The sequence below is a fragment of the Nicotiana tabacum genome, chromosome 17 (assembly GCF_000715075.1).
Source record: "Nicotiana tabacum cultivar K326 chromosome 17, ASM71507v2, whole genome shotgun sequence".
Classification (NCBI taxonomy): Eukaryota; Viridiplantae; Streptophyta; class Magnoliopsida; order Solanales; family Solanaceae; genus Nicotiana; species Nicotiana tabacum.
In genome coordinates, this window is record NC_134096.1 from 8263926 (window position 1) to 8336014 (window position 72089).

Here is a 72089-nt window from a genome sequence, read left to right on the forward strand (position 1 = left end):
CAATACCATTGTCGCATTGTGCATGGCATTATTTATCATACACTCCCTTGAAAGAGAGTGTATTTTCTTCTTATCTTTTTCTGGCTTCAGGTAATTGGCGAGTTCCATCGGCCGGGACAACAGATGGCACTCGGTAGATACCAAGAGCACTCTTCCTCCCCAAGGATCTACAGAAGAGGGCGAATATTTGTGCCCCAAATTCCCATGTTCTAGGGACTGGGGAGGTGGGACATCCTCCTCTCAGGTTTCTACAGCTGGTGGGGGTGATGTAGCACTTGCTGGTGATGAAGGTATGGCCGGCTTGGAAGGATATAAAGCTGATGGTGTTGTGGGTTGAGAAGCATCTGCAATAACTGGTTGTTGGTTGCTCACCAACCGAAGATAAAAGAGGCCCGATACTCATCCTCATAGTACCGGGAGTAGTAACTGGGATTGGAAAGGGAGAATTGACATTCTCCACCAAGTCAAACTCTCCCTAGAGCGCTTGTGCTTCGTCCCGGTTGGGGTTATAAGCTCTTCAGATTGAGCATTATGTAGAGCTGATGAAGGTCATGGTCTCCTTTTTTTAGGGAAGCCCCCTTATCACTGGTTTCCCCATCATCATCAATCACCACAGTAACAGTGATTGGCTCGGGACTGCATTCTTCACCCTTTTATTCTTTCCCTCGGCCGAGAAATAGCGCCACCTTTTTGGTTACATGACCTCCGACCAGGGACTCTAAGAGGAAACACTTGCATCGTGAGCAGGCCCTGAGGCACCATTTCTGGTAAGAGCCTCCTTCAACAACCTCGCAGCCTCTGCGGGATCAGCTAAAATAACCTCCTGAGGGATGGTAACAGAGCCCTGCGGGAGACCTGAATTCAACGAAAAAAGAGGTTAACCGATTTTCTTATGCTAAAAAATGAGATGAGGACAAAATCAATTTCATGAGTCAACTTACCATGATTTTTGGCCTTCCACCCGTATTTGGGGGCCAGTTCTTTCCACCGATGGGTCTCAGGCCTGGTAATGTCCAGAATCTTCTGAACCTCCAAGCCTTCAACCCTTGGTGGTATCCACCGAGTTGCTGAATAATCAAAAGAGAAGGATCAACAACAACATGAAATAACCTTTTTTCATAAAAAGACAAACTTTGAACTTACGTGTACGAGTCCAGGACTCATGGAAAGATGGAGTTGTGGCCGGGATGATATCCCTGGTGAAATCAATGATAAACTGCTCCATCCATCGATGATCGTTGTCGTCATTCATGCTGGTGAGCAAAGCATAGTGCCCATATTTGCTAAAATTTATTACTCCCCCCACGGAAAATCTTGGGGGAGTAGAGATTCATCATGCGAGCTAGGGTGAGCTCCTCCTTCATCTCCTGGCATAGCTCCCGTAGACAGGCCATTGTTAGCCATACAAAAGGGCTCACGTGTACCAAGCAAACCTGGTATTTGTGGCACAACCTCAGAATCACTGGTATTCATGTACATATAAACGTACATGAAGCCCTTCTTAGAGGAGGTTACTCGCTTCACCATTTCGGGAGCAATGATGTTTAAATTATGGGAATCACAATCCTCATTCACAGTAGAAATGCTGGAAGGGCGGATGGAAGAAGGGTATATGCCAACAGCCCAAGTGCGAGAACTTGAAGAAAGAAACTTCTCTTCGAAGTCTTTGGCTGTGTTGGGTCTTTTGGGAATGAAGATGTTCATCGTAGGGGGGTCAGCATCAACAATGATTTCTTTGTCTTTGTTCTCCTTCGGACCCCACCAAAAAGAAAACCTAATTTCTTGGAAGAAGAGTCCATGATCAGCAGAGGGTTATAAGAGTTCTTTGAAGAAGAAGATTAAAAAAGAGTAAAAACAGGAAAGAGGTGAATGCAAAGAAGTTAAGAGAGTTTGTAGAACTGTGAAGTGTAACAGAAGAAAAATGAGGCATATAAGTAAAGGAATAGACGGTAAAAATCGTGGTCATGATTACCTCGAGAACCGGCAAAAATATTGCTAAATCGTGGAGTAACACGAATTCGGAAAGTAGAGGGACTATCTGTATAGAGTAAAATAGGTTCACATTAAATACTCGAATGATGGAATGACACATGGAATCGGGGACAGACAGAAGCTGAAATGAATGGAAATCAAAACCGATGACAACAACTTCGGTTGGCACTGGGCAGACCCCGAAGGGAATATTATTAACGAAGGCAAGCGAATATTTGCCACCAAGTGGCATTCAGTGAAGAATATTCCTTGGTATTAAATACACACCTCGTTATAGAGAATTTTGGCATTCATAGCTTGCGATTATATAGTTATCAATGGCCCACATTAATATCATTTAAGATGGGGCTTGATCCTAGAACCTTGTTCCCTAGGTATAGCTATAAATAATGACTTCAACAACCATTGTGGGGGGGGGGGGAGGATTCTGATAAACTTATGCTACACGCTATTCTAAGCTAAATAATACTTTATTTTCTGTCTAACAATATTCTTGTGACTGTCTTCGGAAGTCTTGCTCCCGGAACTAAGTTTTCTGCTATTTTATCTCGAATTCAGTGCTAAGTCTTACATTTTTATTCAATTTATTTATCATTTTGGAATCAAATCGATTTGTTTGTCTATAAATCACGTTATAAATTCAATTGTACCATTTTACGGGTAAACACATATATAATTTACTAATTATATATAAATTAGTATTAATGAATATCCCTTTATATTAGGAATAAAATAAGGAATTAGTTATTTCCTCTGCATCCCTACTCTCTCTCTCTCTCTCTCTCTCTCTCCTTCTCTGTTCTTTTCCCAATTTTTCTTCCTTCATTTTTCTCTGCTTTTTTATCCTCTCTTTTTTCCACGAAATTGATCAATGAATTTCAATATAGAGTTTTAACTTAGTAATTTCCTTTCATGTTGCACAATTGGTGTTCAAATTGAAATTATCAATCAACAAATTTTGAAGGTGTTTGTCTCTCCACCATTGACAACCATTAAAAAGTTTTGAAGCTTTGAATTCGAATTTGGATTTTCAAAAAAATATTATTTGTTTGGATTTGGTGTAGTTCCAAGCGATTGAGAATAATCTATGGAGTTTATATCTCGATTTTGAGGGTATTTGTGAAGATTAAATTTGGTTTGGCTGGATTTTCAGATTGAAATTTGAAGAAGCAGAAGAACACACCACATACAAAATATATACAAATCATATACAAAATACATACAAAAGACATATTTGTATAAAATTTGTATGAAAATTATATTTAAGTTGTCTGATGTTGTAGTTATATTTTTAGTATGTATGTTGTTGTAGATATATCAAATTTTGTATTAAATTTGTATGAAATTTATTTTTAATTTGTTTGATGTTGTACCATACATTATTCTTTTCTTAAATAGGTAATTATGGCAAAGAGAGATAGAACAATTGCGCTAATTATGGCTTACAATAGGTTACAAAGTATTTAAAGGAGTCTTGTTTAGATGAAAGGACAATTTAGATTTCGTTTCCTTCAGTTACGCCCTTTTCCAAGCAAAGAATCCACTAATTTAAGTGTAACGACCCGATCGGTCGTTTTGAGCATTTACACTTTGCTCGGTTGTTTGAGGGCATGAGTAGCTCCGTATGATGTATTATGACTTATGTGAATCGTCGGTTTTGGTTTTCAGGTTATTCAGAATTGATTTGAAAGAATGATTCCCAGCTAGAAGCTTTAAATTTGAAAGGGTTGACCAAGTTTGACTTTTTAGTATTTAACCTCGGATTGAATTTTTGATGATTCTGTTAGCTCCGTTGGGTTATTTTGGACTTAGGAGCGCAGCTGGATTATGATTTGGTGGTCCGTAGTAGAATTTGGCTTGAAATGGCAAAAGTTAAAATTTTGGAAAGTTTGACCGGGAGTGGACGTTTTGATATCGGGGTTGGATTTAGATTCCGAAAGTGGGAGTAGCTCCGTAATGTCAAATGTGACTTGTATGCAAAATTTGAGGTCAATTGGACGTGATTTGATAGATTTCGGCATCAGTTGTGGAAGTTTGAAGTTTTAAAGTTCATTCAATTCGAATTGAAGTGTGATTCGTCGTTCCGATATTTTTATGTGTGTTTTGAGGCCTCGAGTAGTCCCGTGTTATGTTTTAGGACTTGTTGGTGTATTAGGTTGAGGTCCCGGGGGCCTCGGGCGAGTTCCGGATGATTAACAGATCAAAAAATGGAGTTGTGAGGTTGCTGAAGCTGTAGCCCTTCTGGTGTGATCGTACTTGCGAGGGTCTTGGTCGCAGGTGCGATGCCGCAGGTGCGGCAGCTCGAGCGCAGGTACGGAGTTGGAGGGTGTTAGCAGAGGTCACAGGTGCGTTGGGATTTTTGCACCTGCGATTGCGCAAGTGCGGGCGGGGATTCGCAGAAGCAGAAAATGGTGAGGAAGCCGGACAACGCAGGTGCGACATTTTTCGCAGGTGCGAAAAGCCTGGGCAGAACCCTTTAAGTTCGAGGGTTCGATAGTTTCACTCATTTTCGAATTTTGGAGCTCCGTTTGGGTGACTTTGGAGAGGAAGTTTTCCATACAACTTGGGGTAAGTGTTCTTGACTCCCTTGTGATTATATTCCATAAACCTATAATCATTTTTAGCTATTGGTTGATGAATTTAAAGAGGAAATTGGGGGTGTTGGCCTAAAGTTCATAATATGAATTTTTGAGTTTTGAACATCGATTTGGAGTCGGAATTGAGTGAAATTAGTATGGTTGAACTTGTAATTGGATGGGTTGTCAGATTTTGTGAGATTCGTCGGATTTTGAGACGTGGGCTCCATAGGCAATTTTTGGAGTGTAATTTCTGATTTTGTGGGAAAATATTAGTATTTTGATATGGAATTAATTCCTATAAATTGTGTGGACTGAAACAAATTTATTATGGCTAGATTCGAGCCGTTCAAGAGTTGTTACGCACATAATGAGATTTTTGGAGTATTGTTTAGCTTGCTAGGCATTGGATTCATCTTGTTCGAGGTAAGTAACTCTTCTAATCTTGGAGCTGAGGGTATAAAACCCTCGAAATACGTGTTATATGATTAGTGTTGAGGTGACGCACATGCTAGGTGATGGGCGTGTGGGCGTGCACCATGTGAATTGGGACTCTATTGTTTCCATGGCACTGTATAGTGGTCTTACATTGTTGATGTCCGTGTTTTCACTATGTGATTAAGTAATTAATCTGTCAATCATGCTAGATACCATGTTTAGGCTTTATGACGATACTGCTAGGACCCATAGTGGTCGTTTCTTGCTGTTATTTTACTGAATTCATTGATATTTCATACTCAGTCATATATATGCATTCATATCATATCTCAGTCATATATTTATTGAACTGTTGTGGAATAATGGTGTTGGACTCGAACTTTGTGTTAGCTTGTCACTACTTTCAACCTAAGGTTAGGTTTGTTACTTATTGAGTACATGGGGTCGGTTGTACTCATATTACACTTCTGCACTTTGCGTGCAGATCTTGACTTCTGATGTTGCTGTGTTCGACGGGAGCTGGATTTGAAAATGTACCTGCGTCCCGGTTGTAGCTGCCTCTTGTTCGTGGCAGCTTTAGATCTGTAAAACTCTGTTTATGTACTTTTCAAACAGACGATGTATTTATTTCATTTCAGCTTTGTAAATTCTATTCTTAGAAGCTAATGATTTGTACTGCCAGTTCTTGGGGAATATATAAGATTAAGATTTTTCTTTACTTAAATTTCTTTAAAAATTGTTATTGGGATTGGATTGTTGATAATTAGGTTACCTAGCGGGTTGGGTTAGGTGCCATCACGAATAGTTGGATTTTGGGTCGTGACAGGTGGTATCAGAGCTCTAGGTTCATAGGTTCTACAAGTCACGAGCAAGTGTCGAGTAGAGTCTTGCGGATCGGTATGATGACGACCATACCTATATTCGAGAGGCTACAGGACATTTAGGATAAAATTCCCATATTTCTTTCCTTATCGTGCATCATTGATTCAGCTTGAAGCGTAACTCTTTGAATTCCTTCCACTTATTCGTATGCGCATTTGAGCGCTCGGTATCGACTGTGCATCGCCGGTTTGTGATTCTATGAACGAGATTCGAGATGTGTATTCTGTGTTTTGGTGATAGGCCAGTCTGGAGGACTTGAGGCCATGGTTGAACCGCAGCTTAAGCTTGGTAGATTCAGTTATAACTTGTACATTTGGACTCATATTCCGGTAATGTCCCTACGAGTGGAATTTATGGCTCGATGAGCGGTGAAATGGCTTTGTGATGAGTATGATGTAACTGCGGGATGTGTTAAGACGATTTGAATGTGGCGAGAAATGTTTCCTTGGAATGTAAAAAGGGCCATTGGGTACTTGATTTTCGTTTGATGTGACGTACATCCTCGAATTGTGAGTATGTTGAAGGATCTGTCATGAAATTTAATTTTGGAGAGAATTAAATTTTCATGTCTTGTTAATGAGTTTAGATTCAGGAAGATTAGGTGATTGCATAGTAGTTGTGGTTGCGAAAGGGCTTAACAAGATGCCAATTTGAGGCTAAGTAGGTGTGTTTCTTACAATGTTGATTGGAGAGTTTGTTTTCTACCAGCGGGTTATATGTGTTGAGACTTGAATTTGAATCTGGTTGAGAAAGTTGACTTGAGTGTTAAGGGAATGGATGCGATCTTAGCGGACGATTGAGGTATTTTTATGGTTGGCGAGTTATGAGCTTGAGAAGAATTTTTGTTGAACTGACCACAGTGTTATGGCAGTAATAGAATATGGGTACTACGAATTATCGAGTGTTTTAATTGATGGCTTTGAGCCAAGTAGGGGAGCCTTCTATTGACATCTAAATTCGATTCATGGTTATGTGTCAAATATTTTTTTTTTGGTCTGAAGTATACTTGGGAATCAGTGATGACTTGTAGAGGTAGAGTTCGAGAATGACTCGAGTAAGAAAATTTCCGGATACGGGTTATATTGCGCTTTATGAGTATATGAAAATCGTGGGATGAGTGAGTTGTTATTTGTGAATGATGTAGTACGCATGGAGTATGAATTTGATAGGTGGTATAAAAATAGAGTTACTTCTTTGAGTGTTGTTGTGCTAATGGGGCACGTGTCTTTTGGCCCATTTGGACGGTGTAATTTGGATTTGAACAAAGGGGGAGACTCTCGAGAAAGTTCCAATAGGTTCGAGGTTTATATATAACAATTGAGAATTTCTCCGGATTTGTGTATGCGTAAAATCTGAGACTTGCATTTGATAGTGCCTTGACTTATGAAAATTCCGTATGACTATGGATTCTACATTTTTGTATAAGGAAGGTAAGAAGAACAATTTCAAATTCACATAAGGTATTTTAAGAGTGAGTATTATAGTTGTGGTATTTATGAAGGTACTTAAGAAGAATACAATTGCTTATGGGCCGTAGGGCGTTGCGGTTCTATGCTAAGGTTTGTGGGGTGAGTTGTGGTTAAAGATCGTGGCGTTTTAGCAAGGAAAAGTATCAATCTGAAGACAAATTTGGAAGGGACTCGGATAAATAGGACAGCTTGGTAGTAGGTTGGATCAGTATGGTAATAGATATGATCAGGTCTTTAGGTGCTTATGATGTGGGGCTTTTTCTACAGGTGATTTGTGGCAATACTCTTGGGTTTGGCGACCTGCGTAGCTTGATTGAGTTCGAGAGATTTAAATATGATGGCTTGATTATGTACAAATGGATTCCAAGAGTTCTATGTGGTTACTACCACGGTTCGAGGTATATATTTTCTACCGGTGTGTGGAACATATTGTGTATTGTGATTTTCTCCTTGATGAGATCAAATGGAAGGATTCTGACTGATTGGGGGTGTATTCTGCTTGGGACTCAAGGTTGAATTTGAGATCTTCGTACTTTTCATATGATGACATAATAGGTATGGTGTACTGTGTAGGATTGATATTGCATATGCAAGGTCACGATTTGGTTTTGTAAGGAAGGTCCTGAATTCTTAGGCAGCTTAGACGGTTTCAGATGACTAGGTAAATGATATTACTATTTAGTATTGCTTGATGAGAGTGTACATTTCAGAAGGGGCATTGTGTTTTGATTTATGGATACTTCATGTTACATCCTGTACTTTTCTACAAAGGATTTGTGACCGTAAGACTCCGTAAGTTTAACAACATTGATACCGTTAGATATTATGTTAATGTGGTATTTTCTTTTAAGTGGAGTATTTTAGTAAAAGTTTTATAAGTATAATTTTGGATAGTTACCATTATTACTATTTTTGAATATGATAAATTATACACATAATATGAGAAAGTTTATGAGATTTTCTTTATTGTAAATATATGAATTATTTTCTCACAAGAAAAGAATGTTATCTTTTTACCATTTTAATAATTAAGCGTACGACAATTTGTACTCTTTATATGAGATTAGGAAAATTAGAAGTTGTGAAAATATATGCATTTTTACATGGATATTTTAATGAAATAAAAGTGTATGTATTGATTTTATATGGTACCACATGACCATGATAGTAAGATGTATAAAGTGTGTAAAAAGTGAGTAGTATTTTGAGATAATTCTTAATTATGTGGGTGATTGGTTAATTATTGAATAATGGGATATTACCCCATTAATTAAGGAATTTATATTGGATAAGGATTAAGGGCATGAGGTGGCAGCCCCCCATTCAAATTAAAATGACTCATAGCTTGGAAAGGAAAAGAAGGTGTCCATTTGCCAACTCTTGCGTATAACACGTTCATTTCTAGCCCACCCCTCCATAATATTCATACAATTGTACACCTCTCTCTCTTCTTCGTTTTGGATTCTTCCTGCAAATTAATTTTCCGATAGTCCCCAAATTTTTCTTGGTTTGATCTCGTGGTTTGCTTTGTATCGATGTCGGTTAAGACAGTGCAAGTAAACAATGTTTCTTTGGGTGCTAAAGAGCAAGATATCAAGAAGTTCTTTTCATTCTCTGGGGATATCGAATTTGTTGAGATGAGAAGTGATAATGAGCGATCTCAAGTTGCTTATGTCACGTTCAAGGATCTTCAAAGTGCAGAGACGACAGTTCTTCTTTCGTACTGTTTTTTTGGAGGAATCAAATTTCTATTAGTATAATTTATGACATTGTGTCTTTGAGTGTACAACCATAACTCTGTAATAGGTACAAGACCGTTGTATCAGTTAATCTCAATCCAACAAGAACAATTCCAACGATTATTTTGGCTTCAACGGAAATTAATCTTGAGACAAAACAATTTCAACGAGATTTCTTAGTACCATAGCAACATGAGATTTTGCAATTCTAAAGGAGTACGATGCAACCTTTTTCAAGAATATCATACAGATTTTTCTCTACTCCAGGTATGTTAAGGCTATCCCTTATTTCTTTTGGCATGATCCATACGACACAAACGAAATGAGAAAATGCACAATTTCCATACATGAATCTATTCATAGAAATATTAGAGATGCTTATGTTCTTGATTCCCCACATGTCATATTATTTTATCATCTGTTCATGGGTATCAAAAATACGTAAGTTGGTAAAGTTTATTTCATGATATTAATTAGAGGCATAATGGTCTTATGACGTACTGAGAGATTTTATTAACGTATTTCATATGCATTTCATGCATTTATACATGCACACTGACCCATGACCAAATGGCGTTATATACGCATATAAATATATATATGTATATGAGATATGGGAAAGGTTATGATGTTATATACGCACCACCACCTAATCAGCTGGTATACGTTGATGATTTTGCCTACAGTGGCCGAGATGATATGATGGGATGCCTCAGAGGCCTGGTGATGTTATGAAACGTGTACCTATGCACGACATGACATTCATACGCATATGCATGACACTATAATTATTTCATGATTTACAGAGTTATCCAAACTTATAGGTTGAGTCATTTAATCTATATTTTGTCCATGTATGTTATGTACTTATTTATGTGCCTTATATACTCGGTACAATATTCGTACTGATGACCCTGTTTCCTGGGGACGCTGCGTTTCATGCCCGCAGGTCTTGATAGACAGGTTGAGAGTCCTCCAATAGGCTATCAGCTTAGCGGAAGGTGTTGGTACGCTCCATTTTCTCCGAATTTTCTTATGTGATCGGTATGATTAGGACATGTACTGATTAGTATAGCGAGGCACTGTCCCGACTTTATAACATTTATGTACTCTTAGAGGCTTGTAGACATATGTCGTGTACATAAAAAATTATACGGCCTTATCGGCCTATGTTTTGAGTTTATAAATAATCATGTTGGCCTATTAGGCCCGTATGTCACGTGTATATGATGATGTAATAAGAAAGATATGTTACATTGGTATTCAGTTGAGTAAGGTATGGGGTGCCCGTCGCGGCCCATCGGTTTGGGTTGTGACACTTCATTGGTATTGCATCACTCTCCTGGTTGATCGATTGCTGATATTCAAATTTTTCTAGGTGGCACAGAAGAATTTTAGAAGTATTCCTCGTGGGATGATCGTGTATGAGAGATGTGTTAGACATTCAGGCGGTGGAGATGAAATCAGATTTGGTGATTCGTGTATTTTATGGATTTGGAGGCTGGGAGTTCTCAAGAGAAGATTTTTTCATGGTTGTGGACTGTAAGGTTGTGGCCGAAGCTAGCCAGATGATAGTATGTGTTATGATTCGGTCATTGTAGATTTTCGGAGGGTTATTTATCTATTTGTGGGTGACCATAGTTGATTTGGGGGTTCATTGGTAGGCCCAATTAGGATGTGGATTCTATACTGAGCCGGATTGGTTTGATCCATATTATTATTGTTAAGGGATGTGCCATTCGATTTTTGTCGAGCTTATTCATGTTCTGAGATGATCTGTGAGTTACTCTTCTATGCTACGAGGAGTTGTGATTCGTTGGTTATATGCACATATGGTGCGGTTCTATTGGGGCCTTATAACGGAATTTGAGCGAGAGGAGTATTGGGTATTGCTTGGTTGATGGAGGATTGGTTATGTTCTTTTGGGTTTTGTGTGGCATTGTGTCATTTGCTTCTCCGTGGTTATAGTAATGCACTTTGAGTACTTGATGTCGAATTGCGCATGGTTATCGATTTTTAGTAGGGTGACTGGAGGTATTTCATATGGACCAGTATTTGGATAGGGTCGCACATTGCGGCGGAGTATGTGGAGATATGATCCTTTGTGTTAGATTCGTGTGTTATGGTTCTATGGCATGTGATAGGTTTTAAGCATTTCGTAGTGGTGGTACTTGTTGAGCTTGCAGGATGGTTCACTCGTTTGAGTCATTTTCCATGATTGAGTACATTTGGAATGTTGCTATTTGGTGCACGGATTGCACGGGTTGTGGCTTTAGATTGAATTGATGTGTCATGTCACTAGAGTGGTTGTGTTGGATGAGATGAGATCATTGAACCTAGAATGGATACTATCGGATTTGATTGTGGTATATTTGGAAGGATAATATCGGAAGTCGGCTTGGAAATTGGCTACAGTTCTTGTAGAAGGAGAGGGAGCTCCATGACCTGTTGATCTGATGAATGGTTATGAATTCTGTATGTTTCTTTCATCATCGGCACTGTACGAAGGTTTTAGAACGAGGCTTTGTTTGATATGAGGTTTATTACCAGTATTGGGTTGTTTTGAGCAGTTACTGTGATTTGAAATTATCGCTATGAGTATTTGAGTTATGCGATATATCATGTGATTACATCTTGGATTATGGTTACAGGTTGTTCAGACTTATACAGTGCGTAAATGCGAGATTTTGACCTTATAGAAATTTCAGGATGTTGGAAATTGGATTCTAAGGCTTATGGGCTAAGGTTGGAGTAACGATCGTCAGTTATGTTGTGTTGTCGGGCCTATATGGAATAGGGTGACGTGGGATCACCCCCGGGTATGTGCATGGTAAGGTTACACGGTGATTTGATAGATTTTGGAACAACTCTTTGCACGTTTGAGGACGAACGTATGTTTAAGTGGGGGAGGATATAACGACCCGATCGGTCGTTTTGAGTATTTACACTTCGCTCGGTTATTTGAGGGCATGAGTAGCTCCGTATGATGTATTATGACTTATGTGAATCGTCGGTTTTGGTTTTCAGGTTATTCAGTATTGATTTGAAAGAATGATTCTCAGCTAGAAGCTTTAAATTTGAAAGGGTTGACCACGTTTAACTTTTTAGTATTTAACCTCGGATTGGATTTTTGATGGTTCCGTTAGCTTCGTTGGGTTATTTTGGACTTAGGAACGCGTCCGGATTGTGATTTGGAGGTCCGTAGTAGAATTTGACTTGAAATGGCAAAAGCTGGAATTTTGAAAAGTTTGACCAGAAGTGGACTTTTTGATATTGGGGTCGGATTTCAAGTAGGTCCGTAATGTCAAATGTGACTTGTGTGCAAAATTTGAGGTCAATCGGACGTGATTTGATAGGTTTCGGCATCGGTTGTGGAAGTTTGAAGTTTCAAAGTTCATTCAATTCGAATTGAAGTGTGATTCATCGTTCCGATGTTGTTATGTGTGTTTTGAGGCCTCGAGTAGGTCCGTGTTATGTTTTAGGACTTGTTGGTGTATTTGGTTGAGGTCCTGGGGGCCTCGGGCGAGTTCCGGATGATTAACGGATCAAAAATTGGAGTTGTGAGGTTGCTGAAGTTGTAGCTCTTCTGGTGTGATCGCACCTGCGAGGGTCTTGGCCGCAGGTGCGGCAGCTCGAGCGCAGGTGCGGAGTTGGAGGGTGTCAGTAGAAGTCGCAGGTGCGATGGGATTTCCGCACCTACGATTGCGCAGATGCAGGCTAGGATTTGTAGAAGCGAAAAATGGTAAGGAAGCCGGACAACGTAAGTGCAACATTTTTTCGTAGAAGCGGGTGCACAGGTGCGAGCCCAGGCTTCGCAGGTGCGAAAAGCCTGGGCAGAACCCTTTAAGTTTGAGGGTTCGATATTTTCACTCATTTTCGGATGATTATATTCCATGAATCTATCTTCATTTTTAGCAATTGGTTGACGAATTTATAGAGGAAATTGGGAGTGTTGGCCTAAAGTCCATAATATGAAGTTTTGGGTTTTGAACATCGATTTGGAGTCGGAATTGAGTGAAATTAGTATGGTTGAACTTGTAATTGGATGAGTTGTCGGATTTTGTGAGTTTCGTCGGATTCCGATATGTGGGCTCCATCGGTTATGAATTCTGCATGTTTCGTTCATCATCGGCATTGTATGAAGGTTTTAGAACGAGGCTTTGTTTGATATGAGATTTATTACCAGTATTGGGTTATTTTGAATAGCTATTGTGATTTGAAATTATCGCTATGAGTATTTGAGTTATGCGGTATATCATGTGATTACATATTGGATTATGGTTACAGTTTGTTCAAACTTATACAGTGCATAGATGTGAGATTCTGACCGTATAGAAATTTTCGGATGTTGGAAATTGGAATCTAAGGCTTATGGGCTAAGGTTAGAGTAACGATCTTCAGTTATGTTATGTTGTCAGGCCTATATGGAATAGGGTGACATGGGATCACCCTCGGTTATGTGCATGGTAAGGTTACACGACAATTTGATGGCTTTTGGAAGAACTCTTGGAACATTCGAGGACGAACATATGTTTAAGTGGGGGAGGATGTAATGACCCGACCAGTCGTTTTGAGCATTTACACTTCACTCGGTTGTTTGAGGGCATGAGTAGCTCCGTATGATTTATTATGACTTATGTGAATCGTCAGTTTTGGTTTTCAGGTTATTCAAAATTGATTTGAAAGAATGATTCTCAGCTAGAAGTATTAAATTTAAAAGGGTTGACCAAGTTTGACTTTTTAGTATTTAACCTCGGATTGGATTTTTGATGGTTCCGTTAGCTTTGTTAGGTTATTTTGGACTTAGGAGCGTGTCCGGATTGTGATTTGGAGGTCCGTAGTAGAATTTAACTTGAAATGGAGAAAGTTGAAATTTTGAAAAGTTTGACCGGGAGTGGACTTTTTGATATCGAGGTCAGATTTCGATTCTGGAAGTGGAAGTAGGTCCGTAATGTCAAATGTGACGTATGTGCAAAATTTAAGGTCAATCGGAAGTGATTTGATAGGTTTCAGCATCGGTTGTGGAAGTTTAAAGTTTCAAAGTTTATTGAATTCGAATTGAAGTGTGATTTGTCGTTCTGATGTTGTTTCATGTTTTTTGAGGCCTCGAGTAGGCCCGTGTTATGTTTTAGGACTTGTTGGTGTATTTGGTTGAGGTCCCGGGGGCCTCGGGCGAGTTCCAGATGATTAACGGATCAAAAATTGGAGTTGTGAGGTTGCTGAAGCTGTAGCCCTTCTGGTTTGATCGCACCTGCGAGGGTCTTGGCCGCAGGTGTGGCAGCTCGAGCGCAGGTGCGGAGTTGGAGGGTGTCAGCAGAGATCGCAGGTGCAATGGGATTTCCGCACCTGCGATTGCGCAGATGCGGCAGGGATTCGCAGAAGCTGAAAATGGTGAAGAAGCCGGACAACGCATGTGCGACATTTTTCCGCAGAAGCGGGTGCGCAGGTGAGCCTAAGCTCCACAGGAGCGAAAAGCCTGGGCAGAACCCTTTAAGTTCGAGGGTTCGATATTTTCACTCATTTTCGGATTTTAGAGCTCGGTTTGGGCGACTTTGGAGAGGATTTTTTCCACACAACTTGGGGTAAGTGTTCTTGACTCCCTTATGATTATATTCCATGAATCTATCTTCATTTTTAGCAATTGGTTGATGAATTTGAAGAGGAAATTGGGGGTGTTGGCCTAAAGTTCATAATATGAATTTTTGAGTTTTGAACATTGATTTGGAGTCGGAATTGAGTGAAATTAGTATGGTTTAACTTGTAATTGGATGGGTTGCCGGATTTTGTGAGTTTCATCAGATTTCGAGACATGGGCCCTACGGGCAATATTTGGAGTGTAATTTCGGATTTTGTGAGAAAATATTAGTATTTTGATATGGAATTAATTCCTATATATTGTGTGGACTGAATCAAATCTATTGTGGCTAGATTCGAGCTGTTCAGGAGTTGTTACGCACAGAATGGATTTTTTGGAGCATTATTTAGCTTGCTCGAAATTGGATTCATCTTGTTCGAGATAAGTAACTCTTATATTCTTGAGTTGAGGGTATGAAACCCCGAAATACGTGTTATGTGATTTGTGTTGAGGTGACGCATATTGCGCCCCTTTTATCTCACGAAATCGGGCTTTGACTTGTGACAACTATTTTAAGGAGGTATTAAAAGAGGAGAGTCGCCACCTAACGGTTTAAGGTGCGTTAGGGCACCTATTATGCAAATGACTCTGTTTGACTAGTCAACGCCACCAAAGCTCGGTAAGGGCTCAAGTTACCTCAAAGAGAAGGGGTTAGGAACTTCTTGAGGTCCATAATTGTGGGTCCCGACTGAACTTAAGATTATGTGGATTACGATTAAGCTAGGTGATCAAATAAACAAAGGGAGTTCAGAAGTCACAGAACTTTATTACAACATGATTAATACAGATCTTGGTGCGAATATAGGGATACAACTATTTAGATCTAATAACAACATATAAAGAAGAAGGGGGGTCCTAAGTATTTTAGCCTAAAGGATCACCCCATGCAACATAAATAATACTTCGTAACTCCCTCAAGATGGGGTGTTACTCATATTATCCAGTGGGTACAGACTATCATCTTCTGCTACCCGATTACTATGTTAAAGTTGTTACCTAAAAGCATTCTAATTCAATTATAGGTCGTACCCTATGCGTGCATTACCCGTCCTATACCTATGGTCCAGGAGGTATTGGACCTCTATTTAGGGTGGTTCTAGAGTTAAACTTAGGCTGCTCAAAATGATAAAACTAGGTGACATACAAAACACATTGGACTTCAAATATGGCAATAAAAGGGTCTCAAGTTTGCCTCCACACTTAAGCAATAAATGCATGCAAACACATATGCCAATCATGAATCTACAGAATCATATAGACATGCTTTCTAGGCGATCAAAGTATGCAGGTAAATTTCATATGCAGGATATCGCTTATAGGCAAAATTATGCAGGTATTACAAGCTAGTTGTTGAAAGTTTTAAGTTACCAATCCTATATGTGTGATGCCTAGGTGATCTACGCAATTGGGTATAACAGAATCTGCTGGGAAGAGCCCTAGAATTATCCAGATTTTTCTAACAGTGACGATCAGGAACATTGTTTAAGTAGTCTATATTAATCAATTAACAAACAATTATTTTCTATAGGCAGGATCTCTAATAATTGATGATTAGAACTCGTTTTATTTATACTTAGTCCTATAAACAAGATTTCTAGTGAACAATGTGATACAATAGCAAATGAAGTGATCAAAATCCTATAGGCATGATTTCTAGTGAATAACTGAAGTGAATTGAAGGAAAATTTATTAACACTCGTTCCTATAGGCAGGTTTCTAATGCATTTAAAAGTAGTCATGCAAATTGAAGGAGTGCTCACTTCCTATAGGCATGCTTCTAATGCATTTGGCATGATTTCTAACAGTGCAACCAAGATTAAAGGCATATACATAGCAGGTTGGATAAGTCATGTGAATCCTATAGGCATGTTGGCTACCCTTTCATGCAAACTTAGACATACTCGTTTCCACTTCTTACTAATTCCCCGAGTGTTTATACAAAGGTTATTACAGGCTCAAATACGAGTAAAATTACAAATGTCATATAACAGCGATAAGAGGCCCACAATAGGCCCAAATAAAATAAATACTCAGCATTGCATGGGCCTTCAATAGCTCTTACACAGCATACCCAGGCCTTCAAAAAATATCCACATTCAATACACGACTCAGGGATCCATAGAGGAGTCCAGAACCAGTTTACTCAACCATGACACCAAGTGTTGCATCACTTGAACCAACCAATTCAGGTACACAACACATAACAAGGGGAAGTAGAGTGAATAAGAACAATTTTGAGATTGAGGGAGTGACTAAGGACCAAGCCCTGGTGTGTCAGAGCTCACAAGGGTCTCAATTGGATGGACCTCGAGCAGTGCTCACACTAGGGAGACCAATAATAGATCATAGGTAGCCTTGGCTTTCAGCCGGCTAAGAATGAAGAGTTTAGAATAGCATAAGTTGCCAGTGAGGAAAATAGACAGAAGTTAGGAGATACATTCATATCCTAAAGTAGACATAGCCAAATTGAGCATATAGAGTAATTAATCAAATAGGCCAGTAGGTTCAGCAGGATAACAAAGCACCACATAGATAGCTTCATATTGAAAGAAATTGGGGAAGAAACAAGTTTGCAAGATATACATAGATTATCATTCATGACATTAAACCAATTGAGACCTAAGAGGTTCGGATTAAGCTAAGCATGCATCTTAGTATCATAAGACAAACATGTTAATTCTCATGAGGAGGCAAGATTGCATTGGAACATGATAGGGAGCACACATTATGACAGTTGCAAGCAATCACTGAAGGAACAGGGGATTAAGACATACTGGGGGGGGGGGGGATATTAGAAGGGAAGCAAGATCACAGTAAGGGAAAAGGTCTTATAACATTAAAACATATTATGTATGCAAGACAAACATCATAGAGATTCAGTACAGAGTGAAGAGTAAGCTCATGTTAAATAGCACATATAGGTATTCTAGCATCGGCATAGTAGACTATTTACCTAAAGAAGATCCAGATTGTGCTAAGCATAGGTCTTGATATTATGAAACAGTCATGCTAATTTGGCAATAGGGCAGAATTTAGACATGAGAAAAGCAGATTATAACTACTGGTGAATCAGGGAGAGGGTTAAACATGCTAAAGGCATATTAATAAAGAGCAGGGTCAAACATGTTAGATAATCAAGCTACCATAGAAATTCAGAATATGATGAGAAATAGGCTTGTTCCATACAATGGGTGTGCATATCCATGCCTTTGAACTCACTACACTAGTCGACTAAAGAAGTACAAATTATGCGAGTAAGGCATATTCAAGTAAGAAGATTGATATCAAAAGACTAAATTAAACACCAGAAGATGATAACAAGTGTAAGAGTCCTAAATAGTAATAATTTCTAACACATTAACTAGTCAGAACTTAATAGAACCCAATTTAGGCATGCTTGAAGCTAAAGGCTAACGAGACCTAAAGAGTTGAGGAAAGAAAACGGAATTACATACAAAAGCAATCCAAAAAACATACTGAACTGACCAATCTCAGGAATGAAAATGTATACAAACCATAGATACCTAGGAACGAAATTGCAAAATATAGTGACTCACCAGTTGAGCGAAAAACAGTAAAGAATAGGTTTCCACAAAAAAGCCAGGGTCCCTAATGCGTCAAAGTTCCCAAGTGTTTCGATGAACTCAGGGCAGTGCTCGCACCAAGAACGGGTTAAGTAACAAGATGTTAATGGCCTTAGCTCTCAGCCGGCCAATACAGAATACTAAGCAAGAGAGTAGCAAAAACTTCAAAATTTTAGTGAAGAAATCGATTTTTTCAGAAGTCTTACCCGGGGGAGGGGGGGTTATATAACAGTCAAAAAGTCGAACAAACACATAATAAATTGGAGTAAATTACGCAACAAATAAGGAAAAACAACATGCAAATCAATTTGAAATTGATTTAAGAGAGGAATCCGGTAAACTCTAGTTTTTTAGGAAAAGTGTAAATCAGCAGAAATCCAAACGAAATCGAACTCACACAGTATAGAATCAGACGTGTATAGATGAAATATGGTCCAGATTCAAGAAATAGGACTCATTCAGACAGAATCGGAGAGATGGTACTTGCCATGTTTAGGCAAGTACCAAGTAACACCATAATCTTGCAAGTAACAACGAGATAACGCGTAAAAGGCAAATAAATCACAGAGGGAATCCATGATTTACTCGGAGTTGGAGAAGATTGGGGAGGCGGCTAGGGTTTCTGAAGAGAGATGCAAGACAGAGAGAGTTTAGAGGCGACGGGTAAAGGGGGAAATGGGTATTAGGGTTAGAGGGGTTGGATAATTAAAAGAAGCAGATATATGGTAGTTGATCTCTGAGATCAACGGCCAGGATTAAAAGAACAGTAGGGGCGGGTTGAACAAATGGGTTGCAAACGGGTTGGGTTAAAAGGGTCATTTGGTTTGGGCTAAATGAATTGGGCCATGGATTTGGGTCTTTTTGGTCCAAAAATTAGCTCAAAATTGGGCCAGATTTTAAATAAGAGATTAAAGGGAAATAATTTAATAAAATAGTTAAACAAAAATAATAAAAAATTCTATTTATGCAACTTAATAATTTAAAACAACAGTAGAAGATTATAAAAAATATATAAATATCTTTTTGACCTTGAATATAATGACAAATGCAATAAATTGCAAAATATAGGCTATTATTGCAAGATTATGTAAATAGGTTAAAAATACTAATATAATTATATGAAATGAAGTAAAATATTTAAAACATATGCAAATAATAATTTGGATAATTAATTCATCACAAGAAATAATTTAAAGAAATAATTGGTGAATATTCAGGTAAATTAAATGCAAAAAAGTTAATTTTAAAACTCTAAAAATTATGAAACAATTATAAAAATGCTCATATAGATCTTGTAAATTAAATAGTGATGAAGAATGATATTTTGAAAGTATACATGCTATTTGAAAAATATGAGGGCAAAATTGGGTATCAACAACGTACATGCTAGGTGACAGGCGTGCACCATGTGAATTGGGACTGTTGTTTCCATGGAACTCTATAGTGGTCCTACTTTGTTGATGTCCGTGTTTTCACCATGTGATTAAGTAATTGAGCTGTCAATCATGCTAGATACCCTGTTTAAGCTTTATGGCGATACTGCTAGGACCCATAGTGGTCGTTTCTTGCTGTTATTTTACTGAATTCATTGATATTTCGTACTCAGTCATATTCATGCATTCATATCATATCTCAGTCTCAGTTATTTACTGATGCATCATATCATTATAATCGGGCTAGTTTAATGGCATTGTGCGCTCGTGAGTGAGACTGGAGAGATTGATGACTGAGTGAGGTCGGGAGCCTGATTGTGAAGATGTTGACACTATAGCGCGTATGTTGTTCGTGCAACACGTGAGTTGTCCGTGCGATTCCAGATGTTGATATTATAGCACGTGAGTTATTCATGTAGCATGTGAGTTGTCTGTGCGATTCCAGATATTGATATTATGGCACGTGAGTTGTCTGTGCGGTATGTGAGTTATCCGTGCGGATATAGCGCTTAGGCTTAAAGGAGCCCCTCCGGAGTCTGCACAACCCTAGTGAGCGCAGTCGACTATAGATAGGGATCAGACTGCACGCCGTAGCGGGCATTGTATAGCGCCGAGTGATTGAGTGTGCTGAGCATAGTGAGAAAGAATGCGAGATAGTGAGATTGAGTACTCTGAGAGTGTGAGTACATGAGCTCATCATCGAGATGCATTGCATTTGACATGCGTACTTGAGATATATGCATAGAGGTGCATCTCCTTCTGCTACCCACTTTTGGGGACATTTATGATTTTTCTTGTATCTTGACATTTAGGCATAAAGAAGTACTTTCCTCATGCTATCTGAAAATAAAGCATCTTACTATTTGTTAAAGGGAGTTTTGGGAAATACCACAGTTTTCAAGCTTACTCGTATTTTGGCTTTTTCAGTAAAAGATTTGGGTTTTCACTGAGATACTTGCAAAGAAATGCCAGTATTTCTGGGACTGTGACCGAACTGGGCATTTTATTTCTGAGATACCTCTTTTATTACTTGTACTATGCTGTTATGAACTGTTGTGGAATATTGGTATTGGATCCGACCTTTGTGTTATCTCGCCACTACTTTCAACCTAAGGTTAGGTTTGTTACTTATTGAGTACATGTGGTCGGTTGTACTCATACTACACTTCTGCACCTTGCGTGGAGATATTGACTCCTGATGTTGCTGTGTTCGACGAGAGCTGGATTTGAAGATGTACCTGCATCCCGGTTGTAGCTGCCTCTTGTTCGTGGTAGCTTTAGATCTGTAAAACTCTGTTTATTTTATTTCAGCTTTGTAAATTCTATTCTTAGAAGCTCATGATTTGTACTACCAGTTCTTGGGGAATGTATAAGATTAAGATTTTTCTTTACTTAAATTGCTTTAATAATTGTTATTGGGATTGGATAGTTGACAATTGGCTTACCTAGCGAGTTGGGTTAGGTGTTGTCACGACCCAAAATCACGTGACTGGCACCCGACACATTATCTAACCCGGGCGAACCAAATCGTATAAGAATGTCCATCTATATGCAAAATAAATACATGCAGAAGTCTTTTTGAAAACTCAATAATTTTAAATGATTAAAACCATACATGAAACAAAGTCTTTAAATCCATTATTTTTCAATAATTAAAAAAAAATACAAAAGAATAACAACTTTTTATGGAATCTCTAAGACACAATGATGAAATAAATACTTGGGACAGACCCAACCAAAAGTAAGTAAGATCAACATAAAGGCTACCACGGAATAGAAGTGGTGCCTTGCTATATGCTTCGGAAAGAGAGTCGACCTATTGCCCCATCAGCTCATCATGTACCACGTCTCATCCTGAAAACATCTAAAGTAAGTGGGACCCTAGAAAAGGGCCCCAGAGGGCTGAGTACACTACGGCGGTACTCAATAAGTGTCATAGACTCTCTCTAACTCAAGTTTCTGGGACAAGGCTTTACAAAACTAATGCAGCCAACATTGATATAAAACGATAACAATTAAATCAATTCATGCTCTTTATCATTTTAAATGAAAAGACTAGAAAAATGTAAATCATGATATAAACGTTTTAAAATATTTATACCAACCCACGATTCTAATAAAATGATGTGAAATCATTTCAACCTCATTAAGTCATTGAAATCACTTTTGGCTCCTTAGGCCTAAACATAACAAAATTAGCTTTTACCTTTTCACCGGGAGTACTATACCGACACCGACATAATAAAAAACTACTAGGTGATTGACCTAGTAACATGTATTTGACCCTACTTGTCTGGGCGGCTTCCCGTAGTGTCGTACGAATCGACTTAACCTCATTACTTTAAGTAATGATCATTTGCCCTCTCAATGGGGGACTTTATCCCACAAACCTCGGCTTTGCCTTGGAATGCGTCCCTACATCGGCACGTGAAGTTCCATGGTAATAAACTCAACATTTGAACCAATATCTGTGGTCTCCACTAGTAACTCCCAAAACATTTGATATTTCAAAAATAGATTCATAGCATATTAGCCTCAAAGGATCTATTTTTATCAAATCATTACTTATGGCCAAACTAAACCATTTGAATAAAACAATCCAAACATATGATCTTTTTTATGTTAAAGCCTTTAGCAATTTAACATCCATCTTTCAAAGATACAACGAGTGCTATCTATTAATCAAGTTTCAAAAGGAAATACTTTTCATAAAAATACATCTTAGGCACTTAAATATTTTATATTCTTTCCAATACTCAAGTTTGAAAAAAACTTATAGCATTTTCCCCAAGCATCGTTTTACATCGAATCTTTAGAAATAATATTTTTCAATTGTAAAACAATAAAACTTTCTTTATGCAATACAACTCCAAATGCATGGTGACTTCCTTTCCCGCTTGTCCCCACAAGTATGGATGTACATTTACAAACTCATGTAATAACTCAAATATGATTTATGAGAAAATTCCTCAAGAAGAGTAAGTATTAATCAACTTACCTCAAGTCCAAGCTTCAAAATAATAGTATGACGCTTCAATTCATTTATAACTCTCAAACATTGCCAACAAGCCAATATCTACATTAGACATCCCAATATATCAAAATGTATCTAAATATATGTCGATACCTATTTAAGGTTCACAAGTTAACTATATGTCTTCAACAAGCCCAATTTACCCATACATATTCCTTTTATCCTTAGTTGCTTCCATCATTGGCCTTTAAGCCTAATACATGTTATACGATTCAATACTTAATCATGATTAAGCTATTGAAGCACTAGAATCACCAATGATCTTAACAAGATTCAAAAATTCACTATTCATCTTCTTCTCCATTTAAGAACACTAACTCACAATACCCATTTCAAGGACTAGCATAATTCTTCAACCAATTGGTACTTTCTACTTCACAATGCATTCCAAATACTTAATCCATAGATGAATTTAAGTGTAGGGTAGGGATTTTACCTCTTGTAGCTCAAACCCTAACTTGAACCCTTTTGAATGATTCTTGAAGATTAGAGGAATCCCTATGAATTTTAATCCATGTAGATGTTAGTACTATCATTAACTAGTGTTAATCCATTATAAAAATATCGTAAAACTCACCTTTGATGTGTATTTGGGTTGGGGATGCTCCACCTTCTCTCTAGAACCCAAAACTTAGCCAAAAATGAAATTTCTTTCTCTCTCCCCGAATCCCCCTATTTTTATAGAAAATAGTCTGCGTAGGCAAATTGTGTAGCCTACGCAGATTGGCTACACATGCCTATGTAACCTACGCAACTTAAGTCCTCCCCCTCACTTCCATTCTGTTTTTGCCTACGCAGCCTGCGTAGGCTACGCAAAAAGGCTACGCAGGTCTGCTGGAATCCTTTCCTCCCTCTTAGCTCAATCATTCCAATCTATGTCGTTAATCATACAAGATAAGGACCTTAAATCCATCTTACCTTCATGCCTAAGTATTATAATGATCCTATTTCCCTCGTGTGGGTTCGCAATCACTTCGAGGTCTCGTAAAATATTCTCTTAACCTCGAGTTCGGCTTGTTATTAGTTGGCTTACCTAGCGGGTTGGGTTAGGTGCCATCACGACTAGTGGATTTTGGGTCGTGATAGATTGGTATTAGAGCTCTAGGTTCATAGGTTCTACAAGTCATGAGCAAGTGTCTAGTAGAGTCTTGCGGATCGGTATGACGACGTCCATACCTATCTTTGTGAGGCTACAGGACATTTAGGATATACTTCACATCTTTCTTTCCTTATCATGCGACATTGATTCAGCTTGAAGCGTAACTCTTTGAATTCCTTCCACGCATTCGTATGCACATGTGAGCGCTCGGTATCGGCTGTACATTGTCGACTTGTGATTCTATGAGCGAGGTTCGAGATGTGTATTCTGTGTTTTGGTGATGGGTCAGTCTGGAGTACTTGAGGCCATGGTTGAACCGCAGCTTAAGCTCGGTAGCTTCAGTTGTAACTTGTACATTTGGACTCATATGTCCGGTAATGTCCCTACGAGTGGAATTTGTGGCTCGATGAGCGGTGAAATGGCTTTGTGATGAGTATGATGTAACTGCGGGATGTGTTAAGACGATTTGAATGTGGAGAGAAGTGTTTCCTTGGAATTTAAAGAGGGCCATTGGGTGCTTGATTTTCGTTTGATGTGATGTACAACCTCGAATTGTGAGTGTGTTGAAGAATTAAATTTTCATGTCTTGTTAATGAGTTTGGACTTAGGAAGATTAAGTGACTGCGTAGTAATTGTAGTTGCAAAAGGGTTTAACAAGATGCCAATTTGAGGCTAAGTAGGTGTGTTTCTTACAATGTTGATTGGAGATTTTCTTTTCTACTAGCGGGTTATATGTGTTGAGACTTGAATTTGAATCTGGTTGAGAAAGTTGACTTGAGTGTTAAGGGAATGGAAGCGAGCTTAGCGGACGATTGAGGTATTTTTATGGTTGGCATGGTATGAGCTTGAGAAGAATTTTTGTTGAACTGACCACAGTGTTATAGCAGTAATAGAATATGGGTATTGCGAATTATCGAGTGTTTTAATTGATGGCTTTGAGCCAAGTGGGGGAGCCTGCTATTGACAATTTAATTCGATTCATGGTTATGTGTCAAATTGTTTTTTTTTGTCTGAAGTATACTTGGGAATCAGTGATGACTTGTAGAGGTGGAGTTCGAAAATGACTCGAGTAAGGAAATTTCCGGATACGGGTTATATTGCGCTTTATGAGTATATGAAAATTGTGGGATGATTGAGTTGTTATTTGTGAATGATATAGTGCGCACGGAGTATGAATTTGATAGGTGGTATTAAAGTAGAGTTACTTCTTTGAGTGTTGTTGTGCTAATGGGGCACGTACCTTTTGGCCCATTTGGATGGTGTAATTTGGAGTTGAACAAAGGGGGGGACTCCCGATAAAGTTCTAATAGGTTCGAGGTTTATATATGGAAATTGAGAATTTCTCCAGACTTGTGTATGGATAAAATCTAAGACTTGCATTTGATGGTGCCTGGACTTGCGAAAATTCTGTATGACTATGGATTCTACATTTTTGTATAAGGAAGGTAAGAAGAACAATTTCAAATTCACATAAGGTATTTTCAGAGTGAGTTTTATAGTTGTGATATTTATGAAAGTGCTTAAGAAGAATACAGTTGCTTATGGGCTGTAGGGCGGTGGTTCTATGCTAAGGTTTGTGGGGTGAGTTGTGGTTAAAGATCATGGAGTTTTAGCAAGGAGAAGTATCAATCTTAAGACAAATTCGGAAGGGACTCGGAGAAATAGGACAGCTTAGTAGTAGGTTGGATCAGTATGGTAATGGATATGATCGGTTCTTTAGGTTCTGATGATATGGGGGTTTTTCTATAGGTGCTTTGTAGCAATACTCTTGGGTTTGGCGACCTGCGTGGCTTGATTGAGTTAGAGAGATTTAAATTTGATGGCTTGATTATGTACAAATAGATTCCAAGAGTTCTCGATGGTTACTACCATGGTTCGAGGTATATATTTCCTAATGGTGTGTGGAACATATTGTGTATTGTGGTTTTCTCCTGGATGAGATTAAATGGAAGGTTTCTGACTGATCGGGGGTGTATTCTGCTTAGGACTCAAGGTTGAATTTGAGATTTTCGTACTTTTCATATGATGGCATAATAGGTATGGTGCGTTGTGTAGGATTGATATTGCATGTGCAAGGTCACGATTCGGTTTTGTAAGGAAGGTCCTGAATTCTTAGGCAACATAGACGGTTTCAGATGACTAGGTGAATGATATTACTATTTGGTATTGCTTGATGAGAGTGTACATTTCAGAAGGGGCACCGTGCTTTGATTTATGGATACTTCATTGGTATTGCATCACTCTCCTGGTTGATCGATTGCTGATATTCAAATTTTTCTAGGTGGCACAGAAGAATTTTAGAAGTATTCCTCGTGGGATGATCGTGTATGAGAGATGTGTTAGACATTCGGGTGGTGGATATGGAATCAAATTTGGTGATTCGTGTGTTTTATGGATTTGGAGGCTGGGAGTTCTCAGGAGCAGATTGTTTCATGGTTGTGGACTGTAAGGTTATGGCCAAAGCTAGCCAGATGATAGTATGTGTTATGATTCGGTCATTGTAGATTTTCGGAGGGTTATTTATCTATTTGTGGGTGACCATAGTTGATTTGGGGGTTCATTGGTAGGCCCAATTAGGATGTGGATTCTACACTGAGCCGGATTGGTTTGATCCATATTGTTATTGTTGAGGGATGTGCCATTCGATTTTTGTCGAGCTTATTCATGTTCTGAGATGATCTGTGAGTTACTCTTCTATGCTACGAGGAGTTGTGATTCGTTGGTTATATGCACATATGGTGCGGTTCTATTGGGGCCTTATAACGGAATTTGAGCGAGAGGAGTATTGGGTATTGCTTGGTTGATAGAGGATTGGTTATGTTCTTTTGGGTTTTGTGTGGCATTGTGTCATTTGCTTCTCCGTGGTTATAGTAATGCACTTTGAGTACTTGATATCGAATTGCGCATGGTTATCGATTTTTAGTAGGGTGACTGGAGGTATTTCATATGGACCAGTATTTGGATAGGGTCGCACATTGCGGCGGAGTTATGTGGAGATATGATCCTTTGTGTTAGATTCGTGTGTTATGGTTCTATGGCATGTGATAGGTTTTAAGCATTTCGTAGTGGTGGTACTTGTTGAGCTTGCAGGATGGTTCACTCGTTTGAGTCATTTTCCATGATTGAGTACATTTGGAATGTTGCTATTTGGTGCACGGATTGCACGGGTTGTGGCTTTAGATTGAATTGATGTGTCATGTCACTAGAGTGGTTGTGTTGGATGAGATGAGATCATTGAACCTAGAATGGATACTATCGGATTTGATTGTGGTATATTTGGAAGGATAATATCGGAAGTCGGCTTGGAAATTGGCTACAGTTCTTGTAGAAGGAGAGGGAGCTCCATGACCTGTTGATCTGATGAATGGTTATGAATTATGTATGTTTCTTTCATCATCGGCACTGTACGAAGGTTTTAGAACGAGGCTTTGTTTGATATGAGGTTTATTACCAGTATTGGGTTGTTTTGAGCAGTTACTGTGATTTGAAATTATCGCTATGAGTATTTGAGTTATGCGATATATCATGTGATTACATCTTGGATTATGGTTACAGGTTGTTCAGACTTATACAGTGCGTAAATGCGAGATTTTGACCTTATAGAAATTTCAGGATGTTGGAAATTGGATTCTAAGGCTTATGGGCTAAGGTTGGAGTAACGATCGTCAGTTATGTTGTGTTGTCGGGCCTATATGGAATAGGGTGACGTGGGATCACCCCCGGGTATGTGCATGGTAAGGTTACACGGTGATTTGATAGTTTTTGGAACAACTCTTGGCACGTTTGAGGACGAACGTATGTTTAAGTGGGGGAGGATATAACGACCCGATCGGTCGTTTTGAGTATTTACACTTCGCTCGGTTATTTGAGGGCATGAGTAGCTCCGTATGATGTATTATGACTTATGTGAATCGTCGGTTTTGGTTTTCAGGTTATTCAGTATTGATTTGAAAGAATGATTCTCAGCTAGAAGCTTTAAATTTGAAAGGGTTGACCACGTTTAACTTTTTAGTATTTAACCTCGAATTGGATTTTTGATGGTTCCGTTAGCTTCGTTGGGTTATTTTGGACTTAGGAACGCGTCCGGATTGTGATTTGGAGGTCCGTAGTAGAATTTGACTTGAAATGGCAAAAGTTGGAATTTTGAAAAGTTTGACCAGAAGTGGACTTTTTGATATTGGGGTCGGATTTCAAGTAGGTCCGTAATGTCAAATGTGACTTGTGTGCAAAATTTGAGGTCAATCGGACGTGATTTGATAGGTTTCGGCATCGGTTGTGGAAGTTTGAAGTTTCAAAGTTCATTCAATTCGAATTGAAGTGTGATTCATCGTTCCGATGTTGTTATGTGTGTTTTGAGGCCTCGAGTAGGTCCGTGTTATGTTTTAGGACTTGTTGGTGTATTTGGTTGAGGTCCTGGGGGCCTCGGGCGAGTTTCGGATGATTAACGGATCAAAAATTGGAGTTGTGAGGTTGCTGAAGTTGTAGCTCTTCTGGTGTAATCGCACCTGCGAGGGTCTTGGCCGCAGGTGCGGCAGCTCGAGCGCAGGTGCGGAGTTGGAGGGTGTCAGTAGAAGTCGCAGGTGCGATGGGATTTTCGCACCTACGATTGCGCAGATGCAGGCTAGGATTTGCAGAAGCGAAAAATGGTAAGGAAGCCGGACAACGTAAGTGCGACATTTTTTCACAGAAGCGGGTGCACAGGTGCGAGCCCAGGCTCCGCAGGTGCGAAAAGCCTGGGCAGAACCCTTTAAGTTTGAGGGTTCGATATTTTCACTCATTTTCGGATGATTATATTCCATGAATCTATCTTCATTTTTAGCAATTGGTTGACGAATTTATAGAGGAAATTGGGAGTGTTGGCCTAAAGTCCATAATATGAAGTTTTGAGTTTTGAACATCGATTTGGAGTCGGAATTGAGTGAAATTAGTATGGTTGAACTTGTAATTGGATGAGTTGTCGGATTTTGTGAGTTTCGTCGGATTCCGATATGTGGGCTCCATCGGCGATATTTGGAGTGTAATTTCGGATTTTGTGGGAAAATATTAGTATTTTGATATGGAATTAATTCCTATAAATTGTGTGGACTGAATCAAATTTATTGTGGCTAGATTCGAGCCGTTCAGGAGTTGTTATGCGCAAAATGGGATTTCTGGAGCAATGTTTAGCTTGCTCGGCATTGGATTTGTCTTATTCGAGGTAAGTAACTCTTCTAATCTTGGAGTTGAGGCTATGAAACCCCGAAATACGTGTTATGTGATTTGTGTTGAGGTGATGCACATGCTAGGTGAGGGCGTGTGGGCGTGCACCATGTGAATTGGGACTCTGTTATTTCTATGGCACTATATAGTGGTCCTCTTTGTTGAAGTCTGTATTTTCACCATGTGATAAAGTAATTGAGCTGTCAATCATGCTAGATATCATGGTTAGGATTTTTGATGATACTGCTAGGACCCATAGTGGTCGTTTCTTGCTGTCATTTCACTGATTTCATTGATATTTCATACTCAGTCATATTCATGCATTCATATCATATCTCAGTCTCAGTTATTTATTGATACTTCATATCATTGTTGTCAGGTTAGTTTTATGACATTGCGAGCTCGTGAGTGATACTGAAGAGATTGGTGACTGAGTGAGGCCGGGGGCCAGGGGCCTGTTTGTGAGGATGATAGCACGTGAGTTGTCCGTGCGATTCCAGATATTGATATTATGGCACATGAGTTGTCCGTGTGGATATAGCGCTTGGGCTGAAAGGAGCCCCTCCGGAGTCTGCACACGCCTAGTGAGCGTAGTCGACTATAAATAGGGATCGGGTTGCACGTCGTAGCGGGCATTGTACAACGATGAGTGATTGAGTGTGCTAAGCATAATGAGAGAGAATGCGAGACAGTGAGATTGAGTACTCTGAGAGTGTGAGTACATGAGTTCATTATCGAGATGCATTGTATTTGACATGCGTACTTGAGATACATGCATAGAGGTGCATCTCCTTCTGCTACCTAGTTTTAGGCATAGAGAAGTACTTTCCTTATGCTATCTGAAAATGAAACATCTTACTATTTGTTAAAGGGAGTTTTGGGAAAAAATACAGTTTTCAAACTTACTCGTATTTTGACTTTTTCGGTAAAAGATTTGGGCTTTTACTGAGATACTTGCAAAGAAATACCTATTTTTCTGGGACTGTGACCGAACTGAGCATTTTATTTCTGAGATACCTCTTTTATTACTTGTACTATGCTGTTATGAGCTGTTGTGGAATATTGGTGTTGGACCCGACCTTTGTGTTACCTCATCACTACTTTCAACCTAAGGTTAGGTTTGTTACTTATTGAGTACATGGGGTCGGTTGTACTCATACTATACTTCTGCACCTTGCGTGCAGATATTGACTGTTGATGTTGTTGTGTTCGATGGGAGCTGGATTTGAAAATGTACCTGCGTTCCGGTTGTAGCTGCCTCTTGTTCGTGGTAGCTTTAGATCTGTAAAACTCTGTTTATGTACTTTTTAAATAGACGGTGTATTTATTTCATTTCAGCTTTGTAAATTCTATTCTTAGAAGCTCATGATTTGTATTACCAGTTCTTGGGGAATGTATAAGATTAAGATTTTTCTTTACTTAAATTAATTTAATAATTGTTATTGAGATTGGCTAGTTGGTAATTGGCTTACCTAGCAGGTTGAGTTAGGTGTCATCACAACTAGTTGAATTTTGGATCGTGACATTAAGGCACTAATAATTGATTGTATATAAATTATAAAAAAAGCTTATTTAGGGCGGGTAATACAAAATTTTAACAATTTTAATAAATAAATTTCAAATATTATATAGGAAAGAAAAAATCTCTATTAAAAACAAGATACAATAAGATGTTTGCAAATGGTTCCCCCGTTACCTCTCTCTCACTATCCCTCAATTACTCCTTGTATTCCCATTTTCTCCCCTTATTCTGCGGGATATTCAAACGAGGACGTACCTCTCCTTTAGAAAACCATGTTTAATTATGGTTTTTCCTAATTAAGTAATTCTTTGTTTTCTCTAGATGACCTTATCTTTATATACACCATTCAACATTTTTAGGTTCTTTGGCTCTTTCCATATATATCAAAAGCCCCCATATTTTGGATGTTGTACGTGGCATCAGTTATCTAGGTACATTTTATTGCCGGTTGCCATCATTTGGAAAACTTTAATTCTAGTTACTGCTTGAGTAATTCCGATACGTTTATTGTCAAATACTAAATCAGTTTCTTTCAAATTTCTTGATATTTTTGAAGGGTGTGGCATTCTCAAGATCAATCTTGTGGTGATTTGATCTTTTAGATCGTAAAAGAGATGAGTTGTTTTTCATGTTTTTCGTCACATGAAAAGAAGTCGTCTCGAAACTCACGTAATAACAAGAGAAAAGAACCTTCGCCTGCAATTCATCCTCATGGAGAGACCCTATTGCAACAACAAACCTCGAAACCAAATCCACAAACACAGCAAAATCAGCAGTCTCGGTTTGGTAAGAATGTTGGCTTCTAACATTATTCATAAAATTACATTATTTACTTTTCTAGAATATTTTTTTTTTGTTGGGGGCATAAATCTTCATAAACATATAACTCGAGGAAACTCCAATTTGAACATATGTGCTATGCATTCGGCTTTTTCTATCCGCAAAGCTAAGGCGGAAGAAAACGTGATTTCTGGTGTCGTAGGCTATCTTTTTATATATCTTCCTCTCCCCGACGTTCTCAAAGCGATTGCTATCCTTTTTTCTTGCTTTCATCTTGTGTTAAGGATGATAATGGAATTTGATTTTGTTAAAAAAGATCACACTCCATATCTTCCTTATTATATACGGTTTAAGTTTATTTCTTAGAGTCAATTTCACATGCACATTATGAGGCATTTTCACAATGACCAGAAAAGAACATTGATTAGATTGCGTTCTAGCTTAGACATCATGATGCAATTTTATGCAATCTCAACTGGACATTTTTCTTATAACGATGATGTTTGAGCCAATTTATGTTTGAATTAATTTATACATACATCAACTATTCAACCAAGTACATATTACCTTCTATCAACACAAATATCGATAACTCTGTCCACCAAAATCTCAAAGATAAATATGTTGAATCTGATAAATATGTCACACCAACATCATTTCGATTGATATTTACTTGACATTACTTTGTGGTAAATATCAATCGAAATGATTCACCATCACCTTTTATTGCACAAGTATTTCCACATACGACCAGACAAAGACTAATCTTTCGGTTGATGCTTTATTTTCAGAGTTCTTCTAAATCATGATTTTTATACGATTTGACTTTTCCTAGCCAATATACAGAGTATACAATCATACTATATTATAAGTAGGGAAAATGCATAAGTACCCCCTAACCTATAGCCGTATTTCCAACTACACGCTCTAACTTTGCGGGGATTTTATAATCCCCCTCCCTCCCTAAACTATTTTAAAGTAGAATTATTTGTACCCTTAAAGTTTACGTGGCAGAGTGTGTGTATTTCACTCTCCTTGGGAGAGTGAGAAGCAGGAAAAACTGATTTTCAGATTTTTCTTTTTGCTTTTTTACAATTTTTAGTGAGATATATAATTTCTTACTTTTTTTTCCTTTTCCTTTTCCTTTTTCTTTGTCTTTTTCTTTTACTTCTTTTTCCGTTACTTCTCTAATTCCGACGAATATTCATTCGCCGACGACTTTGTCTAACCATTCTTCTTCTATTTATTTCTGTTTTTCTTCTTCCTCTTTCTATCATTTTCACACACAAATTAAACTCTCAGAAAGATCTATTCATAAGCAAAGCAAAATATATTCAGCTATGGATGGGTGGGTAGGGGGAGGGGGTTGAATTCATCATCAGAAAACCTTCCCACGCCGGAAATAATGGAGGTATTGAAATTTTAACTTGAAAAAGTCTTCTTCTAACCTAGCAGACACACTTATACTCATATTATATATTATCACACACAAACCTAAAGCAAATAAAAGGAATATATTGAAAATATATTACTTTAAAGTAAAAATTATGATACAACTATTATCAAAGCATTGCTTTGACATGAATTGTTTTGTGAAAATCTGCTATTGTCTAGGTTGGAGGAAGTTATCGGAACACCATTATTTCCCCCTACTAACAAAAAAGAGTAAGAAAAGAGAAAACAAAAGAAAAAGAAAAGAAATGAAAGGAATAGTATAAACAAAAGAAAAAACGAACTAAAAAAGGGATAAAACGCTTGCCGACAAACTTATCGGAGAAAGAAACGAAAAATAGTTGGTGACGGTCGGAAGAAAAATTATCGGAATTCACAGTTATATACATGATAAAGAAAGAGAATGAAAAAGAAAAGGGAAAATATTTGGAATAGAATAAGAAAAAAAGAAAAGAATACTAAAAAGTACAAAAGAGAAAAGAGAAACGAAAAGGAAAAAAAGGTTTTTTTTAATGAAATCTAATGTATCAAGCGAATGTGGTTCACTTTCCAATGAAAATTTGGTTGTGGTACTTTAAGGGTGAATTTATTTGACTCTAATATAGTTCAGGGGTAATAAAAACCCCGCAAAGATAGAATGTGTAGTTGAGAATCCGGTTATAGATTAGGGTACTTATGCATTTCCCTTATAAGTACGAAGATCAAAAGTTGAATGTGAAAGGCTAAAATGGCCCTATATTATTATTGGACTTTTTTGCCCTTAATAGTTATATTAATAATAACTTTAAAATTAATAAATAAAATATGTAAGCTATAAAAGTTAGTTTTCTAACGTTAAATTTGCCTTGAATTGTCAAAGAATTGATTAAGGTACATATATGTAAATTCTTCACTGTACAAAGATCTTAACATCTCATGCGTGTAATAGTTTTTAGAGCTAACATTTATAGTTCTTATAATTTATCTTCTCCTTCTATTTTTCTTAGCTTAAATATTTAGATTGTTATGATTTTTAAGTACAATTGTTTTCTTATAAATGCAATCATGATTCAAAACGTTTTACCGTCCATGTACAAAACAATGTCATGTTTTCAATTTTATACTAATTATATGGGATACACGTGCAACGCGCGTGCACAAGAACTAGTGATTATATAAGGTTATATATACACATATTATTAAAAAAGTTCATATTTTAAATTTAATTGGTTGACGGGACAATTATTTTGGTTAATTCTAATAAATCAAATTTCCCGTTTTGTTTGCAGAAGCCACACACCAAAAGACGTCTTACAAAGATGAAGGCAACAACAATATTGCAGCTCAAACTTTCACATTCAGAGAACTAGCAACAGCCACAAAGAATTTTCGCCAAGAATGTCTAATAGGTGAAGGTGGTTTTGGACGTGTTTACAAGGGCCACCTTGACAAAACTGGTCAGGTACTTCAACATTTGAACTTTTCCTCTATGGTTCTCATGTAAAGCATTTTGACCAAATGGTCTCAAAGTTTGATTTAGTGGTAAGGACGCAACACGTGATGTGTCGATTAAGTGTGTCGAATAGACTAGGTGATAAAAGTGTGTTTCCTCTAATAACTTAAGATTTTAGATGAGATGATCATACACTTCAACATGGTATTAAAGTAGGAAAAGATCCTGGGTTCAAGTCTCACCGTTATCCAAAAATAATTTCTACGTGCTTGGCCAATGAAAAAAAAAAGAATGAAGCATACACGTGAGGGGTTGTGTTGAAGAGACTAAATAATAAAAGTGTATTCTTTATATCAACTTAAGCTTTTAAATGAGATAGTCACACACTTCAACAAAGTGTTCGTTACGCGTTCGACTTCTTCCATATATATTAATTAAGTTGGAAGGAGGGGAAATTTGTGCAAATGTCCTTTTTTGAGATAACTATTTAAATTCTATTTTCTTGAGCCGAGGGTATATTGGAAATAATCTCTCTACCTTCTCAAGATAGGGGCAAAATTTGTGTTCAAACTACCTTCCCCGGATTCTACTTATAAGATTACGCTGAATTTATTGTTATTGTTGTTGTTATTTAAATAAATTCTTTCCCCACCGGCGGGTTATTTCCTAAAATTTCAAACTGTGGCCCCAACTGGAGCCAGACTCCCATAGGGGATTTCTTCAATATTAAAACAAAAAACGTAATTAAATAAGTAAATCGATTGATGCTGAAATTATAGTAACTATTTGTTCATTTGTCTCTTCAGGTTGTAGCAGTGAAGCAGCTTGATCGCAATGGATTGCAAGGAAACAAAGAATTCCTTGTGGAAGTGTTGATGTTGAGTCTATTGCACCATTCAAATCTTGTAAATTTAATTGGATATTGTGCTGATGGAGATCAAAGACTTTTGGTGTATGAATACATGCCTTTGGGGTCATTGGAGGATCATCTACTAGGTACTTATTTTACTTTTTTGTTAACACATGTTTGATATCTGCATTGGGCCCGACAAAATTCGGATTTGCACGGAAAAGTTTCATATTAGAGGAGTGTTAGGGTAAAACACTCCTTAATAAAGGCGTTGTAGCCCTCTGATTAAGGATGAAGGGTTATTTACCACTCCACCACAAACCTTGTTGGTTTTCGAAAATTATTTTTAATTATATAGAAGATTATCTATATAAATGAAATGTAGAAACAATGTTTTGGCTATTAGGAGAGTAGAAAAGTTATGCTTCTTCTTAGATATTTAAGGAAGAACTAATGCAGCTAAAGTTAGTGAAAACACATTCAAATGCTCAAGCAGGGAATAAATAGGATTGAAGAAACAAGCTTTTCTTGGATGTGTTTGGTGGACAATTTTTTTCGAAAATAAATTATTTTCTTATGTTTGTTTACCAGCAAATATATTCAAAAGCAACTAATTTTCACCAAAAGTGGAAAATGATTTCTCTCACTTATGAGCGTTAGTCATTTTCCTTTTATAACTATGTCAACTCTTAACTTTGTACCACAACTCCAACCATGGTTCAAAAAAAGTTTCGAGAAAATAATTTACCATAAAATATTTACTAAAAACTAACTTCCGTCTACCAAACACACTTAGTACCGTATAACAAAGTCAAAACTTATTCATTATCCTCCTAAATGATATAAGAAAGCTCAAAGTAGTGAACTGGAAATATTCCATTTGACTAATATGCAATGTGTAACACTAACTCTTTATTAATGCATGGAAAATTCTCATACTAACAAGAAATTATTGATCATTTAGGGATTTTTACATAGTATAGCTACCCCAAGATAATAGCTGACAAATGTATAAAGGGTAACCCGATGCACAAAGTATCTCGTGTTCACGCAGGGTTAGGGAAAGGGCCGCACCCAAGGGGTGTGATGTTGACAACCTACTCTAATGAGGCATTTAGTGGTTGCTTCCAAGGCTCGAATCCGTGACCTATAGGTCACCCGAACACAACTTTACCATTGCTCCAAGTCCCCCCTTCCTAGTTGGCAAATGTATAATTTTGCATATGAATGTATAATATACATATTTATGCACAATTAGTGTATATTTTCTTGCATATTTGACTAGCAGCTGCAATTATTTTTGGTTGACGGATCAAATGTGTTAAAAAAAATCATTCATAGTACATTTTTTCAGATCTTTCACCAGGTCAATCTCCTTTAGATTGGTATACAAGGATGAAAATAGCATTAGATGCAGCAAAAGGTTTAGAATATTTACATGACAAAGCCAATCCACCAGTCATTTACAGAGACTTGAAATCCTCAAACATATTGCTAGATAAAGAGTACAATGCAAAACTCTCAGATTTTGGATTAGCAAAACTTGGACCTGTGGGAGATAACACACATGTTTCTTCTAGAGTGATGGGAACTTATGGTTATTGTGCTCCAGAATACCAAAGAACAGGCCAATTAACTGTAAAATCTGATGTATATAGCTTTGGTGTTGTTTTATTGGAGCTAATTACTGGGAAAAGAGCAGTTGATATTACAAGGGATGGCCATGAGCAGAATTTAGTTACTTGGGTAAGTGAAATATTTTCCTTCTCCTTTTCTGCTTTAAACATATGGATTTAACTTATATACATGATTGGATTTACTTATCTTTAGGTAAAGTGACAGAGTAATTTTAAAATTTAAACAGTTAATCTGACCGGTTATTTGTGTGACAATCCCTTTTCTTTATTTGCCTTGTCAGTGTATATAAATTGAATTCCATATGTACTTAACTTATAAAAATATCCGTATAAAATAATGTTTATTATTATTAATGTATATATGATAGCAGATTAATTATCATCTTTACAAGGTTATTAATTAATATTTATAAATATTTACTTGTAATTACCCCATGTGTTTATGTTTTATTAAAAAGCTATATATTTTTCCATGATATTATAGCAGACTTACTATGAAGATATTACTGAGATTTACATGTAATTACGTTATGAATTTAAGTTATATATACTGACAATATAAAGAAATATTACACAGTCGTTGCAATTTAATCGATTATACTAGTTAATACTTATTTTTTCGGACCAACATATCAAGTTTATTATGAAAATTTACCTGTTGTCATAGGTAAACTTTATCTGAATGATAAAAAAAGATTTATACTATCAGTGCACAACACTTAAACTTTCATCTTATAAGTAATATAGTTGTGTAAATATTGTAGGCATTTGCACAAATGACCTTTTTTAAGGCCACTCTTTAAATTTTGTCCCTGTTAGCCCAGTGGGCTATTGCGCGCAAAACAAATGCATCCAATTGCTTACAAAAAGGCGAATTTAGCCTACTGGACTAACGTAGGAAAAATTTAGAAAGAGGTACAAGAAAAGGTCATACGGTCTTTTACATCGTCAATGCATATAATGGAATCCTTTGCTTCGATTATTTTTTTTTTCTGGCTGTTATTACTGTTTCTCTTCCTGTAGCTCTTTGTCATAATTGCTATGATTTGCTTTCATTGAGTCGAGAGTTTACCGTAAACAGTCTTTCTATCATCACAAAGTAGGGGTAAAGTCTGCCTATATATTACTCTCCTCAGACCCCACTCGTGGGAATATATTGGGCATACCCAGTATATATAGTCCTACAGTACAAGTGGAGTCTGGAGAGGAAAGCGTGTACGCAGACTTTACCCCTAAGTAGAAAGTAGAGAGGCGGTTTCTAGTAGACCGTCGGCTCAAGAAAAGATGAAAATTAAGCTAAGCAGCAGTAGCAAGCATGTTTGTTGTAATGCATTTAATGGACACTGAAATCATTTGTTGTTATACTTGTTTTAGGCCGAACCCATATTAAAAGACACAAGTAGATATATAGAACTAGCTGATCCAGTTCTTGAAGATGACTTCCCAAAGAAAAATTTCAATCAAGCAGTTGCTGTTGCTGCTATGTGTTTACAAGATGATGCAGCAGTTCGTCCATTGATTAGTGATGTTGTCACTGCTCTTAGTTTCCTTGGAGAAGAACCTTATAATAATATTGGATTAATTGGTTCATCACCAATAAATAACGACACTACTACTTCGCACAAATCACAAGTTCCAATTGATGAAAATCTTAAAGAAGAAGAAGCAATAGCTGAAGTAGAAAGACAAAGAGCAGTTGCTGAAGCCATAGAATGGGGTTCAAATTCAAGAAACACTATGCAAGATCACTAGCTTCTTGTGGTTCTTAACTTTGATATCTAATTAGGCTTTTATCTGGATTTCGGTCGTCCGGATATATCATGAGGAGAGTCCAGCGGCGAAGCAAGAAATTTTCGAAAGGATGTTCAAACTTGAAAGAAGTGAAAAAAAATTTCACGACAAAGGGTGATTAGTATAAGTTATACATATCTAAAATCTAATATTTTATGTATATATATCGTGTAATTTTTCGACGAAGGGTAGTCAATTGACCACCATGTAGCTTCGCCCCCGGAGGAGATGACGATCTAGAGCAGGTTCTGTGAATCAAATTAATTAACCGGTTACTTTTGCTCGTATTATGTATAAATATGCACATAAAAAAATATAATATAAAATTACATTCATTCTGAAGCCACTAAGACTAGATTATGGATCTCGGATCATGAGGTGATGGAGGAATGATAATCAAGGGTAGTAAGTGTTGATTTCTTGATTAGTATGGAGCCAGAGTAAGATTAGATAATTCAAATATTGTGTTTGTTAAAGGAAAATGGACATATTGATAACCATATACAGACATTTATTAAGGAGCCCAAACAACTAATTTTACTGCCTTTGCAGAAAGAACAAACATTTAATTTGCACATAGCAACCTCTTGCAAAAATGTATTATATAAAGTGGTTCGATCCTTCTCCCGCACACGCAGAAATTTTGTATACTAAGCTGCCTTTTGAAAGTTGAAACCTCTGACGGAGCTAGACATCGTATTCTTTTTTTCTTCTTTTTTTTGGTATTAAAATCTTTCATAAGCTACATTGCTTAAATTTGCCAGAAAAAGAATTCATTTTCTTGATTTGCATCTTCCCGTACTAACAAATCTTTTTTATGTCTGTGACTTCATTTGCCTGCATATTTGGTTGTCTCTCTGCAAATGCATATTAGGCGAATTATTACTCCAATGAAATGGAGACATCTCATGAGAGTGATTCCTCCTTTAATGGGCTATATGCGAGACTGCATAAGGTCAAATCCGAGTTTGCCCTCCGTGTAAATTGTTCGAGATTGGAACATGATAAACCGAGAGTCGTCATTTTAACATCGGGATAAGAAGCAAAGTCAGGTTATCGAGCTCAAGGTTCAGGGACCCATCAATATCGAGCTCAAGTCAATATCGAGCTCGAATCAATATCGAGTTGTGATATGAAGTAGTATTATCGAGCTCAAGAGCCAGAGACAGATCAGTACCGAGCCCAGTCAGTATCAAGCACGAGATCCAGAGATCGACCAATACCGAGACCGACCAAGATCGAGCTTAGAGACAAAGAGTCGTTGCAACCGCACTTAGGGAGAGAATCTCGGCGGGAATAAAAGAAAAGCTAATTAATTAATCTATCATAAGATCTCCACTATGTATTTTTTATTATATCCAAAGTAGAATTTTTCCACTATATTAAGAATAGGTATCATTTCTGCAAGAGCATTGAACATCCAGAGAAGCAAACATTGATACACTCACATTTCAAAGATTATTACACTAATATATAGCAGGGATTATCCTTTTTGAGCTTTGACATTGATTCATCTTGCTTGTTTATAAATCATTCTCTACTCAATTTGGTTTGTATTTCATTCCTTTTTTACAGTCAATATTCGATATATATTTCTATTTACTTTTTTGACTTGTACCGAGTTACACCACGTATCCTTAGAACTACATATAAATTCAAATCTATCCGTTTTTCGGTTAAACAGTTTGGCGCCCACCGAAGGGCTAAGGATAATAGTGGTTATTTGGTGCGAATCTCTGTGAAACACACTATTTCACACTTGCTCTTGGAAGTATCTTTGATTTCAGGCTGAAAATGACGAATTCATAATTAATGGCCCTACCTATCGACAACGAAGCTGGCTTTCAAGATGAGAACAACAACTTAACGCCCAGGGGTGAACGGCCACTTGTCGATCCCGTTGGAGCTCGGGTCGAAGAACCAATAGACGTTAATTCACATGTGGCCATCGAGGCAAACCAACGTTCCGATCCTGAAAACAGCATTCAAGGTAGAACTCGATCTCTAGCTCGAAATACCTAAAACGCTGAGGAAAATGGAATCAGCTTGCGTATGATTTTCGAAATATTGCAAGCTCAACAAGTAGAAATAGCCCAGTTGCAGAGCCAAACCCAGACACCGACCAAGCTCGAGCCCAGTCCACCTCAAGAAGTCACCCACAAAATGGGGCCAGCTGTAGTGAGATCAAATGAGCAAGAATCAAGGACTAATCCCGAAATTGTTAAGATGCTCGAGAAACTGACAAAACGAATAGAGTCAGGAGAAAGGAGGATTGAAGCAAATGACAAAAAAGTGAAAACGTATAACTCCAGGGTTGATCAGATCCCGGGGGCACCACCGATATTGAAAGGTTTGGATTCCAAAAAATTCGTACAAAAGCCTTTCCCCCCGAGCGCAACTTCGAAACCGATCCCCAAAAGGTTCCGCATGCCCGAAATTCCTAAATATAATGGAATGACCGATCACAACGAACACATCACCTCTTACACATGTTCCATTAAAGGAAACAATCTAGAAGACGACGAGATCGAATTTGTATTATTGAAAAAATTCTGTGAAACCCTTTCAAAAAGAGCAATGATATGGTATCATAATTTACCGTCTAACTCTATCGATTCTTTTGCTATGCTTGTAGATTCTTTCGTAAAAGCACATGTTGGAGCCATAAAGGCCGAGATCAGTAAATTGGATCTTTTCAAGGTAAGACAAAAAGATAACGAGATGCTATGAGAATTTGTATCTCCTTTCCAAATAGAATGAATGGACCTACCACCAGTCACAGACGCTTGGGTTGTTCAAGCTTTCACTTAAGGTCTGAACGAATGAAGCTCGATAGCTTCATGATGGTTGAAGCAGAACCTGATTGAGTACCCAGCTGTTACCTGGGCCGATATTCACAATCGGTATCAATCGAAGATTAGATTCGAAGACGACCAGTTGGGTTCTAGGTCCATTATTAAAAGGGACATCAACCGAGAACAAAGGCCGATTAGGGAACCGATACTGGCCGTATAGTGGAGATTATAGGGGTAACGAACCAAGACATAACCCCGTACAAAGCAATAAAAGAATTGATCGAGGTCAAGGGTCTCGGGGGCTGATGAACAAGAATAGGTTTGACAGGCATACTGGACCTAAGGAAGCACCGCGGTAATCAGAATATAACTTCAACATCTACGCATCCGACATCGTGTTGGTTATCGGACGCATCAAAGATAGTAAATGGCCTCGACCTCTGCAGACCGATCCAACCCAGAGGAATCCCAATCAAATGTGCGAATATCATGGCACTCATGGCCACAGAACGGAAGATTGCAGGCAATTGAGAGAGGAGGTAGCCCGGTTATTCAATAAAGGGCACCTTCGAGAATTTTTAAGTGACCGGGCCAAAATCCATTTCAAAAACAGGGATTTCAGAAGACAAAATGAACAAGAAGAGCCACAACACATCATCCACATGATTATCGGTGGGATCGATATCCCCTAAGGGTCGGTTCTTAAACGCATTAAGATGTCAATTGAAAGAGAAAAGCGATCTCGATCTCATGATTACACACCTAAAGGAACCTTGTCCTTTAGTGATAAAGACGCAGAAGGAATCATGCAACCCCATAATGACGCACTGGTAATATCTGTACTTATGAATAAAACTCAAGTTAAGCGTGTGTTAATTGATCTAGGTAGTTCGGTCAACATTATTAGATCAAAGGTTATAGAGCAGCTCGATCTACAGGATCAGGTCATGCCCGCAACCGTGGTTCTAAACGGATTCAGTATGGCATGTGAAACTACTAAGGGCGAGATAATCTTACCAATAAACGTGGTCGGGATCATCCAAGAAACAAAGTTCCACGTGATTGAAGGCGACATGAGGTACAACGCTATTTTGGGAAGGCCGTGGATCCATAATATGAGAGTCGTACCCTCGACCCTCCACCAAGTTCTGAAATTCCCAACTTCGGAGGGAATCAAAACGGTCTACGGAGAGCAACCGACCGCAAAAGAAATGTTTACCATCGATAAGGTGATTCCGATATCTATACTATCATCGACAAAGGGATCATATTCGAAGGAGGAACAAGATACCAAATAGCAATCACAAACATTAGCCTCAACCCAACTAAAGAATCAGAACACTGACGAAGACGAAGACGACGATTATAGGATCCCTCGATCCTTTGTAATCCCCGATGACTCCAACGCTACCCAGTCAACGGTCGAAGAACTGGAGCAAATCACGCTAGTCGAACATCTGCCCGAGCGAAAGGTATACCTGGGCATGGGGTTAGATCCCGAGCTCAGGAAAAAGCTTATTCAATTTCTTATAACTAACATAAACTATTTCTCTTGGTCCTATCTCGACATAATAGGATCCCACCGGAGATAGACACTCATAGACTGAGCTTGGATCCAAAATTTTGTCCGATAAAGCAAAAAGAAAGGCCCCAGTCCGAGGTCAAACATGCCTTCATCAAGGACGAGGTAACTAAACTTCTTAAAATAGGATCCATTCGAAAAGTTAAATACCCCGAATGGCTAGCAAATGTGGTGGTGGTCCATAAGAAAGGAAACAAACTTAGAATATGTATAGATTATAAAGACTTGAACAAAGCATGCCCTAAAGATTCATTTCCTTTGCCTAGCATCGATCGTATGATCGATGCCACGGCCAGCCACGAGACTCTCAATTTTCTCGATGTCTACTCTGGGTACAACCAAATACGAATGAACCCGGAGGATCAAGAAAACATCTCGTTTGTCACTAAGTACGGTACCTATTGTTATAACGTAATGCCATTCGGTCTAAAAAATGCTGGTGCAACTTATCAATGCCTAGGAAATCGAATGTTTGAAAAACAAATAGGAAAATCAATGGAAGTTTATATTGATGACATGTTAGTTAAGTCCCTGTGAGCAGAGGACCATTTAAAGCATTTGCAGGAAACTTTTGACGTACTAAAGAAGTACAATATGAAGCTCAACCCCGAAAAATATGCATTCGAGGTTGGCTCAGGAAACTTTCTTGGTTTCATGGTGTCCAACCGAGGAATCAAAATCAACTCCGATAAAATCAAAGCTATCGAGGACATCACGGTAGTAGATAATGTGAAGATTGTGCAAAGGTTAACGGGGAGAATAGCCACATTGGGACAATTCATTTCGAGATCCTCAGATAGGAGCCACCGATGTTTCTCGCTTCTTAAGAAGAAAAACAACTTTGTATGGACTCCGGAATGCCAACACGCTTTGGAAAACCTAAATACCCCGAAAATGGACGAACAACTTTACTTGTACTTAGTTGTCTCGGAGATAGCGGTAAGTGGAGTCCTAGTTCGAGAAGAACGAGGTACACAATTCCCTATTTATTATGTCAGTCGGACCTTAGGCAAGGCCGAAAGTAGATATCCCCACTTTGCAAAATTAGCGCTTGCTTTAATAAGCGCCTCTAGAAAATTAAAACCATATTTCCAATCTCATCTGATACATGTTGTAACAAATCCTCTTCGAAACATTTAATGCAAACTCGAGCTTTCGGGTTGATTGGCCAAATGGGCCATAGAAATCGGTGGGTACGATATCGAGTATCGACCCCGAACTACTATTAAGTCTCAAATCTTGGCTGACTTCATGGCTGACGTTTCGCCAACCCTCGTGCCCGAGATTGAAAGAGAGCTACTTATAAAATCGGGTACCTCTTCGGGAGTCTGGACTCTTTTCACGGACGGTACCTCGAACTCGAAGGGGTCCGAATTAGGCATTGTACTAAAATCACACACATGTAATGTAATTAGACAGTCTATCAGAACTACGAAATTGACTAATAATGAGGCCGAGTATGAGGCCATGATTGCAGTTCTTGAACTAGCTCAAAGCTTGGGAGCAGAGATCATAGAAGCTAAGTGTGATTCCCTCCTCGTGGTAAACCAAGTTAATAGGACTTTTGAAGTCCGAGAAAATCGAATGCAAAGGTACTTGGATAAATTACAGGTGACTCTACATCAACTTAAAGAATGGACTTTGCAACATGTAGCCCGAGAACAGAACAGCGAGGCCGACGCTCTTGCGAACTTAGGTTCATCGGTCGAAGATGACGAACTCAACTCGGAGGTTGTCGTACAACTCACAAAATCGATTATCGAAAAAAGGTCACGCCGAGATAAATTTCACAAGTCTAACCTGGGATTGGAGAAATAAATATATAGAATACTTCAAGAACGGGAAGCTTCCATCAGATCCAAAGGAATCGAGAGCTTTGCGAACAAATGCGGCACAATTCACCCTATCCGAAGACGGAACGCTATTTAGAAGGAATTTTGATGGACCACTGGCAATATGTTTGGGACCAGGAGATACCGATTACATACTACGGGAAATTCACGAGGGCACTTATGAAAACCATTCCGGTGCTGATTCGCTAGTCCACAAAGCGATCAGAGCAGGGTATTATTGGACCGATATGAGTAAAGATGCGAAGGCGTTCGTTCGAAAATGCGACAAATTCCAAAGACATGCGCTCGTGATTCATCAACCCGGAGAGCTACTCCATTTGGTCCTATCTCCATGTCCTTTCATGAAATGGGGAATGGACATCGTCGGCCCCCTTCCATCGGCCCCAAGTAAAGCTTAGTTTATTTTGTTTATGACTGATTATTTTTCAAAATGGTTTGAAGCACAGGCTTTCGAGAAAGTCAAAGAAAAAGAAGTGATAGACTTCATTTGGGACCACATCATATGTCAATTCGGGGTGTCAATCGAGATTGTATGTGATAATAGAAAATAATTCATCGGCAATAAAGTAACTAAATTTCTGGAGGATCACAAGATCAAAAGGATCCTATCAACACCGTACCATCCCAGTAGAAACGGACAAGCCGAATCGACCAACAAAACCATCATCCAAAATCTTAAGAAAAGATTAACCGACGCTAAAGGAAAATGGAAAGAAACACTACCCGAACTCCTATGGGCATACCGCACAACATCTAAATCCAGTACCGGGGCAACACCATTCTCGTTGGTTTATGGAGCCTAAGCTCTTATCCCGGTTGAGGTCGGAGAACCTAGCATCAGGTTTTGATATGCGACAAATGAGTCGAATAACGAAACCATGAACACGAGCCTAGAATTATTGGACGAAAAATGAAAAGTCGCTCTCGTCCGACTGCCCGCCCAAAAATAGTGGATCGAAAGGTACTATAATCGAAGAACCAACCTTCGACATTTTAAAATCGGAGACTTGGTGCTAAGGAAAGTCACCCTCAACACCTGAAATCCTAATGAAGGAAAACTGGGTCCGAATTGGGAAGGACCGTATCAGGTTCTCAATATTATCGAAAAAGGATCCTACAAGCTCGGTGTGATAAATGGAAAACAACTACCAAGCAATTGGAACGTGTTGCATGTAAAACGATACTATTGTTAAGGTACAACCCTCCTATGTTCATTTATATTTTGAAATTAACCCTTGCAGGTGTTCGACCAGAAACAGGGATGGATTATTTAACTCGAAGCCTTCAGGCCTGAAAGCACGCGTTGCACTCTTTTTCCCTTAGACCGGTTTTGTCCCAAATGGGTTTTTCGGCAAGGTTTTTAATGAGGCAATCATTGATTGTGCTAACTTAGAACAATTCAACAGTACCCGAGGCCTCTTTACAATCAACCTCGAATACTAGGGGCATTACCCTCGAATATATCATGTTCGATTATCAAGTTCGATGCAAGAAAGTTACTTCATGACAACAGGGTTTCGATAGGAAAAACTATAAGGCCAAATGGTCAAAATGAACCATGCTCGTGTAGTTTGCTCGAGCCCTGGCACTAAACATGAACACATGTATAATGACTTATAAAGAGAAATTTCTTCTTTACTGATATCTCATATCTTAGAAATATTCCTCTATTTTGTGATCTATTATGCAAACAGGTTTAAGGGCCGACCATTACCCCATAAATCGGGGACTGCCAACCGAAAAATCAACGAGATCAAACCCTACATAAGCCTAAGGGCTACATTAGTTCGAGTTCGATCAAACATTCATTCGACCATAAAGCCTAAAGGCTATTTTAATTTCGCGTTTGAGCAAATCCTCACTCGACTATAAAGCCTAAGGGCTATCCTAACTCGAGTTCGAGCAACCATTCTCACTCGGGGACTATCTATCAAGCCTAATGGCTACCATTAGTTCGAGTTCGATAAATCATTCTCACTCGACACAAAAGCCAAAGGGCTACCTTAATTCGAGTTCGAGCAAACACTCACTCGACCATAAAGCCTAAGGGCTATATTAGTTCGAGTTCGAGCAAACACTCACTCGACCATAAAGCCTAAGGGCTATTCTTATTTCGAGTTCGAGAAAATCCTCACTCAACTATAAAGCCTAAGGGCTACCCTAACTCGAGTTCGAGCAACCATTCTCACTCGGGAACTATCTATCTAGCCCAAGGGATGCCATTAATTCGAGTTCAAGAAATCATTCTCACTCGACTCAAAAGACTAAGGGCTACCTTAATTCGAATTCTAGAAAACACTCACTCGAACATAAAGCCTAAGGCCTACATTAGTTTGAGTAACACTCACTCGACCATAAAACCTAAGGGCTAAATTAGTTCGAGTTTGAGCAAACACTCACTCGACTATAAAGCCTAAGGGCTGTTTTAATTTTGAGTTTGAGCAAATCCTCACTCGGCTATAAAGCCTAAGGGATACCCTAACTCGAGTTCGAGCAACCATTCTCACTCGGGGACTATCTATCGAGCCCAAGGGCTTCCATTAATTCGAGTTCGAGAAATCATACTCACTCGACCATAAAGCCTAAGGGCTACATTAGTTCGAGTTCGAGCAAACACTCACTCGACCATAAAGCCTAAGCGCTACTCTTAATTCGAGTTCGAACAAATCCTCAATCGACTATAAAGCCTAAGGGCTACCCTAACTCGAGTTCGAGCAACCATTCTCACTCGGGGACTATCTATCGAGCCCAAGGGCTGCCATTACTTCAAGTTCGAGAAATCATTCTCGCTCGACTGAAAAGCCTAAGGGCTACTCTTAATTCGAGTTCGAGCAAATCCTCACTCGACTATAAACCCTAAGGGCTACCCTAACTCGAGTTCAAGCAACCATTCTCACTCGGGGACTATCTATCGAGCCCAAGGATTGCCATTAATTCGAGTTTGAGAAATAATTCTCGCTCGACTGAAAAGATTAAGGGCTGCCTTGACTCGAGTTTGAGAAATCATTCTCACTCGACCATAATGCCTAAGGGCTACATAAATTCAAGTTCGAACAAATCATTTCACTTGGACCTTATTTAAAAAAAAAATAAACCTATCTCAGTTCAAATTAGAACATCCACTCGGGGACTACCTATAAGAAATGATCGAGTTCAAACACTCACTCAGAATTTCAAATAATTATCTCATGTTGAGGCACCTTTTGGCCTTTGGATAAATTATGCAAAAGATTCGGAAGCCACAAAAAGAAAGACTAAGCTTTTATATACCAAAATTATTTACAAGGGCACCATGGCCGATCAAGTTGTTTCTACAAAATGACCAAAACGGTCTTAAAAGGAAGAAGAAAAATACTAAAAGGGCTTAGTCCTCTCCAGGAGCAGCATCTTCACCCTCGAGGCCTCCGCTCTCAGAACCGCGCATACTCTCGGTATCATCATCATCAAGAAAGGCCAACACTCTGGCTTCGGCTTCAAGCTCTTTTACATTCTCGATCTCGGCTGAAAGATCGAAGCCATAAGCATGGATCTCCTCTAGAGTCTCCCTCCGAGATTGGCATTTAGCATGCTCGGCAACTCAATCTTATCGAGCTTGAGCAGCCTCGGCAACCTCTTTTTCTTGAACTTGAGCGGCTTCAGCATCGGATCGATAAACAACCACCATTGCATCAGCATTAGCCAGGGCTATTTCGGCTCCCGATTTGGCCGCTGTCAGTTCCGAGGCCAATCTTTCTTGATCAGAATTCACTAAGTCCAACCGAGACTGGAACTCCTCGATATTCTTGGATTGCACAAAGGCTCTCTCTTTCGAGCTCCGAAGATGTTCTTCGACCGAGGCCAGTTGAGTTTGGGCGGTCTCCTTTTCAGCGACAAGGCGATCCATGTTCTTTTTCCATTTTTCGGCCCCCGCTTTCACTGCGTCTACCTCAGCACAAAATTTCCCAATCACATCGAGATTTTGTTGAACCTGCGAGACCGAAATATTAATTGTCAAGCCCAAATCAGTATCAGTAACTTCAAGGATCCTCATTACCTGCTTAGACAAGTCGGATTGTTCTTTCTGAGCTGCTTCTAACTCGGCCCGAAGTCCTTTTGCTTCTCCTTCCTTCTATTCACTAAGAAGCTTTATGGTGTCTCTTTCCTCAGTAAGCCTTCAAATTTCGGCTTCGGACCGGCTTAGCTCCCCTCGAGATCAGAAAAACGCTTTGTGACAGAGTGCATAAGCCTACAAATAATAAAGAGGAGTTATACAAAAGAAGAAAAACACAAGTATGAAAATTGATAAATGCAAAGCAAGCTTACCCGATTCAGAGCCTGCTGAGCTTCGTCGAATATACGAGGAATCCCCGCTTTTTCCGAGCTCTTCTTCAAAACCTCTGAATCGCTCGAACCGACAGCATCTTGTATCCCAACAAAATAACCATGGAAAGGGTCTTCCTTTCCATGGACCCCCTCCCCATGATAAACCTCCACGGCTTGGGTGTCATGTATCATAGACTGGGAAAATAAAAGAAAAGAAGGGGAATCACTGATTTCTATTGCCCTGATCATGTCTTTCGAGGCACCGCCTCCATCTTTGGGAACCTCAAGCTCGGTCCCCGCATCTTTGTCAACCGCCTCTTCGACGGGTTCTTTTCCCCGAAGTATAACGTCCTCGGTTCCCCTTTGCTCTCGAACTTAGGTCGAAGTATTCTCTTCGACCTTGTCGGACCTAGGAGAAACAGAATCGATCCCCATTGATCCCAAAGTTTTACCAATATAGGTGCCAGCCCGTGCACGGGCCACTAGCCCAGAGTTGCCTTCTTCTTCTTCTTCTTCTTCTTCTTCTTATTCTTCTTCCCTCAGACGCAGGACCGACTCCATAGTCAGTGGGATTGTTGTTCCCTTGGGCTTACGGATGGCCCTTTTCTTAGGTTTTTTACCCTCGGGGTCCGAGGTCCTTTTTCTCTTATTTTCCTTCAACGGCTTCGAGACAGGCGGTAAAACTTCTTCACCATCAGTCGGGGGCCTCATGACCGCATCTTTTCCAATACCTGCGAAAGAAGAAGAAGATAAGTAAAACTCATGCTTCGAGTAAATATGTCACCTCGAATGACAAATGAATCAGTAAACCAAGATAAATCTTACCATGAGTACGAACTTCCCATCGACCCTTCGACAAATCGCGCCATGAGCGCTCGGCAAATGTTGATGTCGAGACCAGGTTTTTGACCCAGTTCTCGAGGTGAAGAACAGCACCCGGCATCCAAGCAATGGCTACATCGAGAAAAAATCTAATAAGAAAGGGTGAAGAAGTAAGACAAACAGAAATTTAAACGGGGTCGTATTTATGTTTCATATTCCATTTCTTAGGAAATGGCATGCTCTCTGCCGAGATTAGGTCTGAGGTCTTCACTCGAACAAACCGGCCCATCCAGCCCCGATCCTTATCTTCTTTTATGCTCGAGGTAAACACCTTGGTGGCACGACATTGAAGCTTTATCAGTTCGCTTCGGTAAAGTCGAGGACTATACAATCTTATAAGGTGGTCGAGGGTGAAGGGGAGCCATCAATTTTACTCACAAAGAAACGAATTAAGATTACGATCCTCCAGAAACAAGGATGAATTTGGCCGAGGGTCATATGCTATTTCTTGCAAAAATCGATGATGACTGGATCGACGGGACCCAGCGTGAAAGGATAAGTATAAACACTCAGGTACCCTTTCACGTGAGTAGTGATCGATTCTTCCGGTGTCGGTATCATGACCTCTTTGTTTACCCAATTACAATCTTTCTTCTCTACATCAAGGAAACTTACTGGTATCGAGCATATGTATCTCGATACCGGCTCATATCAACCAGTAACCGAAGAGGGTTTATCAACTTTAAAATCAGAATCAATAACACATCCCCCGTGAACGAGTTCTTCAAGGCGTGGTTCCATCACCAGTTTCTCACCGGCCGGCCGAGATGCGAAAGTAGCCTTTTTTTGAGGTACGGTTTTAGATATCTTGTCCATCTAAATTTTCAAAGAGCAAAGAAGACGAAAAATTGAAATATTTTGGTGGTTGGTGAAGAACAAGCAAAGAAATATTCAGAACTTGAAAATGGGTAATTTTGCAGAAGACAAAGAACTGTAAAAGTTTAGAATGAGAAGAGTTGAAAGTAAAAGTTTGAGATGATGAAAGAAAGAGGCTATTTATAGGTTGCACAATGACGATTCAAAACTAGCAGTGGCCGAAATCGATTGACACACATTTAATGCCTTGGTAACTGAACCGACGGGACATTTATCACGTACGTCATGATCGGGCCCGATACGGACGTCAGTGTATATCTAGTCGTATCGTTGGAAAGTCATATCGTTTCTCGCCATATTATTTTCGAGAAACGAGAAAAATATCTGTATACGGTCAAATCCGAGTTTGCCCTCTGTATAAATTGGTCGAGATTGGAACATGATAAACCGAGAGTCGTCATTGTAACATCGGGATAAGAAGCAAAGTCAGGTTATCGAGCTCAAGGTTCAGGGACCCATCAATATCGAGCTCGAATCAATATCGAGATGTGATATGAAGTAGTGTTATCGAACTCAAGAGCCAGAGACAGATCAGTACCGAGCCCAGTCAGTATCAAGCTCGAATCAACATCAAGCTCGAGATCCAGAGATCGACCAATATCGGGACCGACCAAGATCGAGCTTAGAGACAAAGAGCTGTTGCAGCCGCACTTAGGGAGAGAATCTCGGCGGGAATTAAAGAAAAACTAATTAATTAATCTATCATAGGATCTCCACTATGTATTTTTTATTATATCCAAAGTAGAATTTTCCACTATATTAAGAATAGGTATCATTTCTGCAAGTGCATTGAACATCTAGAGAAGCAAACATTGATACACTCACATTTCAAAGATTATTACACTGATATATAGCAGGGATTATCCTTTTTGAGCTTTGACATTGATTCATCTTGCTTGTTTATAAATTATTTTCTACTCAATTTGGTTTGTATTTCATTCCTTTTTTACAGTCAATATTCGATATATATTTTTACTTACTTTTTCGATTTGTACCGAGTTACACCACGTATCCTTAGAACTACATATAAATTTAACTCTATCCGTTTTTCGGGTAAACAGAGACGAATCTAAATTTGTTGTGTCAGTAGCGACTCTGCACTAGTCAGGGCAGTAGATTTCGAATCTCATATGATTATATATTCCCAAAAAAGGTCTTATTTTTCACTAAAACCCCATTTCAAGTAGTAAAACTCACAAAAAAAAGGAAGAAGAAAAATACATATGCTCATATAAACCATGATAACAAGTGTTATTTTTTTTCATTTCGACATAGGTATTAGTTATCCGAAATTCACTGGACCTGATTAATTCGAATTCATATCGGATAGACCCATTAAAGGGGTAAAGCTGTAAAGCGCCCCCACGAAGAGTGGTAAAAAAGTTACTACTTGTACAATTCCATAATCCAAATAAAAAATGCAGAACTTATGACTTTGAAACCAGCAAATCCAGCCTTTTTTGCTAGGGTTTCAAATTCTTCTTTTGTTCTTTCTTTCCCTCCAGAAGTAACTATCATCAAAAACACATCAAGGAATAATGCATTCTTGGAAATCAGATCAGTCTTTGGATATTCTGGCTTTATATGTTCAACTAGTACCAATTTACCAAAGTTAGGTAAAGATTTCCAACAATTCTTCAATATCTTTATGCAATCATCATCATCCCAATCATGGAGTACATGCTGCATATATTTTAAAGTATCAATAGAGTGATTGACAAGATTAAACATTTAGAAGCGAATCTAAAATTTAAATTTAATAGGTTTAACTTTTAAGATTTTCAGCATTAAAATCATTGTACTGTTAGGATTCAGTTATAAGATTTGTTGAGATTTGAATAGATTTCTATACTCAATGTCGAAAGTTATGGGTTCAGATGAGCCATTTGCCTGTAGGCTACATCCGCCCCTGTAAACATTGGTCTCCCCCTAAGGCGGTTCCATGATATTAGTGATCTAAAGTTAACTCTTAATTACAGGAGTTAAATTTATTTAAAAAAATTTATATATGTTTTTATTTGAATTTTTAATAACAATGATATATGTCTGAGTCATCTCACATGTACCTTGACCATTTATCGTCTATCAGCTACTTTCTACCATCAGAAGTATCAGGTAACTCTACTCAACATAAGTTTTAAAGAAAATTTGAGGTTAAGGCTATTTTTTAAAAATTCTCATCTCTGATAATCTCAAATTTTACCACTAATTAAAAGGTCAAAATTAAGTCATTCATTTTGAATATTTCAAAAACAGAGAGAATATTAACCTTCATGAAGATTGCATCTCCTTGTGGAACAGATTGAAACATATCTCCTGAAACATGCTCAACACCTAGCAAGAAAGAAGTTGAGCTCTTTATAATAAAATTACTGAAATGAAGGTGATTAGTGAAAAGAAGTGCACATATATTCTATGATTAAAAGAAGTTTAAGTTTTATGTAAAACGTAAAAAATATTTGCATAATAATCAATATTAATGTAAGGTGATTACACGTAAATTTTGTATGATAAACATTAATAAGGAGATATTATATTATTACAGATAAAACTATACTAATAATACAAATTTTTCTGATACTGTCAACATTATGTAACTTAAATCCTACCGGAATAAGAAGGAGCATTCTTGATGAGTTTTATGTACAACGTGAAAAAATATGTATATAATAATCAGATCACTAATAAGGTAATAAACATTAATAAGTAACCAAATAAAATCAGTGCTTGACATCTACCACAATAAAATTATACTCATACTATAATATATATATATATATATTTTGATACTGCCAACATATATAACTTAAATCCTACCGGGATATGTAGGAGCAATCTTGAAGACATGAGGGAGATCAAAATTAAATGTATATATATCTTGATAATGTCGGCTTATATAATATAAATCCTACCGGGATATGTAGGAGCAATCTTGATGACATGGGGGAGATCAAAATTAACACCCTTAATATGAGGATATTTGGAAACTATAGAAGCTATTGTTAAACCAAGTGCACCTCCAACATCTACCAATTGTTGTACTTCTTGAAAACCATTGTAGGACTCAAGAATTTTATTTATGGTTTTTCTGTTGATGCTTTGTGTAGATCTGTTAGTTACCCCTGCATATCTACTGTCCTTTCCATGATATTCAAATACATCCATTCCATGGGCCTTATTGAACGGTATTTCTCCTTCAAGAATTGCATCCTTCAAGTGAAACCTTACAAAGTGAATGATTTTCCATTCATAAAAATGAGATTAGTACATATACCGCAAAAGAGTTTAAGTTCTGTGCGTTGATGCTACAAAAATTATTTACATATCATGCCATCATTAGGTAATTAATTAGAGGTAAATCTATATGACAAACATTAATCAATATATGCTAACTAACCTACTATCACAGGTAAAATTAGACCGATAGTGTAAAAAATCTTAAAATTATAAGTGCATGAAACCTAAATTGGTTGAAACATAAAGCAAGCTACAATAAGTTAAAATACACTAAAGGTGTGTTTGGTATAAAGGAGAGGAAAATAAGTGGTCTTCTTACTTATTTTTCTTGTATTTAGTTAGATAGCAGAAAATATTATTTGAGAAATATATAATTTACGCAAACACTATGGGAAACCAAATGGGTAAGTGCGGGGAGGCTGGTAGGTCGAGGTCAAGGGGTGGCAGTGATGAGGGTAGGAGCTGGCCGGGGTGGGGTGGAAAATAAGGTAAGAAAGGTTAAAGAAGAGTTTTAGAAAATATTTTTCCTCCTTTTGGTAGGGAAATTATTTTCCTCCAATACATGAAAAAAATATTTTTCAAAACATTTAAGGCGACCAAAACACAGTATCAATTAAAAACTTTTTTACAATATGTATAAATTAAATTCCTTAAATTTTTAGTAGTGAATTGTAGCTCATACCAAGAAGTAACCATGGCTTGGTCATTCAACAAGAGAAATGTGGGAGCAAGTGATACTCCATCTTCATTAGTGACAAGATTTCTACTAAGAGATGTCAAACTATATAATAAACTTTGTTTAACTCCATTTTCATCCTTACAAAGTGTGAAACTCAACAAGGATTGACTTGCAAGAAAACTCAAAATCTTTTCAATCATAAGTGGGGCTTGAGGGTTTTTTATTGGAATTTGTGAAGCAATTTGGGAAGAGGATAATTGTGCATTTGGACCAGCTTTTGACAAAAGATCAAATATACCAAGTTCCATTGTGACTTTCAAGACCATGTTAAGAGCTAAACCAATTGGCAACTGCATAACACTTAACAAATCTTCCTCTTCATTGGACATAATATTCTTGTTTTGATCTTTTGATATGTCCATTTTTTAGATTTTTGGGCACTGATAATTCACTCAAAAAAATTTAAAGGATCAAAACATATATTATGGAGTTGTTGAAGACTTTGTTCCTTTTATAGCACTATGGTAATTATTTAACTAGCTAGTAGGAGTACTATGAATCAAATAATATTAGAAAACAAACAAACAAACAAAAAGGATTTTAGAATTCATGGGAAGAATCTAACTATGGCATCTTTACTTGTTCTACTTATCTACTCAAAAGGAAAGACGTGTCAATGGACGATCGATAAGACTTGTGGCCTAGGTTGGTGACTTTCATTACACTTTAAACCTAAGGTCGTCCCAAGTGGTCAAGCCTATTTCATAATTTGTCGCAGTAGGGCATGCTTCGCCCGACCCCCAAAAAAGGTTTAGGAGCTCATTATACTTAATTGATTAAAAGTACTAATAAACATCAAATGCTAAAAGATACTTTAAAAATGTTGCAATTGATTTTGAAAAATAAACAGTTGTTACATGGATAAATATTGAAATTGATAATAAGATGTTGGTTGAAAAGTGCACATAAGAATTTTTTAAAAATGTATTTTTAAAATTACTAAAGTGCTCTTAAAGTTATTCCAATATTAAAAGAGGTTGATTATCGCAAATTTTTTAATTTCAAATTGATTCTGATAAAACTAAAAAATTATGTAGTTCTATATAATTATAAACAAACAATAGAGAGAATGATCAACGACGAAAATAAAAAGGAAGAGGAGCAAGTGGTTTTATTTTGAGAAGGATATTTTGGGGGTTACAAAAGGTTTAGCGAATTTAATGGGCTAATTCACTTTTTTATTCAGATTTTTTTAATTATTGGAGATTTAATAATAATGAAATGATTTCCTAATTATTTACCTATTTATTATTTTTTCATTAACTCTGATAAGATAATATAAAATTTTAATTCAAATATTTCAAGATACATTGTCTTTTTATGAATTTTAGATTAAATTTTATTAAGCGTGGCATCTATATATTCCAAACCAAAGGAACTTGACACTACAATAAATTTATAGTAATATTGATTTGTTGGACAATATAAGACTAAAATAAGCCAGATTTGCCCTTCCGTACCTTTTGTTTGATTTCTCCAATAATGAATTAAGTTGTTTAACTTGTACGAATTGCTTTAGGAAAATTTTTACTTTTTAATGAGGTGAGAATGGTTTTGAGGCCAAATAAATTTGGTCCAAAATAAGTTTACTTTAAATAAAGTGTCCAAGAAGGTATTTTATCCGTGCCTTTTTTACTATAGTAAAAGTATATTTTTTTATTTTTCATTTTAACAATTAAGAGATATTTATTATTTTCTTTCAATGTTTATCTTTATCATTAAGTACCCACGCTTTCCAATTATAATTTCGTTTATATGATTTTAATTATCATTAATATGGATAATTTAGTGAAATAAATTCTTCATAAATAATTTCTTAAGGGGTGCAAAGTCAATACCAAACTTGTAAAAAAGAAACAAGGGAGTATTAATTTTTTTCAAATCTATTCTTGTTCAGATACATGTTATTTATACAACTTTTATAAAATGTTTAACAACAATTGATAGGAGAAATAAAGGATAATTTAGTCCAATAACTTTTATGACTAATATTAATAATTTTCTAAATGAATATGCCAAAAACTTTAATAAAAAAAACATTTCTAATGGATAGACGATAGTACTAGTCTATTAGACTTTTATGAGGTGACGTTAATTTAAACTACTAAAGAAGACAATAATTAACGGTCCCCAATTTGATTAACTAATAACAACATTTCTAACTGCTAATGTACTATACAAACTTTAATTTCATTATCAAGGATGACATAAGCATTTGGTTTCCTCTATGTTGTTGTTTAAGACTTTGGAAATTTAATTCACAAAAAAAAAAAGGTAATGAAGAAGAATTCAAATTCTTTATATATATATTATTGAGCGGCTAGTTAGATTAATCCTTCATCTGTTATTCAACAAGTCCATATAACAGAGGTTTTAACGGGATCTTTACATAGATAGCCGGTAATTTATATTATTTATTTTTTTTAGTCGATATACATAAATATATATTGATTATACATGGTTATTCATATATTATATATAGATTATACATATAATATACATTCACTGGCTATTTTTAGTTTAATTAATTAATTGAGTGGGCTGCTAGTTAGGTTAAATCTTCTTTTACGGGAGTGAGCCCGCTATACCAATTTGGGCCTTCACATTTGTAGTGAAGCCCAGCCCAGACCAGTTACGTTCACCTTGTATCCCTTTTGTCTCTCGTTTTCTTATATTGGGCTTCCCAATCCTTTTGCCAGATTTACTTTTCTGTGTTTTTTCCTATTTTTCTGATTAGTTAATGTAGGTGAATCACAATTATAGTTTCCTAATGAAGCCTAACTGCAAAATGTAGCGTTCAAATCTCTGTAATACTTTTTTTTCTGGTCCAATATTCGGTACTTGTACTAGGGGCTTGCGATTTGCACTCCAAAAGAGAAAAATAACGATGTATAGCCGTTCTAAAAATAATAGTCGAAAAATATATTTTTTTTTTATATATATACATTTCTGTAAGTTATATACAAAAAATATAAAAAATTTATGTACTTTTTCAACTACATGATGTAAATTATTTTGGTCGTAGGTTAAATGTGATTTTTGCCCCTTCGAAAGGCCTATAAAAGGAGAAAGCATTCTCTATCAAAATATTTTCTATTTTCAAAATTCGAACCTTATACATCTAGTCTAGTTAACGGTGAATGAATGCTATTCATTCCAACTCCACTTTTAACCAAACATCTCATGTCCGAGCTACAGGAATAGAAAAAATGGTTATAGGAAGTCTTTGTGGTTACACGACAACAACAACAACAACCACCACCCAGTAGGATTTTACTAGTGGGATCCGGGGAGTGTGAGTATACGCAAATCTTATCCCTATCCTGGAGGAATAGAGATGCTATTTTCGAGAGACCCTCGGCTCAAAGACCTGAGGTCTTGCACGACATGAATTCAAATTATTTGAGGCCCAAAATGGATATCCAAACCAAACGAGAAACCAAAAAAATCACTCATTTTCTTTTGAGTGGATGAAAAATGATAGTCGGCGTGCCACATCAATAGGTTAAAACAACACTAAAGTGCACTCTATTCAGACAAAGTTATAGTAATTTGCATGGCTCACCAATGTGAAAGACAAAAAGAAAAGCTGGAAAGTAAAGGGAAAAAAACTATGGCACGTACAATCATTTCTTATGGGTATCAAAGTTTGACTTGGAAAAAGAAATTAATAAGGTGGAGTATTTTTTTTAAGGGGACAGTGTAGTGGTTATAATTTGAATTTTTGTATCATAAGTTTGAGTCTCATTGCTGTGTGTTCATCAATGCGATAAAAAATAATAAAAATTTAGAATAATATTACTTTACTTTTGTTTACCCGAAAAATCGGATAACGTTAAATTTAGATATGGTTCTAAGGATATGCAAATTTCTTTGATACAAAATGACGATACAGGTATTTTTGCTATGAAAATGGAAAATGATGGAAGGGAAGACTGAAAAATATTAGAAGAACAAGCACAATGAAATCTTCATGCCCCTTCCCTATTGCAGTCTATCTCCCTTCTTATGGTAGATGGTCACTACTTTATTTGTAACAACATAAAATAATACATATAGTGGAGAACCCATGATGGTTTGTCTATCCCTTGATTCTCGCCAAGATTCTCTCCCTTGGTGCGGTTGTAACGGCTCTTGTCTGTGAGCTTGGCACTGACTCGAGCTTGGTGCTAGATCGAATCCCCAGTCTTAGTTCGAGCTCGGTTCTGCCTTGGAGCACCGATATTCGGGGCCTGTGTCGGTCGTCGTTACCCCGTAGTCCGATTCGGATGCGGGCTCGATAGTGATATCGAGTTTGCGGTTGATTGGTCTTATAGCTCGAAGCTCGACGTCCCTACTTCGAAATTCGTCCGAGCTCGCCATGCGGGTACCCTTCGATTGAAACGTCATTATCTCGACCGGTCTTTATGACTGAGAACCGATTTTGACCGTACACAGATAGTCCCCTCGTTTTCTCGGAAAGGATGTGGCGAGGAACGATATGATTTCCCTGCGGCTCGATCGAATTTATGTCGACGTTTTTATCGAACTCGATCTCGACGTATGTGATGGATGTCCCATCAGCTCGGTTTTACCGAGACATTTAATGTGTGTCAGACGGTGGTCGGCCACCGCTGATACCGAACCTCAGGCCTTAGTCTATAAATAATCTTTCCATACAACTTTAACCATTTTTGCGCCTTCTCTTCTTCCAGACTTTCCTATTTATCCTCTCTACTTTGCTGCTACGGGGCTGTTCATACCAGAATTTTGGTGCTGTCTATTTCTTCCTTTGCACTCTTTCCTTTCATATCAATGGCGAAAACTTTCAAAACTGTTCCTCATAAGGAAAAAGCCTCTACATCATGATCGTCTGATGATAAGGCGCTGGTGGAGCCGTCAGTTCATGACTATGTTCCTAGCCCGTGCATTTTGAAAACCGATTTTAAGGTGGAGAACCCTTCCTCCGTTCTGGGTCGATGTGAACACGTATCGATGTATGCATGCTCTATAATGGAGGATCACCTCGAGGCCGTCATAAAAGACTGCAACTGGGATTCTGAGGTCATGCTGCAAATTTCGTCTTCCGATGAGGACGTTACGACTTACGTGGAGGGTTTTTTAAATGTTTACACTTATCCCTTCATATTGGGGTGATTATTGATTTCTGCAAAAGGTATCAAGTCACCCTTGGCCAAATCCATCCCTCCTTATGGCATATAGTGATCTTATTGCGCTTTTTCTCTATCAAAGCCGGGAGGGGGGGTGGATTTTTCTCTAAACCACCTCATTCGACTGTATCGACCTCAGATCTTTCGAGGACTAATCAGACTTCATCGTCGGGCATCGAAGGCATTGATATCGAGCATCGATCAAGACAAGGATCGAGGTTGGATGGGTCGTTATATCCGAGTGAGTACCCGTGACCTCATTCCGGAGGAGAAGATGTCGTTCCCTGAAGAATGGAATTTTGACCGTAAGTGATTTTTGTTCACGTTTCAGGTGCTTTTTCAATTTTTTCTGATGTCTTTCCCTGATGTTCAGTTGTCCCTTGGATTCCACAAGCGGTGTCCGACCTCGAGGACTGGGTTCTGAAGCTGGCCTGGACCTCCTCTTACGCCGAGCGCGCTTGGCGTGATTTGGCAAAAGGCAGATGGGAGGCCCAGAACCATGGTGAGATTTTCTTCCTGTTTCCTTCGAAGTATTCTTTGCGTTCTATTCGTTATCGATTTCCTCTTATGCAGGTGTAACCAGGGATGCCGCTTTGAGGCCTTCGAGCGGCGAGGAAAGAAACAAGTCCCTGATCCCCAAACAGGGGGAAGATAAGAAGCGAAAAGCTTCCTCTCGGTCAGAGGACCCCAAGCCCAAAACTCGCAGGGTGAAGAGAAAAAAAATTGCCCTTTCGATTGACTCGGTCCAATAACTAAGAGAAGAAAAAGAAAAAAATAGCTCATCGGCTTTGGTAGTCCAGTCTACGGAGGCCATCGAGGTTGCCAGAGCTCCCGAGCCGATGGCGGCTGTACCTGTCGGGGTTGTTCCTGAAGACCAGCATCTCGACCGGAGTACTCCGAGCGATTTGCTCGGTGCTATGACAATGGGTGATTCGCCTTCTCTTCCATCTTTTTCTAAGGAGGCGCTGAAAGAAGCTCGAGAATTGAAGACTCCCGATATCGGCGCAGGCTCTGGTGCAGGGAATCCTTTAAGGGATTGTTTTACTGGAGTCGATGATGGTTCCGATATTGGTGATGCTTCTCTTTTATTGGAGGAGGCTCAGCGTTTCATTACTCGGGTAATGATTCTTCCATACTTCGTTTATTTGTTCTTTTCCATACTTGACTCGTTTTTATTACTATGCAGGCCATTAGTAGGTTTCGAGTCGATCTTAGCCAGTGTAAGGCCGAGCTCCGGAAGGTCTCAGGTGAGAGAGATGCCCTGCGGCTTATTTGCAGCCAAAAGGACGAAGCTATAAAGGACCTCCAAGCGGATTTGGCTAAGGTCCGTGAAGAAGGGGTCGAGCTCGATAAGCAGGTGAGCCTCGTTCTGTTAAAGTATGGGTCTGACTCAACCGTGGAAGTTAACCCTTCGTTGTCTCAGTTGCAGCTAGGCCTGGCAAGTGGGCCGGTCCAGGCCCGGGACCGGCCCAGGACTGCGGGCTAGACAGGCCAAACGGCTAAACGGGCCAGGATCGTTTGGTCCGATTTTAGTGGGCCTGGTCCGGTCTCGTGGGCCGGTCCTCTGATTTGGACCGCCAGGCCCGGGACCGCTTGGCCCGCCAGGGCCCGGGACCGGACCGGAACCGGCCCGGTCCCCTTAGCGGGCCCAACGGCTAATTTTTTTTAATTTTTTTTAATTTTTTTTAAAAAGTTTGACTGTAAAAAATAGTCGTTGGGCTGTAAAAAATAGCCGTTGGCTATTTATGAAATAGCCATTTAACCCCTCAACTTTGTTTTAATCCCAAACTTTTTATAATTACACTTTTTCCCTATTTTCAACTATAAATACTCCATCATTATTTTATTTTTTCTTACAAAATCATCAATCTCTCTCTAATTTACTTCTACTATTGCTTACTTTATTGTTACAATTTGTGAAATAATTGTGAAGTTGGTGAATTGAAGTCTTCAACGATAATCAATTTCCAACAAGTTGTTCGTCAATTCGGTAAACTCGTTCCAACTCTTAAGTTTTAATATTATAATTTTGGTTGTTTTATTGTGGGTGATGGCATGCGAATTTTAAATGTTGAAATTGAAAAAGTTAAAATGGCTCTTAATTGGCTTTTTTTATTCAAATCGTAGAAGTAGACTTAGAGAATATTTTAAAAGATGCGATGAATTTGGCCTAAGAGAAAGAAAGGTTCCTAAACCTTGTCCAACTAGATGGAATTACATGTATGAAAGTTTAGTTATTGCATATGAATATAGAAACCCCATAAACTCAACGTTTAATGCTCATGTAAGTGATGATGATGAGCACCTTACAAATGCGGATTGGGCTAATGTTAAAATGCTTGTAGATTTTTTAGAAAAATTCCATATTGCTACAAATGAATTTTCTGGGCAATATTATCCTACTATTTCTAATTGTTTAGTTTATATTGCAGAACTTGCAAATTTATTTGATCATTTTTCAGATGGGGGAGAAATTTATCAACTTGCTATTGATTCCATGAGAAAAAAGTTTAAAAAATATTTTTTCCCTATTCCCCCTATTTATGGTATTGCTGCATTGTTAAATCCTACTATGAAATTAGGAGGTCCTCAATTTTGGTATGAAACTGTTTATAATGGTTTAGCACTTGAAGATGAGGAGTTGTCTAAACTTCCGAACGCAATAGCCTCAATTAAAATAAATGTTCAAACTATTTATAATGCTTATCAAGTTGCATTAGATCATGCTAGACCAAATGTTCCAACTCCTTCTTCTTCTAGTTCTCAACCATCTAAAAGAACTGCGGGAGTAAGAGCACTTAGTGCTTGGGCAGGGTTCAGGGGTTCTCAAGGTTCTAGTACTAGTGATTTTTCACAACTAAATGAGCTTGAAGTTTATTTGTCACAGGGAATTGAGGAAGTGAATCCCGACGGCTCCTTTAATATTTTGGAATGGTGGAAGGACAAATAAAAACACTTTCCAATTCTTTCAAGGATGGCCCTAGATATTTTAACTATCCAAGCTTCAACAGTGGCATCAGAGAGCGCTTTCAGTCAAGCAAGACTTCAACTCGGTGATTATATAGCGTCTATGAGGGAGAGCTTGGAAAAATCAGTACTTTTCAGAGATTGGATCCGTTCGGAAAGAAGAAATTTTGGACTTGCTGAATCACAACCAGAGGTAGACGAAGCTTATGAAGAAATGCTAGCTGAACTTGCGGAGGATGATGCTTCGCCTGGAAGCGGTGATGAGCAAGCTTCATTTCCGCCACCACCAACGGAAATTCCTCCGAACCTTGAAGGATTTATGAAATTTGTAAGAGATACCATGTAAATTAATATGTAACTTGTATTTTGGCACATCTTGATTAGTTTCTTTTTCTTCTCAATGGTGGTATTAGCACCTTGTTGTGCTCATTCCATAGGGGGAGGAAGACTAAGAAAGATATTGCCATGATTTTTAATGCTATAATAAAAATATAACGCATTGATTTGAATATCTCTTTACAATATTTTTGTTCTTTTATATCTTAAGCTATACATATAGTATAATATAGTATAGTATATATATATAAGCTTATATTTATAAGATATACTATATATACTATACTATATATACATCTTAAGATATACTACATATACATCTTAAGATATACTATATATACATAGTATACTAGATATATATAGTAGATATACATGTATATATAGTATATCTTAAGATGTATATATAGTATATAAATCGAATATAGCTTATATATAGTAAGATGTATATATATTATAGTATAGTATAGTATACATATAAGCTTATATTTATACTATACTATAGTCTATACTATATATACATCTCATAAGATATATAAACTATATTCGATATACTATATATACATCTTAAGATATACTATATATACTATACTATATATACATCTTAAGATATACTATATATACATAGTATACTAGATATATATAGTAGATATACTATACTATATATACATCTTAAGATATACTATATATACTATACTATATATACATCTTAAGATATACTATATATACTATACTACATATACATCTTAAGATATACTAAGTATACTAGATATACTAGATATATATAGTAGATATACATGTATATATAGTATATCTTAAGATGTATATATAGTATATAAATCGAATATAGCTTATATATAGTAAGATGTATATATATTATAGTATACATATAAGCTTATATTTATACTATACTATAGTCTATACTATATATACACATATACATCTTAAGATATACTATATATACATAGTATACTAGATATACTAGATATATATAGTAGATATACTATACTATATATACATCTTAAGATATACTATATATACTATACTATATATACATCTTAAGATATACTATATATACTATACTATATATACATCTTAAGATATACTATATATACTATACTATATATACATCTTAAGATATACTATATATACATCTTAAGATATACTATATATACTATACTATATATACATCTTAAGATATACTATATATACATAGTATACTAGATATATATAATAGATATACATGTATATATAGTATATCTTAAGCTATACATATAGTATAATATAGTATAGTATATATATATATATATATATATATATATATATATATATAAGCTTATATTTATACTATACTATAGTCTATACTATATATACATCTCATAAGATATATAAACTATATTCGATATACTATATATACATCTTAAGATATACTATATATACTATACTATATATACATATTAAGATATACTATATATACTATACTACATATACATCTTAAGATATACTATATATACATAGTATACTAGATATATATAGTAGATATACATGTATATATAGTATATCTTAAGATGTATATATAGTATATATACATATATATATATATATATATATATAAGCTTATATTTATACTATACTATAGTCTATACTATATATACATCTCATAAGATATATAAACTATATTCGATATACTATATATACATCTTAAGATATACTATATATACATCTTAAAATATACTATATATACATAGTATACTAGATATACTAGATATATATAATAGATATACATGTATATATAGTATATCTTAAGATGTACATATAGTATAATATAGTATAGTATACACACATATATATATAAGCTTATATTTATACTATACTATATATACATCTCATAAGATATATAAACTATATTCGATATACATCTTAAAATATACTATATATACATAGTATACTAGATATACTAGATATATATAATAGATATACATGTATATATAGTATATCTTAAGATGTACATATAGTATAATATAGTATAGTATACACACATATATATATAAGCTTATATTTATACTATACTATATATACATCTCATAAGATATATAAACTATATTCGATATACTATATATACATCTTAAGATATACTATATATACTATACTATATATACATCTTAAGATATACTATATATACTATACTACATATACATCTTAAGATATACTATATATACATAGTATACTAGATATATATAGTAGATATATATTAAGATATACTATATATACATCTTACTATATATATATATATATATATATATATATATATATATATAGCTTATATATCTTAAGATGTATATATATATTAAGATCTACTATACTATACTATATATATATATATAGTATATCTTAAGATGTATATATAGTATATTTTAAGATGTATACTATGTATATATAATATAGTATATATATATATATATATATTAAGATGTATATATAGTATATAAATCGAATATAGCTTATATATCTTTATTACTATTTTTTTCTCTAACTTCTATAAAAAAAAATTAAAAATAAAAAGTTTCTGTTGGGCCCGTTTAGGCCCGGAACCGGCCCACTAAACCCAGGCCCGTTAGTTCATGGTCCCGGTCCCGGGCCGGTTACAGCAATAAACCCGCGAGGCCCAGGACCGTTTAGGACCGGACCGTATAGGACCGGCCCACTTAGGACCGGGCCCGCGAAGCCCACTTAGGACCGGGCCCGGCCCACTTGCCACCCCTAGTTGCAACAGAAGATTGAAAAGATCGGGTTACTTCGAGAAGAAGTCGATCAAATCCGAACTGAATGCAATCGGTGGAAGGAGACCCTCGACCGCCTGGCAACGGAAAAAGAGACCATTTTGACAAAATTAATATCGGCCGACGTTCAACTTCGAAGTGTCAAGCAAAAGATGTCGGTTCAAGCTAAGAAGATTGAGGAGCTTGAAACACGACTTACTGAGGCTAAGGCGGAGGTTGAGTCGTCGAAAGTCTTGGCGGATAAGTCCATTGCTGTATATCGGGCTTATGTTGATGCTGCTCAGATGGAGGCCCGGGCAGTGGCGAAGGTCGTTGATACTCGAGCTCATTGGGTTGCCGAACTTGCTAAGTTTAGGTCTCGGAGGGAGACCCTCGAGGAGATACACGCTCGAGGTTTCGCCCTTACCGAAGAGGTGAAAAAGGCAAAATAGCTCGAAGCGGAAGCTGAAGCCTTGGCTTCCGATGACGATGATGATGATGGTAGCAAAAGCGGATCCGAGGATGGGGAAGAGCTCCACCAAGAAGCTTAGTTTTGAATTCTTCATGTTTGTACATTAATCTCGTAGGCAATTTTCGTATATATATGTATAATCAGATCGACTTGTTTTTGTTCTGTGAAGACTTTTAATCGAATGTTGACCTTGTAGTCTCTCTGATCGATCAGGTTTGTAGCCCCTGAGTTTGCTTGTTGAGTCGATGATTCAAACTTTGAAGGAACATAATCCGTAGATGTAAAAAGTAGCTTATTAGCCGTCGAGTGAATGTTTGGAACTTGAAATATTGTAGCCCGTAGGCGTAATGGTCGAGTGCGTGCTTGCTCCAACTTGAGATAAAGGTAGCCCGTAGGCTTAATATTCGAGTGATTATTTCGAACTCGGAATGTAAGTAGCCCGTAGGCTTAATAGTCGAGTGAATGTTTCAAACTCGAAATTTAAGTAGCCCGTAGGCTTAAATGGTAGAGTGCTTTGCTCGAACTCAGAATAACAGTAGCCCGTAGGCTTAATAGTCGAGTGAATGTTTCGAACTTGAAATTTAAGTGGCCCGTAGGCTTAAATGGTAGGGTGAGTGCTTTGCTCGAACTCAGAATAACAGTAGCCCGTAGGCTCAATAGTCGAGTGAATGTTTCGAACTCGAAATGTAAGTAGCCCGTAGGCTTAAATGGTAGAGCGAGTGCTTTGCTCGAACTCAGAATAACAGTAGCTCGTAGGCTTAATAGTCGAGTGAATATTTCAAACTCGAAATGTAAGTAGCTCGTAGGCTTAAATGGTAGAGCGAGTGCTTTGCTCGAACTCAGAATAACAGTAGCCCATAGGCTTAATAGTCGAGTGAATATTTCGAACTCAAAATGTAAGTGGCCCATAGGCTTAAATGGTAAGGTGAGTGCTTTGCTCGAACTCAGAATAACAGTAGCGCGTAGGCTCAATAGTCGAGTGAATATTTCAAACTCGAAATGTAAGTAGCCCGTAGGCTTAAATGGTAGAGTGAGTGCTTTGCTCGAACTCAGAATAACAGTAGCCCGTAGGCTTAATAGTCGAGTGAATATTTCAAACTCGAAATGTAAGTAGCCCGTAGGCTTAAATGGTAGAGTGAGTTCTTTGATCGAACTCAGAATAACAGTAGCCCGTAGGCTTAATAGTCGAGTGAATCTTAATTCTGGTTCCTTAATAAATCTCAAGCCATTGCACATGTGTTTATGTTTGGGCCGATCTATATGAGCATGGTTCATTTTGACCATTTGGCTCTTACAATTTTTCCTGTTGGAACCTTGTTGTGAGATGACTATCTTGCATCTGAACTCGATGTATTTGAGGGCCCCGATGCTCCCCCGGTATTCGAGGTCTGTCGGAAAAAGGCCTTGGATATTGTTGAAAGTGCAGCACGATCGATGATTGCCTCATTAAAAACCTTGCTGAAAAACCCATTTGGGAGAAAACCGATCTAAGGGAAAAAGAGTGCAACGCGTGCTCTTGATCGAAAGATCTTCTTCAACTCTTGTTCGGACTTCTGCATGGGTTAGTTAGATTAATATGGAAATGTCGTGCCTTAGCAGTAGTATCGTTTTAGATGTGATACATTCCAACTGCTTGATAGCTGTTTGTCGTTTATGATGCCGAGCCTGTATGATCATTTTCCTATGTTCTCGAGCACCTGGTATGGTCCTTCCCAATTTGGTCCTAATTTTCCTTCGTTCGGATTCCGAGTATTGATGGTGACCTTTCTTAACACTAAGTCCCCGGGCTTGAAATGGCGGAGTTTAGTTCTTCGATTATAGTACCTTTCTATTCGTTGCTTTTGGGCAGCCAGTCGGATGAGGGCAGCTTCTCGTCCTTCGTCCGATAATTCAAGGCTGGTGTTCATAGCCTCGTTATTTGATTCCTCTGTCATGAATCGAAATCTGGGACTAGGTTCACCGACTTCGACTGGTATCAATGCTTCGGAACCATATACTAAGGAGAACTGGGTCGCCCCCGTACTGGATTTTGACGTTGTTCGGTATGCCCAAAGGACTTCGGGCAGGATTTCTCTTCATTTTCCCTTCGCGTCGTTCAATCTTTTCTTCAGGTTTTGAAGAATAGTCTTGTTCGTTGATTCAGCTTGACCGTTCCTACTGGGGTGGTATGGTCTTGATAATATCCTTCTTATTTTATGATCTTCGAGGAATTTTGTGATTTTGCTGCCAACGAATTGCTTCCCATTATCGCATACTATTTCGGCGGGTATCCCGAATTGGCATATGATATGATCCAAAATAAAGTCTATGAATTCTTTCTCTCTTATTTTCTCGAATGTCTGTGCTTCTACCCACTTAAAAAAATAGTCAGTCATAAATAAAATAAATTTGGCTTTACCTGGGGTCGACGGCAGAGGGCCGACGATGTCCATCCCCCATTTCATGAATGGCCACGGGGATAGGACCAAGTGAAGTTGCTCCCCGACTTGATGGATCATTGGCGCAAACCTCTGACATTTATCATATTTACGAACAAATTCTTTCGCATCTTTGCCAATATCAATCCAATAATACCCCGCTCTAATCACTTTTCAGACTAATGTGTCGGGGCCGGAGTGATTTCCACAAGTGCCCTCGTGCACTTCCCGGAGGATATAATTGGTATCTCCCGGACCCACACATACCGCCATCGGTCCATTGAATGTTCTTCGATATAGTGTTCCGTCCGTAGCCAACCTAAATCGAGCAGCTTTAGTCCGTAGGGCCCTGGAATCTTTAGGGTCTGAAAGGAGCTTTTCCGTTTTTTAAGTACTCAATATACTTGTTTCTCCAATCCCAGGTTAAGATAGTAGAATTTATTTCGGTGTGCCCTTCTTTGATTACCGATCTTGAAAGTTGGACGACAGTCCCCGAGCTCAAATCACCTACCTCGACCGACGATCCCAAATTTGCTAGAGCATCGGCCTCATTATTTCGTTCTCGTGGGACATGCCGTAGGGTCCATTGTTTGAAATGGTTTAAAGTGATAAGCAGTTTGTCCAGATACCTTTGCATCCTACCTTCTCGGACTTCGAAGGTTTTGTTTACTTGACTCACCACCAGCAAAGAGTCACAGTGCGCCTCAATGACTTCTGCTCCCAAGTTTCTAGCTAGTTCGAGACCTGCAATCATGGCTTCATACTCAGCCTCGTTGTTAGTTAACCTGATAGTTTTAATAGCTTGCCTAATAATGTTACCCGTGGGGGTTTTTAAAACTATGCCTAACACTGACCCCTTTATATTCGAAGCACCGTCCGCAAAAAGGATCCATACCCCGGACGATATATCTGATTTCAAAAGGAGTTCCCTTTCGACTTCGGGTATGAGGGTTGGCGTGAAGTCGGCCACGAAGTCTGCCAAAATTTGAGACTTGATGGCCGTGCGGGATTGATATTCGATATCGTATCCACTGAGTTCGATGGCCCATTTGGCCAATCGGCCTGATAGTTTGGGCCTATGTAAGATATTTCGGAGTGGGTAGGTGGTTAATACGCTTATGGGGTGACATTGGAAATACGGCCTTAACTTTCTAGATGCGCTTACCAGGGCAAGTGCCAATTTTTCTAAGTGCGGATATCTAGTTTTCGCTTCTCCTAAGGTCCGACTCACGTAATAAACGGGAAATTACGTACCTTGCTCTTCTCAAACTAGGACGCTGCTTACGGCGACTTCCGGTACCACCAAGTACAGGTAGAGCTGCTCGTCCGCTTTCGGAGTATGAAACAGTGGCGGGCTCGAGAGGTATCGTTTCAATTCCTGTAATGCTTGTTGGCATTCCGGCGTCCAGGCGAAGTCGTTCTTCTTTTTGAGTAAGGAGAAAAATTTGTGACTTCGATCCGATGATCTTGAAATGAACCAGCCTAAGGCTGCAATTCTTCCCGTTAACCTTTGTACAGCTTTCACGTTGTCCACGATGGTGATGTCTTTGATGGCCTTGATTTTGTCGGGGTTGATCTCAATTCCCCGATTTGAGATCATGAAGCCGAGGAACTTGCCCGAACCGACAACGAAAGTACGTTTTTCGGGGTTGAGCTTCATGTTGAATTTCCTCAGAATCTTGAACGTTTCCTGCAAATGGGCCAAATGGTCCTCTGCGCGCAGGGACTTAACTAGCATGTCATCAATATACACTTCCATCGTTTTACCTATTTGTTCTTCGAATATTCTGTTTACTAGGCGTTGATAAGTAGCTCCTATATTTTTTAGCCCGAAGGGAATTACGTTATAACAATAAGTTCCATATCGGGTCACAAATCAAGTCTTTTCCCGGTCATCCAGATTCATCTGAATTTGATTATACTCGGAATAGGCGTCGAGAAAGGTGAGAATCTCATGGCTGGCTGTGGCATCGATCATATGATCGATGTTGGGCAGTGGAAAGGAATCTTTGGGGCATGCTTTGTTCAAATCCTTATAATCCACACACATTCTAAGTTTGTTTTATTTTTAGGTACAACAACCACATTGGATAACCATTTGGGGTATTTTACTTCCCGAATGGACCCTATCTTGAGAAGTTTGGTTACCTCGTCCTTTATGAATGCGTGCTTTTCCTCGGACTGGGGCCTTCTTTTTTGCTTCATCGGTCTGAACATAGGGTTCAAGCTTAACTGGTGCGCCGTTATGTCTGGCGGGATCCATGTTATATCTAGATAGGACCAGGCAAAACAATCGATGTTATTGATAAGAAATTGAATGAGTTTCTTCCTGAGTTCGGAGCTCAAACCCGTTCCCAGGTATACCTTTGTTCGGGCCAGTGTTCGATCAGTACGATTTGCTCCAGTTCCTCAATTATTGATTTGGTGGCATCGAAATCATCGGGGGTTACGAAGGATCAAGGGATCCATCGATCATCATCGTCGTCTTCAATATTTTGCTTACCTGGTCGGGTCAAAGCCGATGTCTGTGATTGCTATTTGGTGCTCTGCTTTGAACCTGATCCTTTCATTGGTGAAGGTGAGGATATTGATTTTGCTTCTTAGATGGAGAACATTTCCTTTGCGGCCGGTTGTTCCCCGTACACTATTTTGATACCTTCCGATGTTGGGAATTTGAGGACCTGGTGTAGGGTCGAGGGTACGGCTCTCATGCTGTGGATCCACGGCCTTCCGAAGAGGGCGTTATATCTCACATCAACTTCGATCACGTGAAACTTTATTTGCTGGATGGTTCCGGCTACGTTTATCGGTAGGGTAATCTCGTCTTTAGTGGTTTCACATGCCATATTAAATCCGTTTAGAACCAGAGTTGCGGGTACAACCTGATCCTGCAGGCCGAGCTATTCTATGACCCTCGATCTGATGATATTGGCCGAGCTACCTGGATCAATTAACACACGCTTAATATTAGTTTTATTCATGAGTACGGATATTACTAGCGCGTCATTATGGGGTTGGATGATTCCCTCTATATCTTCATCACTGAAGGATAAAGTCCCTGTGGGTGCATGGTCTTGGGTTCGAGATCGCTTCACAATCGACGTTTTAGCGTGTTTAAGCATCGGTCCCTGGGGGGCATCGACGCCGCCGACGATCATGTGAATGACGTGTTGCGGTTCTT

General features: G+C 38.0%; 2 protein-coding genes across 2 annotated transcripts; one reads left to right on the plus strand and one right to left on the minus strand.

The window, feature by feature from the left end:
- Positions 1 to 16468: 16468 nt before the first annotated feature.
- LOC142171682 (putative serine/threonine-protein kinase PBL25) lies at positions 16469 to 38785 on the plus strand. The gene is given in 6 exon segments (XM_075235368.1): positions 16469 to 16568; positions 34103 to 34275; positions 35073 to 35262; positions 36471 to 36862; positions 38128 to 38482; positions 38485 to 38785. Coding segments are annotated over 6 exon segments (1248 nt in total). The 3' UTR covers positions 38523 to 38785.
- A 13276-nt stretch (positions 38786 to 52061) lies between these two features.
- LOC142171509 (myricetin 3-O-methyltransferase 3-like) lies at positions 52062 to 55239 on the minus strand. Its single transcript, XM_075233978.1, has 4 exons — positions 54754 to 55239; positions 53747 to 54057; positions 53104 to 53168; positions 52062 to 52517 (listed from the first exon to the last, which is right to left on the minus strand). Exons 1-4 carry the CDS (start codon positions 55170 to 55172, stop codon positions 52221 to 52223), a joined length of 1092 nt encoding a protein of 363 aa, XP_075090079.1. The 5' UTR covers positions 55173 to 55239; the 3' UTR covers positions 52062 to 52220.
- Between the last annotated feature and the right edge of the window lie 16850 nt (positions 55240 to 72089).

What these genes read in the sequence shown, in the direction of transcription:
- LOC142171509 (XM_075233978.1), bottom strand. Translation starts at nt 55,172, where the DNA reads ATGGACATATCAAAAGATCAAAACAAGAATATTATGTCCAATGAAGAG. An exon ending in GATTGCTCCTACATATCCCG is followed by an intron (nt 53,169 to 53,746) that starts GTAGGATTTATA and finishes CTTTCTTGCTAG; the next exon opens with GTGTTGAGCATGTTTCAGGA. An exon ending in GAGATGCAATCTTCATGAAG is followed by an intron (nt 52,518 to 53,103) that starts GTTAATATTCTC and finishes AAATATATGCAG; the next exon opens with CATGTACTCCATGATTGGGA.